This window comes from Lepus europaeus, chromosome X (assembly GCF_033115175.1).
Source record: "Lepus europaeus isolate LE1 chromosome X, mLepTim1.pri, whole genome shotgun sequence".
NCBI lineage: Eukaryota > Metazoa > Chordata > Mammalia > Lagomorpha > Leporidae > Lepus > Lepus europaeus.
The window spans coordinates 64,220,218-64,292,306 of NC_084850.1; the positions used below are offsets into that span (position 1 = coordinate 64,220,218).

General features: G+C 38.9%; 1 protein-coding gene across 1 annotated transcript; it reads left to right on the forward strand.

Annotated features, from left to right (window-relative positions):
- Positions 1-42,552: 42,552 nt before the first annotated feature.
- TBX22 (T-box transcription factor 22) lies at positions 42,553-50,828 on the forward strand. Its single transcript, XM_062184137.1, has 8 exons — positions 42,553-42,727; positions 43,318-43,498; positions 44,344-44,445; positions 45,802-45,976; positions 46,882-47,046; positions 47,410-47,474; positions 47,822-47,907; positions 50,215-50,828. The coding sequence occupies exons 1-8, from the start codon at positions 42,553-42,555 to the stop codon at positions 50,826-50,828; spliced, it is 1,563 nt and encodes a 520-aa protein (XP_062040121.1).
- The last annotated feature ends 21,261 nt before the right edge of the window (positions 50,829-72,089 follow it).

A 72,089-nucleotide genomic window follows, 5' to 3' on the forward strand; every position in this document is an offset into this window, starting at 1 on the left:
TTGTTCTAGGCCCTGTCTAGTGCACTTGGGCCTCATTCCTTTGTAATCATAACCTCTACCACCAATGGCTCTACTCCCAACCTGTGTGTACTGATGGTCCTCTTCCCCACTTAATGCTGTATAATTGTTCAAACCTGGTAAATGCCACTCTTAGGATCATTGGTTACTATCCTCACTCTGTCTTTTATGACCTTGTCTAAATATGATCAGAGTTGGCAAACTTGGAAGGCTTCCATAGCCTTGGCAACTCATGACGACAGCCTAGGGTGGTTACTGGCACCATAAACTAGAGTGTCAATTTGTTGGGTCAACAACAGGAGCCACTGTGCACTTGCTCCTCATGTGGGATCTCTGTCCTTAATGTGCTGTACATTGTGATTTAATGCTATAACTAGTACTCAAACAGTATGTTTCACTTTGTGTTTCTATGTGGGTGCAAACTGTTGAAATCTTTATACTAAATTGATCTTCTGTATATAAAGAGAATTGAAAATGAATCTTGATGCAAATGGAAGGGGAGAGGGAGCGGGAGAGGGGAGGGTTGCGGGTGGGAGGGAAGTTATGGGGGGGGGAAGCCATTGTAATCCATAAGCTGTACACTGGAAATTTATATTCATTAAATAAAAGTTAAAAAAAAAACATATTACAAAGCTGTAGTACTCAATACAGTATGGTACTGATATAAGACCAGACATATAGACCAGTGAAACAGAATAGAGAGCCCATAAACAAATCTAAGAATATAAAGTCAACTAGATTTCCTAAAGAGATCCGAAAAGACACAATGGCAAAGCATATTCTTTTCAATAAATAGTGCTAAGAAAATTCGATATCCATACACAAAAGAATGAAATCCTACCCTTATTAATGAAACAAGGCTATAAGCCTCAGCCATTTTAGTTTCTTGCCTGAAAGTAAGTCAAATTCCTGGATGAGTCCTTTACCCTTACATTATTTCAAGAAACCAGTTCATTTCCACACCCTGTATTCTTCCCCACCCATTCCCTGCATTCTTTTCCATGTTTGAAAGCCCAGGGAAAACCTGAAGTTCCGGAAGAAGAAACTCACCATGGTCCACTGTCCCCTACCACTCCCTACCCCAAACCTTAGCCCACTCTAAGCTATATAAGACCCAGCCGTCTGGAGGACTGGGCCCTCTGCCATGTATTCGATCTGTGTGCTCACCGACAGTTGGCCACCTCTGTGACTTTATTTTTCTTCTTGAATAAATTACTTTTGGCTGTGAGTTCATATCCTGTCTCCTCTTTGTTCTGCTCTCCCTTCCTTACACTTATTTTACACCATACACAAAAATCAACTCAAAATGGATAAAACACCTAAAGGTAACACAGAAAACCACAAAATTTCTAGATGAAACATAGGTCATCACAATGATTTCTTGGCTAGCACATGACAAAACTCAGATTACAAAAGCAAAACTGAATAAATGGGACTTCACCAAACCGAAAAGCTTCTGCAATAGAAGAGGAAACAATCACGATGACCAGGTAATCTGCGTTGTATCCTTGGATCTATCATCTCCCCATTTCCTCTTCGCCAAAATTGCTCCACTGTTTTATTCTATGTCTCTTTATATATGACTTTGTTAAGATCCCATAAATAAGTGAGATTATGAAATATTTTTATTTCTGTGTTTGGCTTATTTCACTTAGCATCATGCTTTTTCAGATCCATTAATATTGCTGAAAATGGCAGAATCTCCTTCTTTCTTAAGTCTCAACAAGTCTAGAAATTTAATGTTCAACATGAGAAATGTAGTTAATAAAATTACAGCATTTTAGGGATCTCTGTTTAATAAGTACATTTTTAAACTTTTGTTAATATAAAGAGAACAGACTTTGTGTATTTCATAGGTACAGTTCTAAGATGGGAAGCATAATTCACAACTAATAAATTTCATCTGTTCTTGTCATAAAAAGATTTGCTCCACCATAGAAGCCATTTTATCATATATGTAGAGAGAGAAATAATGTAACAGCATGTTGTAAACTTCAAATATGTACAATACCAATTTTAAAAAAAAATAAAGCAACCTGTAATTTGGGAAAAATATTTGAAAACCATATGAAGAATTCATATGAATCAATGGTTAAAAAACATACTAAGTTCGGCTGGCTCCGCGGCTCACTAGGCTAATCCTCTGCCTGCGCTGCTGGCACCCCAGGTTCTAGTCCCAGTTGGGGCACCAGATTCTGTCCCGGTTGCCCCTCTTCCAGTCCAGCTCTCTTCTGTGGCACAGGAAGGCAGTGGAGGATGGCCCAAGTGCTTGGGCCCTGCACCCGCATGGGAGACCAGGAGGAAACATCTGGCTCCTGGCTTTGCATCGGCACAGTGTGCCAGCCATTGCAGCCATTTGGGGAGTGAACCAACGGAAGGAAGACCTTTCTCTCTATCTCTCTCTCACTGTCTAACTCTGCCTGTCAAAAAAAAGACAAAATATATCTAAAGTCAAAATATAGCTAAAGTCAAAGAGACAAAAGATAACAAGTTGGTGAGATGTAGAGAAAAATTAATGTTTTATACACTGTTGGTGAGAATGAAGGTGATCGGGGCCGGTGTTGTGGTCTAGTGGGTAAAGCCACCATTGCAGTGCCAGCATTCTATATGGGCACTAATTCGAGTCCCTGCTCTCCACTTCCCATCCAGCTCGCTGCTATGGCCTGGGAAAGCAATGGAGGATGGCCCAAGTTCTTGGGCCCCTGCATCCATGTGGGAGACCCTGAAGATGCTCCTGGCTCCTGGCTTCAGTCTGGCTAAGCTCCAACCACTGACACCCTTTGTGGAGTGAACCAGTAGATGGGAGACCTCTCTTTCTATCTCTTTGCCTCTGCCTCTCTGTAACTCTGCCTTTCAAATAAATAAAGGAATCTTTTTTAAAAAATCAGGGTGATCACCATTTTCCCTTATTTGATATTACTTTATGATTGGACACTTGGAGTTCCTTTTTTCAATTTTCTTGTAAAATATATAATATGTTATTGGGACCTATTGTCACTTTACTATGCTGTGTGTACCAATATGAACTTAGCCCTTTCTGTGGTGACTCTTCTTCGTCACCGCCAGAGAATTAGGCAGGCTGCCCGCAGCTTGCCTTAGCTGAGGAGGGGAAGTGCGCCACCCGCCACTCAGCCTCCCCGAACCCCGGGGGACAATCAGACGCGATGGGCAGTCCAGTCGAAGCAGGATCTCACTTTATTGTAAGAGGGAAGTGTTTATATAGCTGCAGTACAGAGCGGTGCAGGCAAGGGGTAGGGTGATGTGATGCAAAAGGGTTTTAGCCAATCCTATTATACCACCTCAGTGATCGCTAGGATTTCGAAACTTAAAGATAGGTCTTTAAACTCAAGGCAGGCTTCAGGAAGTTACTCTAGGCCTCTCTGGATCCAGCCTCCCCCACAGCTCCCCCTTTTTGTTTTAACACACGATCCCTGTCTTAGGTTGCCCCCAGCCGTCCTTGTCCTTACCCGTCATCAGTAACCCAAGCAGTTTGGCCATAAGCCCTGTCTTAGGTTGGTACAGGACGCTGAGTGCTTTACCCGTCTTGGGGTGTCGCGTGACTTGTAATTATGGGAGTGTGGTGAGCCTTCTCCACCACCTGTCTTAGGTTGTTCCGGTCCATCCGGAATCTTACCCATCATTGGCAATGTGGAGAGAACCGGGGGTGCTTCCCCAATTCAGGGGTTCATAGCCCTCTGTGGCTAGCAGCCTCTGGTAATGAACCTCAACCTGTCTTACCCTTGTTGCCTCTATGCCCTGTTGTATAAACTGTATAAGCTTATTCATTATGCATGGGCCAATAGCAAGGATTAAAAGCAGGGTAAGAAGCGGTCCAAGAAGAGGGAGGAAGTAGGGCAAGAGTCCATTAAGGCCCGTCCAAAAGGGGCTTTCTTGGAGTTCTCTTCGTCTTTTTTCCAGGTCCTCCTGGAATGTTTTGATGATCGTGTTTGGGTCATCGAATCCCCCATCAGTGGGCTGGGCACTTATTGTCAGGATCACAGCGAAGAGTAGCATCCACATCATCACCTGCCTCTGGATCTCCGTCCGTTTCTGGAAGAAGGAAGACAAGGGGATCTCCCTCAGGGGCAAACTGCTCCCTGGGTGGGTTGTTACTTGTATCAGGCATAGGCTTGATATTTCTGGCCAGTATCCAAATCGGAGTCAACTCCCCTATGGGAGTTGACAGCCAAATCCTCTTCCTAGCAGAATCAACGGGTCAGGCCCTCTCCAGAGTCGGGTGAGAGGGTCTCTCCATCTAAGGAGCATCTGTAGTTTAGGGGTTAAATGTCCCCAATGTTTTTGAAACCTTGACTCCTTTGATCCTTTTGAAAATTTTAAAATATTGATGGTAAACAAGGCCTTATGTAACTGTAGATGGGGGGGTAGCCACTCCCCTTTTTTGTTTTAACAACTGTTCCTTGAGGCATTGATGGTTTCTTTCCACAATAGCCTGTCCCTGAGGGTTATAGGGTATGCCTGTCGTATGCTGAACATTCCAGAGTTTGAGAAAGTCTGAAAATGCCTTGCTGGCAAAGCAAGGTCCATTATCAGTTTTAAGTTGTGCGGGCAGACCAAGAACAGCAAAGCACTGTAAAAGATGGGACTGGGCCTGTTTAGTTTTTTCCCCTGTGTGGGCTGTAGCCAGCATGCTCCGGAGTAGGTGTCTATGGACACAAAGACGTACTTTAACATTCCAAATGGGGAGAAGTCTAGTTGCCAGATGACATTTGGTTTTAGCCCCCTGGGGTTAACTCCCTGCGGCTGCAGGGGAGGAACCCATAGGTAGGGCTGACATGATTTGCAGGTGGGGACTATTTTCTTTAAATCTTTAGCAGGGATTTGAGGGAACCTCTACTGAAGGCCTCTCCAGTTTATATGGGTTAGATCATTAGCTGGGATGCCTCCTGTAGTGTTGCCACCAAAGTATTGGACGCTAGTTGATCCACCCAACGATTCCCCTCTGTTAAGAGCCCCAGCAGGCCAGTATGGCTTCTGATATGCTGGATGTAGAGGGGGCATTTCTTCCCTCCAAAAGCCCTTTAAGCATGACCATCAGTGGAGAAATAGGGTTGTCATCGAATCTGATGTGTGAGTGTGGCAACTGAGGTAGGAGGTTGATCATGTATAGACTATCTGAGTAAATATTTAAGGCCTCCTGGCTATCCTGGAGAACCATAAGGACGGCCATCATTTCTTTAACTGGGCCAAACCTTGGCATGGTGTGAACCTCTGTCGAATGGGTGTGTCCCATTTCTCAGCAGAAAAGACAACATAAGCTGCTCCAGTGCTACCCCCATCTGTAAAGGCTAGAGGGGCACCCTCAATGGGCTCTTGGCGAAATAGGGAAGGGAAAACCAGGGGCAATCTCCATACCAGAGTAGGCCACTTAGTGGGGCCATAATGGCAGTCCAGGCTTCCAAGAAACCCCTCCAACGCCAATGCAAGGCGTGAGTGGGTGCGGGTGAGCCATTCCATATCAGACATCCGAAAAGGAAAGATGATGGTCTGAGGCTCCATGCCATAATGACGGATGGCGCATTCTCTCCCTTTTATAATAGCTCTGCCAAGCTATGGGTAAACCCTTGGTCCCCCTCCCAGAGGGATTTGAATACACTTTATTGGCTCCCCATCCTGGGTGATCGCCGCAAGGATGACATTCTGTTGTAGTAGGAGCCACAAAACAAGGGATATCAAGGAGCTAAGGTGTTCAAGTGGTCTCTCTTGAAGGGCTCGCTGCACAGCCTCAAGGATAGCCAACTGCTCCGCAGAGGAGGTAATTTCATCATTGGGTCCCCTATTTCGAAGAAAATCATATAGGGGCAAGAGTGTTCCTTTTGAGATTGGGATCCAGGGGAGTATCCAGTTGACTTCCCCTAAGAGCTTTTGGAGTTGATTAATTGTTACTTTAGTGGGGATTTTTATACTGGGCTGCATGGGACTGGCCTGGGTGAGGGTCAAGCTAGCCCCCAGGATCTTAAAAAGAGGGACCCTCTGGACTTTGTCTTGGGCCACCGTTAAGCCACCTTCCCTGAGAAGGCAAAGAACCTGCTTTAGAAGGCGCTGAAGGCCCCTCTCCTCTACATGCCCTGTAATGATGTCATCCATATACGTATAAAGCAAAAGTTGTTCCTTTTCTGCATCAATTTCCAAACTTTCTGTATGCCCCTGCACACATCCCCATCTCTTATAATGACAATGCTGTGTTCAAAATGAAGGGGATTTTTTTTAGCTTCCACATTTGAAGAAGAACATGTAGTATTTGTCTTTCTATGTCTAGTTTTTCCACTTAGCATATTCTCCAATTCCATCTATTTTTCTGCAAATTACAGGATATAATTCTTTTTATGGCTTGATAACATTCCATTGTGTATATATGCCACAATCTCTTTATCCATTCCTCTGATGATGGTCATTTTGGTTGATCGAACATCTTGGCTTTTGTGAACAAAAGTGCTGCAATAAACATAGTGAGGCAGGTATCTCCTTGATACAATGAACCTAGACAGTTGATATTTGGCTTACAATGGGGTTAAGTTCTAATAAATCCAATATAAGCAAAAAATGCATTTAATAACCAAACTATCAAAATCATATCTTAGCAACACAGTACACTGAAGAATATTGGTTGTTTACTCTCATCATGACACTAACTGGGAGCATTTCAGCATTACATACTGCATATCAGCAGCTTGGGAAAATTACTAGAAGAGTTTGGGTAGGATTAGTGTCACTATTTCTTTAAGTGTTTTGTAGAATTAACAGGTCAAGTCTTCTAATACAGGGAGTTTCTTTGGAAGTTTTTGTTTATCAATTTAATTTCCTTACTAGTTTTGAGTCTACTCAGATTTTTATTTACTCATGATGCCATCTTGGCAGGGTATGTGTTTCTAAGAATTTTTCCATTTTATCCAATTTACTGGTGTATAATTGTTTATATTATGTTCTCGTAATAGTTTTTATCAATGTAAAATTGGCAGTAATAGTCCTTTTATTTTTTATTTTCATTATGTGAAATTTCTCTCTACTTATCATTTTTTCAGATTTGTCAATCTTCTCAAGGAACCATCATTTGATTACCTTGATTTGGTCTGCTTTTGTTTTTAATTTTGTGGTTTACCTCTGCTATAATCTTTTTCCCTTCTACTGGCTTTTGGATTAGTTCCTTAAACTATGAAGTTTGATTATGAATTCAAGATCTTTCTTCTTTTTCAGTGTATGTACAGTTATCAACTTCCCTCTTGGCACTGCTGTTGCTGCATTGCTTAAGTAACAGTATGTCATGCTTTCTTTTTTTTCTTTTTTTTTTTTTTTTTTTTTTTGACAGGTAGAGTTATAGACAGTGAGAGAGACAGACAGAGAGAAAAGTCTTCCTTCCGTTGGTTCACTCTCCAAATGGCCGCCACTTCCGAAGCTGCACCGATCCGAAACCAGGAGCCAGGTGCTTCCTCCTGATCTCCCATGCAGGTGCAGGGGCCCAAACACTTAGGCAATCCTCCATCACCTTCCCGGGGCCCCAGCAGAGAGCTGGACTGGAAGAGGAGCAACCGGTACTAGAACCCGGAGCCCATATGGGATGCTGGCACCACAGGCGGAGGATTAACCAAGTGAGCCATGGTGCTGGCCCCTTTCACTTTCATTTGTCTCAAGATGTTTCATAATCTCTCTATGACTTCTTATTTGATCTATTAGTTGTTTAAGAATGTGTTGTTTAATTTCTACATTTTTGTATTTATGGATTTTCTAATTTCTATTTCTAGTTTCATACCATTGTGATCGAAAAAGCTACTTAGTGTGTTTTCAATATTTTTTAATTTATTGAGAATTGTTTGGTAGACAAGAATGCAATTTGTTCCAGAGACCGTTATAGTTGCACTTGAGAAAAATTTATTCTTGCTGGTGGTGGTCTTTATACTGATTATACTGTATACCTTTATACCTTTCTATTGTATTGGTCTATAGTATGATTCAAATCCTTTATATATTTATGAATATTATATGATTATTTTATCCATTATTGAAGTGTCCTAGCACTATTACAGAGCTGTATATTTCCTCTATAAATTGTGTTAGTATTTGCCTATTTTATTTTGGATCTCTAATATTTTTCACATGTTTGTAACTATACCCCTCTTGGTAAATTCACGAATTTATCATTATATAATGACTTTCTTTTTCTATCTGTAAATGTTTTTGACATAAAATGATTTTATCTGACATTAGTATAACTATCTCTTCTCTCTTCTGATTATTATTTACATGGAATATCATTTTCAATCCTCTCACTTTGAAACGTGCATGTCCTTTGATGGAAAGTTAGTCTCTTCCAGGCAACATATAGCTTTGTGTGTTCATTTTGCCAATATGTGTCTTTTTATTAGAGACTTAAATTTTGTTTTCAACATAATTGACAGTTTCTATTCAACATAATTGACAGGAAAAGCGTTACTATTGTCAATTTTTATTTGTTTTCTGTATGTTTTACAATGGTTTTGTCCCTTATTTTCCCCTTAATGCTTTCCTTAGTATTTAATTTTTTTTGCATAGTGATATGCTTTGATTTAATTTGATTTTCCTTTTGTGTATATTCCACACATATTTTGTTTATGCTTATCATGGGAATTATATATAATACCCTAAAATTGTAGCAATCTATTTTATATTGACACAAACAACTTCAATCACATAACTTTAGCCCTTTACATGTTTGCCTCCTCCCACACACTTTTTCACTGATGTCACAAGTTACATTTTATATCCTGTGTATCTATTAACACAGGTCATAATTAATTTTATCACTTTGTCTTTTAAGTCATATAGAGGAATAAAAAGTGATGTTGCAAATCAAAATTATGATAATACTTATCTTTGTATTTGTCCACATACTTACCTTTATTAGAAATCTTTATATGTCTACATGTGTTTGAATTACTGTCTAATGATCTTTCATTTCCTGTTCACTTAAAAAAAAAACTCCTGTTAACATTTATCTTATGAGATCTCATGGTAATAAACTCTCTTAGATTTTGTTAATCTGAGAAGGACAATATTACAACAGTCAGAATTATTTTTTATAGTCTCAAAGCACTCTAAGTATGTAATCCCAGTGTTTTGTGACCTTTAAGGTTTCTTCTAAAAAATCTTACTAAGGGTTCCTTACACTTGTACCTTTTCTCTTAAAATTTTCAAAATTATCTTTTTGCCTTTGTTTTTCTACCATTTAATTATAGTGTCTCAATGTGAGTGTATTTGAGTTTAACCTACTTGGAGTTCATTGAACTTCTTGGAATTGGGTATAAATGTCCTTCTACAAATTTGAGAGAATTTTGGCCATTTTCTTTCCTTTTCCTGAGACTCCAGTTAGGCTTATATTAGTTATCTTAATGATATGTCATAAGTTCTTTAGGACATATGCAATTTTCTTCACTTTTTTGTTTTTGCTTCTCAGACTTGATCATTTCAAAGGACCTATCTCCAAACTTTCTGAATCTTTCTTTTCCCTATTTGAATCTACTACTGAACTTCTGTAGTAAATTTTTGAATTTGACTATTGCATTTTAGCAGCATCATTTTCATTTCATTATTTTTATATTTTTTGTGTTGATATTACAGTTTTCTTCATAAATCACTTTCCTGATTTTATTTAGTCTTTAGAGCATGTTTTCCTTCATTTCTTTAATCATACTGATATAGTTGCTTTGAAGACTTTTTCTAGGGGGACCAGAGTTGTGGTGCAACAATTTAAACTGCTGCAAGCAACACCTGTGTCCCATATGAAAGTGCCAATTTGAGTCCCAGTTGCTCTACTTCTGATCCAGCTCCCTGCTAATGTGCCTGAGAAAGCAGCAGAAGATGGCCAGAGTGCTTGAGACTCTGTCAACCACATAGGAGACCCCAAAGGAGTTCCAAGCTTCTGGCTTTGGCTTGGCCCAGCCATTGTGGTCATTTGGAGAGGAACCAGCATATGGAAGATTCTCTCTCTCTCTCTCTCTCTCTCTCTCTCATTCTGATTTTCAAATAAATAAAATATTTTTAAAAAGAGTTTTTCTAGTAAGTTTGAAATCTATGTTTCTTTAGAGTCTGTTTCTGGAAGTCAGTTTCATTCCTTTTAATGGACCATATGTTCCTGTTTCTTTGTATGCCTTGTGATCATCTGTTGAAAAATAACCGCTTAAAAAGTGTTACAGTTTTGTTCTCTGTGGATGAAAAACGTGACTAATCACCCTGAAATGAGGTTTCCATTCCTTGTACCATATATGTTATCCCCTCCACAGAATGCAGCAACAAGGCACCAGGTTAGAATCAGACACTCTACCCTTACAAGATGCTAAACCTGCTTTGCACCTTGATCTTCCATGCAGGAAGATCCTATATGGGAAAACTTGGTTCAAGTTCCAACTACTCAGCTTCTCATCCAGCTTTCTGTAAATATGTACCCTGAGAGGCAGCAGATGATGGTTCAAGTACTTGATTCCCTGCCCTCCCTCAAACTCAGATTGAGTTCTGGGATCCTGACTTCAGCCTGGTCCAGCCCTAGCTATTGCAGGCATTTGGGCAAGTGAACCAGAAGAAACATTTCTCTCTGGCTGACTCTATCTTATCTGTGTCTCTCTCTACCTATCCCCTTCTCTCCTCTCTCTCTCTCTCTCTTCTTCTTCTTCTCTCTCTCTCTCCCTCCATCCCTCTCTGAATTGCAAATAAAATGGGAAAAAAAAGAGGTGCCAGAATAATTCAGTGAAGAAAGCAGAGACTTTTCAAGATGTTGAGGATCTGGAAATGCATACACAAAAATATTAACCTCAACTTCTACCATGTGCCATGAAGAAAAGTTCACTCAAGATGGATAACCAACCTAAACATAAAAGCTGAGACTACCGAGTTTCTAGAAAAAAAAATATGGAAGAATAACTTCAAAATTTAAGGAAGGATATTTTAAGTAATTTACAAATAAAGCACAAATTGTAAATAACAAATGATACTTCATTAAAAATAAGCGTGTCTAATTATCAGAAGATATTACCCAAATAAAAATGAAAATAACTTCTTTGGTTAAATTCCTGCCTAAATATATTTAATTTTTATTGGTATATGAGTGGATTTCTTTCTTGATTTCCCTTTTAGCAAGATCATTACTGGTATATAAAAATGCTACTGTTTTTTGTATATTGATTTTATATTCTGTTACTTTTCTGAGTTTGTTCTAGAGATTTTTTTGTGAAGTGCATGCCATAAATATGAGAAAACTCCACAGTCGTCACTGACTTTAAATTCAGTCTAGAGGAGTAACTGGCGATCAAAGGACTGACTTTGTTCCAAAGAAGGAGCCTACATTACTTCCATCCATTCCTAAAGCACCAGATCTGAGCTGCTGTTGTAAAGCTGCTTAACTCCATTGGTCTTAAAGGGCAGCAAGCAGCTGTGTCTCTACCAGAAGCCCCCAGAGACAGGGCACTTGTTAGGACAAAAAGGAGGTCCCTGTGAATCCTGTAGCTGCAGGAGTTCTGGGCACAAGCCTTGAAGCAATAATCACTCTGTGCAACCTGAGGAAGTTCCCCTTGGCTTCTTAGGGATAGTCACCAGCATTAGCCCATACACAATTCCCGAGGGACAATCCTAAGGAAGTCCCTTATCCAGCTCTTAGCACAGGGAGCTGGGTGGCTATGGCACAAGCCACAACATCAAACTCATATGCCCTTGAAACCAAAGGAAGTCCCCTCTGTTGCTTACAACTCTATGACTGTCATTGTTGGTACTAAAACCCCTGGAGTGACCTAGAGGGTTCTACTAGCATTCATTTGCTTAAGACTGGTGGCTCCCAGTCCCCAATCCCCAGAATTACTTGCAGGCACTCTGTGAAATCTGAGTAGGTACCCCACTGTATCCTGCAGTTCCATGGCTGGGAATAATAGTATGACATTCTTCAGCATCACCAGAACATGTCCTGTGGGACCTAGGAAATAATTGACATGCATTCCACTGCACTAGGCCCATACCTGCCAGGGTGCAGTCCTCAATCTAACCTGTATTCACCCCACAGGATTGGAAAGATTCCCTGAGCATTCCCCATACTGAGACTTGAGCTCTTGTTGAAATAAGCCCCATCATTAGTCAGTACCACACAGCAGGATCTGAAGAAGGTCCCAGCCATATCACAGTCCTAGGGCCAGAGATATTGAAACCATAAGCCCCAGCATCAGTTAGTCTTTCTGGTAGAAAAAGGGGACAACTGCTCTGTGTCCCATAGCACAAAAAACATGGTTACAGCCATCACAAACCTTACTGTTAGTGACATTTAACTCTCTGAGGACTAAAGGCACACACCTTTGGGAGCTCATGTCCACTTCAGCATCTTAATACCACCTAACAAACTGCCATAGACTAGACAACTGTGGCATTCAGACACTGCTGATACTAATCACAGCTGAAGAAATCACTCAATGGTTACATTTCTGGGCTCACCTAGAACCAAAGCCAGAGAAACAATCCAAGTAATAAACCACATTCCACCTAAACAAAAAGTCTTTTCCAACTAAACCTACTCCTAAAAAGGAGGAACTATTACACCATATATGCAGATGTCAATGTAAAGACAAAGGAAACATGAAGAAGAAAGGAAGTATAATGCCTCCAAAAGAACACAATATTTTTCACAAATAGATCCTAATCTAAAGGAAATCTATGAAATTCCTGAAAAAGATCTCAAAATATTGATCCTTATGAAGCTCAATGAGATGCAAGAAATACAAATAGCTTAAAGAAATGAGCAAAACAATACATGATATGAATGAGAAATTCAACAGAGAGAAAAAACAAATGAAACAGAAATTTTGGAGCTGAAAGCTTCAAGTAATGAAATAAAAAATTAGAACTTCAACAACAGAATAAATCAAGTGGAAGAAGGAATTTCTTATCTAGAGGACAAGACTTTTGAAGCAACTCAGATGAAAATAAAGAAAGAATGAAGAAAGCCTATGTGACATACGGCATGCCAGTAAGTGAACAAATACTCATGTTGTAGGGATATCTGAAAGAGAAGATAAGGGAAAAGGCGTTGAGAACTTACTGAGTGAAATGATAGTTGAAAACTTCCGAAGTCTTGAAAAAGACATAGGTACACTAATAAAGGAAATTCAAAGAACCTCGAGGCCTGCGTTGTGGCTCAGCAGGTTAACGCCCTGGCCTGAAGTGCCGGCATCCCATATGGGCGCCGGTTCTAGTCCTGGCTATTCCTCTTCTGATCCAGCTCCCTGCTATGGCCTGGGAAAGCAGTAGAAGATGGTCCAAGTCCTTGGGCCCCTGCACCCACATGGGAGACCTGGAAGAAGCTCCTGGCTCCTGGCTTTGGATCGGCGCAGCTCTGGCCATTGTGGCCAATTGGGGAGTGAACCATCGGATGGAAAACTTTTCTGTCTCTCCCTGCCTCTCCTCTCTATGTGTAACTCTGACTTTCAAATAAATAAATATTTTAAAAAAGGACCTCAACCAGGCTCAATGAAAAAAACATATTATAGAAAAATTATATAAAAAGTTAAGGCAAGAAAGAAATCCTAAAGACACTGAAAGAAAAAACATCAAGTTACATATAAAGGAAAACCAATTAGACTAATAGCTGAGTTCTCAGCAGAAACCTTACAGGCCAGAAAAGAGTAGGATGATATATTCATAGTATTGAAAGAAAAATTTTTCCAACCAGAAATATTATATCCAGCAAAGTCATCCTTAGAAGTAGAGAAGAAATAAAATATTTCCCAGAAGAGCAAAACCTGAGATAATTCAACATCACCAGACCAGCCTTATAAGAAATCCTGAAAGAAATCCTATATTAGAAATAATCATTATGAGAATAATACCAAATTCATTAGCAGAGAAGATACAATCAGTAACCAATCAACAAAATGACAGGATTTAGTTCTTATATAGCAATATCAACCTTGGAAATAAATGTATTAAATCCCCCAGTCAAAAGATCTAAGTTGGCTTAATGGATTAAAATAAAGACTACTATATACTACCTACAGGAAATACACTTTACAGGTAAACATACACATAGACTGAAAGTGATGGGTTGGCAAAAGATACACCATGCAAATGCAAATTACAAATGAGTGGGAGTTGTCATACTCATAGGAAAAGAGGGAGGATGGAAGTGAGGGCAGAGTGAAAAGTATCATTATTCTTTTAGAACTATATATATAGAATAAATAAAATGTGTTCCCCTTATATAAATAAAAAAGTAAAAAGTAAATTTAAAAAAAAAAATTAAAACAGGCCAAATCAAAAACTGTAAAGAGAGACTAAGAAGGATATTGTATAATGATTAGAGGGTTGATTCAGCAAGAAGATATAACAATCATAAATATCTATGCACCCAAGCGGGTTAGAGTCCCAAGGACTTGGTCCGTCTTCTACTGATTTCCCAGACCATAGCAGAGACCTGGATCGGAAGTGGAGCAGCTGGGTCTCGAACCAGCGCCCATATGGGATGCTGGTGCTTCAAGCCACAGCACTAGCCCTGAAGAATGCATGTTCTTATCAGCACATGGAACAGTTTTCCAGGATAGACTACATATTAGGCCACAAATCAAGTCTCAGGAAATTTGAAAAGATTGAAATTATACCAGGTACCTTCTCAGACCCACAAAGGAATAAAATTAGAAATAAACAAGAACAATAGAACATTCACAAACATATGAAAATTAAATGACAAACTACTGAATGAAGAAATTAAAAAGAAAAGAAAAAACTTTCTTGAAACAAATGAAAATGAATACAGAGCATAGCAAAATCTGTAGGATATGTCAAAAGCAGTATTAACTTTGTCCACTCCTTAGGAGCTTCCAATTTTATCATGAGAATAGCAACGGAGTGGTGATTCCACCCTATTGAGCTCCCGGTTTACTGTGAAAACAAGTTACCTACCCTACCTTTCCCAGATGGCTTCTTGGTTTAATCATGAGCAAGCTAGACAGCACAAATATAACTCAGGTCTTTTGTTGGGTTTTGTCCCCGCCTTGTAACTGATTGTTAGCTGATTGAGATTTTTTCCAATAATTGTGCTTAAAAACCCCACTACCACCAACCCCTTCAAGTTTTGCCTCTCTTGGTGCCCCACTCCTGGCCACTTTGGCAGAAGGTCTCTGACTTAAATAAATCTTGCTTTTCTCTCCTTCTTGAAAAAAAGCAGTATAAAGAGGAAAAATTACAGCAATAAAAGTTTACATTTAGGCCAGCGCCATGGCTCACTTGGCTAACCCTCTGCCTGCGGCGCCGGCACCCTGGGTTCTAGTCCCGGTTGTGGCGCCAGATTCTGTCCCGGTTGCTCCTCTTCCAGTCCAGCTCTCTGCTGTGGCCCAGGAAGGCAGTGGAGGATGGCCCAAGTGTTTGGGCCCTGCACCTGCATGGGAGACCAGGAGGAAGCACCTGCCGGCTATGGCGGCCATTAGGGTAGTGAACCAACGGAAGGAAGACCTTTCTCTTTCTCTCTCTCACTGTCTATAACTCTCTCTCTGTCTCTCTCTCTCACTAACTCTGCTTGTCAAAAAAAAAATAGTTTACATTAAAAGTAAGTAAAAAGTGTGGATGGTGTTGTGGCACACCCAGTTGGGCTACCACCTGTGATACCAGCATCTCATATGAGCACTGGTTGGAGGCCTAGCTGCTTCACCTCCAATCAAGTTCCCTGCTAATGGGCTGGGGAAAGTAGGGGAAGACAGCCGAAGTGCTTGAGCCACTGCATCCACATAGGAGACCTGGATGAAGCTCCTGGATCCTGGCTTCAGCCTGGTCTAGTCCTAGCTGTTATGGTCATTACAGGAGTAAACCAGCATATCTCTCTCTTTCTCTCTCTCCCTTTCTCTCTCTCTCTCTTTCTCTCTCTTTCTCTCTCCCTCTTACTCCCTCCCTCCTTCCCTCTCCCTCTCTCTCCCTCTCCCTCTCTCTTCCTCTCTCCATCTCTTGCTGTTGCTCTGCCTTTCACAAAAATAAATAAATCCTTTTTTAAAAAAGATCATCTCAATAGATGCAGAAAAAATTGATAATATACAGCATCACTTTATGATTTTAAAAACCCTCACAAAATTAGGTATAGAAGGAATATACCTCAAAGTAATAAAGGCTATATATAACAAATGTACAGCCAATATCATACTGAGTGGGTAAAAACTGAAAGCATTTCCCCTCATATCTGGAACAAGACAAGGATGTCTACTTTCACCACTCTTATTCAATATAATAGTGGAAGTATTAGCAACAGCAATAAGAGAAGAAAAAGAAATTTAAAAGGGCATCAAAATTGGACAGGAGGAAATAAAAATAGCCACAACTGCAGAGGACATGAAGCTGTACATGAAAAAACCTAAACACCCCACCAAAAAGCTGTTAGAACTAACCAAAAAAATTGTAATGTCACGGGACACAAAATTAACATATAAAAACAACAGCATTTCATACACTAGTAATGATCTCACTGAAAGAGAAATCCCATTCACAATAGCTATGAAAAAATAAAATAAAATAAAATATTTAGGAGTAAATTTATCCAAAGAAGTAAAAAATCTCTACAATGAAAATTGTGAAACACTGATGAAAGAAATCATCAAGATACACAAAAAATGGAGAATTATTCCTTGCTGTGTATTGGGAGAATTGATATTGTTAAAATGCTCATACATCAAAGAAGGAGGTACCTTTCTCCGAAGGGAGTAGAGAACTTCCACTTCAACTATGACCCTATCGGAATAAGATCAAAGTCAGCAAACTCTAAAGGCTTCCATAGCCCTGGCAACTCATGACTAGAGCCTAGGGAGATTACTGACGCCATGAACAGGAGTGTCAAATTGTTAAGTCAACAACAGGAGTCACTGTGTACTTACACCCCATGTGGGATCTGTCCTTAATGTGTTGTCTAATGTGCAGTGATGCTATAACTAGTACTGAAACAGTATTTTTACACTTTGTGTTTCTGTGTGGGTACAAAATGATGAGGTCTTTACTAATTATATACTGAATTGATCTTCTGTACATAAAGATAATTGGAAATGAAAAAAAAAAAACAACCTGGTGTTAAATTGGAAATGGCATAGAAAATTAATTAATTTGAAAAAAAATATTATGTAGGATCTCTGTCTTTAATGTGCTGTACACTGTTATTTAATGCTATAACTAGTACTCCAACGGTAGTTTTTTCACTTTGTGTTGCTATATGGGGCAAACTGTTGAAATCTTTACCTAATATATACTAAACTGATCTTCTGTATATAAAGAGAATTGAAAATGAATCTTGATGTGAATGGAAGGGGAGAGGGAGTGGGAAAGGGGAGGGTTGCGGGCGGGAGGGAAGTTATGGGAGGGTGGAAGCCATTGTAACCCATAAGCTGTACTTTGGAAATTTATATTCATTAAATAAAAGTTTAATAAATGAAAAAAAATGCTCATATTACCTAAAACAATTAATGGATTCAATGCAACCCTATCAAAATGACTATGATATTCTTTACAAAATTAGAAAAAGCAACTCTAAAATCCAGATATAACCAAAGCCATCCTGAGCAAAGGAAATCAAGCTGGAGGCATTACAATATCTGATTTCAAAGCATACTACAAAACAACAGTAACTAAAACAGCACAGTACAGGCATAAAAACTGATACATAGATCAATGGAATAGAATATAGGGTACAGAAATTAATCCATGTACATACCACCAACTGATTTTTGACAAAGGTATCAGGAATATACAATGGAGAAAGAGCAGTTTTTTCAATAAGTGCTGTTGGAAAAACTGGACGTATATATGTTGAAGAATGAAATTAGATCCCTCTCACCATATACAAAAATCAACCCAAGATGGATCAAAGACCTAAATGTAAGATCTGAAATTATGAAATTTTTAGAAGAAAATATAGGAGAAACACTTCAGAACACTCATATAGATAATGATTTCTTGGATAAGACCCAAAAGTACAGACAGAAATAACAAAACTGGACAAACTGAGAAGCTTCTGAACAGCAAAAGAAACAATCAATAAAGTTAAGAGATACCCACAGAACATCAGAAAATGTTTTTAAGCTACTTACCCAACAAAGGCTTCATATCCATAATATATCAGGAACTCAAAAAATTCAACAATGAGAAAACAACCAATCCAGTTAAGAAATGGGTATAGGATCTCAACTGACAGTTCTCAAAAGAAGAAATACAAATACCCAACAAATATGTAAAAGTAGCTCCATATAACTAGCTATCAGGGAAATGAAAATGTAAACCACAATGGGATATCACCTAAACCCTGTCAGAAGGGCTATCATCAAAAAGACAAGAGAGTAACAAATGCTGGCAAGGATGTGGAGAAAGGAAAACTCTTATACACCCTTGGTGAGAATTTAAGTTAATGCAGTTACTATGGAAAATAGAATGGAGATTTATTTAAAAACTAGAACTAGAACTGCCATATAATCCAGCAATCCCACTACTTGGTATATATCAAAAAGACATGAAATGATTGCATCAAAGAGATACCTGCTCTACCACGTTTATCACAGCACTGCTCATAATAGCCAAAATATTGAATCAACAGAGGTCTCCATCATCAGATGAATGGATAATGTGGTATATATACACAATGAAATACTATTCAGCCATTAAAAATAATGAAATCCTGTCATTTGCAACAAAATGGATGGAATTGGATGACATCGTAGTAAGTGAAATAAGCCCAACACTGAAAGACAAATACTGCATGTTCTCCCTCATATGTGGGAACTCAAAATAAAGTTAAATCTCAATCTGAACACAGAAAGTTTACTACTAGAGGCTTGAATTGATAGCATATGTTTGGATTAAAAAAATACATAAAGCTTGGCATGTTTCATTAATTATAACAAAATATACTAATATTAGAGGTCAATAATAGCAAATGTAGGGTGAGGAATATATGGGAACTCTTCATGTTACTATTTCACAATGTTTTGCTTGTAAATTTAAAACTATTTTGACATAAACTGTTTTAAAAAGAAAATAAATAAATAAATAAAATATAACAAAACAAAGAAAAGTCAGGATAATTGTAGGGGAATAGCTTCTACAGTTCTGGAAAAAGTTGAGGACAAGTACATAGATTAAAGGAGGAAGGATGTGAAAATTGATAGCATGTATAAAATGATGCTTTTAGATGAAGATGAACAGATTGAAACAAATTTCCTCTATACTGAATAAAGAAAGATTTGAGATCATCAGCTTGAAAGATGGAGGAAGTAAATGGGATTTAGGGGAATAGAACATGGTTGATGTGAAACATAAGCCAGAAAGAATATGAAGCATGTAAAATAGGATTGTTGAGTTATGGTCAAAGCCAAGAGTCAGCTCAAGCACAAAAACTTGGACTAGACTACATTTGTTCAGTTTTATGATGACATTCTAAACAATATCCTAGCAAAGAAGTAGAGAAGCAGAGCAGTTTTGCATATTTTGAGTCCCCTATAACCTGAAAGGTGAGTGCTATTGTTATCTACATTTTTCAGATGAGAAAAATTGAAACTCAGAATGGAACAACAGATTTGCCTATAATATTCTTCTGGAAAGTGACGAGTCAGAATTTAAACACAGGTTGATCTGAATTCAAAGTGCATATGCTGTTTATCGTCAAGCCTAGCACATAGAAAAACGTTCATTGGATCATTTTCAAATGACAAATACTTTATGAATTGCAGAAGTAAACAAAAATGGAGGTTGGCAGGGCAGGATTGAAAGTTAGTGCAAGAATTTTGATTTGCTGAAAAGGAAAATGTTGAAATATTACTACAACCTTCATTAAATATTCAATCACATTTCAAGCCTCTTTTAGGACTACAATGTACCATCATAAGATTAGGTGTATTTTGAAAATAAGCTGGGGCTGGCGCTGTGGCGCAGTGGGTTAACACCCTGGCCTGAAGTGCCGGCATCCCATGTGGACACTGGTTCGAGACCTGGCTGCTCCACTTCCCATAGAGCTCTCTGCTATGGCCTGGAAAAGCAGTTGAAGATGGCCCAAGTCCTTGGGTCCCTGCACCCATGTGGGAGACTCAGAAGAAGCTCCTGGCTCCAGGCTTTGAATTGGCACAGCTCCGGTCATTGTGGCCAGTTGGGGAGTGAACCAGCAAATGGAAAATGGAAGACCTCTCTCTCTCTCTCTCTCTCTCTCTCTCTCTCTCTCTCTCTCTTTCTCTCTCTCTCTGCCTCTCCTATCTCTCTGTAACTCTGACTTTCAAATAAATAAATCTTTAAAAAAAAAAAAAAAAGAAGCCATGGACTCTATATCGAAAATCTCCCTCTAGTTGCTTCCTTAGTGCAGTAGGCAGCATGTCAGTCTCATAATCCGAAAATCTCCCTCAAATAAAAATACCTATTGCCTTAAAATCGAAGATTTTATTTTTTCTTCTGAATTTGTGAAATGAAAATTATTTGTATATATGATCAGGCAACTTCTGAGTCAAATACACTTCCTGAAAACATTATTTTTAGCAATATTTGTGTGTTAATTATATGCATACTCCTATTAAAAACAGAAAATATTGAGTAATTATGACACTAATTTATCAACACAAACATATACACAAATATACAACAATCCATTATTAAGGGTAATTCAAAAAATCATGAAAACAGAAATAAAATATTAGTGTTTTGGTGCAAAAATTGAAATCATGCATAATTTTTTCATAATATATATTTTCTATGAACCTTTTGAAGACTCATCCTTTGTGTAGCATTTTTGCACCAAAATAAATTCGTCAGAACACAGCACTGTGGTGAAGTGTATTAAGCTGCTGCCTGTGACGCCAGCATCCCATATCAGGGCTAGTTCAAGTCCTGGATGCTGCACTTCCAATCCAGCTCCCTCCTCATGCACCCGGGAATGCAGCAGAAAATGGTTTGAGTGTTTAGTCTCCTGCCACCCATGTGGAGACTTTGGCCTGGCTCAGCTTTGAGCCCTGGCCATTGTGGCCATTTGGGAAGTGATCCAGCAGATGGAAGATTCTCTCTCTCTCTCCCTCTCTCTCTCTCTCTCTCTTTCTTGCTCACTCTCGCTCTCTCTGTAACTCTGCCTTTCAAATAATAAATCTTTGAAAATAAAGAAATTTGTCATTTAATTCTATTTTTCCACAAAACTTTTGAAGTATCCTTATAAATATACACAAAAATATATGAAGCATAAGGAAGCACGAAAAGAACCACTACTCATGTATACATTGTTCAAGCTACACTTGTATATAGATATCAGAATTATCCTTAATAAATTATGTTTTATACACAAAATAAAACTGTTCATCTGATATCTGGAAAAATGGGACCAAATATTTTAGTTTTTCTCTAGTATTAAACTGGAAACTCTCATTAGAAGTCTATCATTTAGACAACAGAAAGTATTGACATAGTTCAAAGAATGCATGGAGCACACTTCACATGGTTAACAGGCCATAAGAATAATAAATGTGTAAAAAGAAGACACACGATTCTTAAAATTAGCTTCTAAAAGTTATTCACCACAGGATTTGAATATTCTACTCTCCAAAAACAAGATTAGGGGGGTTTCTTTTTGCTTTAGCTTTGCTTGCTGTTTTGCCTGTAAGAGAAGAGATATAGTTCCTTCCTGTTCACTTCTTATATCACGCATATATTTGGTTAGTAGTAGTATATGCCAAGGCATATAATACTCTAAAATTTGATGGATGATGAGTAAGCTATATAAAATCATCAAAAAGGGAAAAATATCAAAAAATCAAAAAGAGGAAAAATATCTTAAAATAATTCATCAAATCTATATTGATTTTTAAGGAAAAAACTATAATAAGTAAGAATAATTTCCTTTTTTTAAGATATATTTATTTTCTTGAAAGCAGAGTTACAAAATGATGGAGGTGGTGGAGAGAATCATATACCCTATGGTTCATTGCCGAAATGACTGCAACAAGACGCGGCCGGGCCGGGCTGAAGCCAGGAGACTGAACTCCATCCAGGTTTCGCATGTCGGTGGCATTGAGCCATCTGCCACTGCTTTCCTAGGCGTATCAACAGGTAGCGGTATTAGGAAGTAGAGCAGCAGGACTCATACCAGCTCCCATAAGGAATGCTGGTGTCCTAAACAGTTGCTTAACTTGCTGCACCACAACATCGGCCCCATCAAGAAGAATTTCTTACTCAGTCATTATTTGCTAAACCAAAAGGGTTTAAATCAGTTCTTGGAAATAACAGCAAGTATATAAATTAAAATTCTTAGATTCAGCAGGCACTCATTGTATAGGATGGAGAGGTAAGAGTAACCAGAATTTACTGAAAAAATTTCCCTCAATATGTCACATTAAGGAAATATAACCAAACATAAAAAAGAAAAACTGGAAATATTCAAAATTTTGTTTTCTTTTTATGCACATTAGCACATGGCTTTCCCCAGCTTTTCAGGGTGGAGCTCACTTCAGAATTATTCTTGTTTTTTTGGAGTCACAGTTCTGCATGACAGCATATGTTACATATAAATACAACACTAGAAGTTCATAGAAGTTCATTACAGAAAAACATAAAGTTGAAGATTAAATTAAAATTGTGCCTAGGGACAAAATATTTGAGAACACAGAGGAAAACTGCCTTTCAAGAATCAAAATAAGCTACTAGATAATTTTGCTAATGTCTACTTCATCTTTGAGGTATTTTGAAATGAGTTAGTTGATTTAAAATATTTCATTGACTTAATTTGATAATGAGCAATAATATAATCTAAGTAGTCAAAACTATGGTGAAACATCTTAAGCATGTGTTTATAAATAGCATAACTTTAAAATGTGCTAATATAAATCATTGTATTTCTTTTTTATTTTTATTTGACAGGTAGAGTTATAGACAATGAGAGAGAGAGACAGAGAGAAAGGTCTTCCTTCTGTTGGTTCACTCCCCAATTGGTCGCTACGGCCGGCCCTGCGCCAATCAGAAGCCAGGAGCCAGGTACTTCTTCCTGTTCTCCAATGAGGGTGCAGGGACCCAAGCACTTGGGCCATCCTCCACTGCCTTCCCAGGCCGCAGCAGAGAGCTGGACTGGAAGAGGAACAACCGGGACTAGAACCCGGTTCCCATATGGGATGCCATGGCCACAGGCGGAGAATTAATCAAGTGAGCCACGGTGCCGGCCCCAAATCATTGTATTTCAACGAATTTTGACTAGATGCTTCAATATTATTTTTGCTTTTCAAACACAAGTACACACTATTATATCACTTCTAGACTATTTCCACTAGGTTTAATATCATAAATTCACTATACTAAATTTTATCTCCTTTTTCATTGATAATGGTGCACGTCAAAAATATGCTTTAAATTTTAATTAACTGAAGGACATTTGTTGCAATAGATTTTATATTAAGTAGTTAAAAGACAACAATATTAAAATAAATTTATATTTTTATAAATGAAAGCTACTCATTGCCGACGCCGTGGATCAACAGGCTAATCCTCCGCCTGCGGTGATGGCACACCGGGTTCTAGTCCCGGTTGGGGCGCCGGATTCTGTCCTGGTTGCTCCTCTTCCAGTCCAGCTCTCTGCCTTGGCCAGGGAGTACAGTGGAGGATGGCCCAAGTCCTTGGGCCCTGCACCCCATGGGAGACCAGGAGAAGCACCTGGCTCCTGCCTTCGGATCAGCGCGGTGCGCCGGCCGCGGCGGCCATTGGAGGGTGAACCAACTGCAAAAGGGGATATCTTTCTCTCTGTCTCTCTCTCTCACTCTCCACCCTGCCTGTCAAAAAAAAAAGCTGCTCATTAGTTGAATATATTTAACATAATATTACAAATTATAGGACTTGGACTATCACTTTATATGTCTGTAATTTATTAATTTCAACTTCTCATTCCATCCCATAGATTCCCAGTAATATATATTCGAATATGTTCTAATAAATAGTTATTTCAGTACATTTTCAAATAAAACATTTTTATGGAATGTACTTATTACATATTTGCATATAATCCTTAAGTCATCAAATTTTGGCTCTACTGCTAAAGGTAATTTTTGATACATTTCAAAGTTTTTTTTTTTAATTTTCTAATGACATAACCCTTTTCTGAACAATATTTTTATCCAGGGTACACTAAACTATCCTTCATACCAAAAGGAAATGCATGTGTTTTGAAGTGGAATTAAATACCCAGATAGACAGTTGTACTACAGTCGGCTGTACTTCATGGGAGGGGGGAAATTCTGATCATTGAAACTGGGCTAATTCACCTATGCTTACATGAAATTGACAAAATGCAGGAACTCAGTGTTTATGATAGTAAATGAAAAACACTCAAGCAGTCAAGCTTCAGGGAATTCAATTTATCTACACACTTCAGAGACTAAATCAACTGTGATGAGTTTTAAAAATATGGATCAATAAATGACTAATTTAATAAAACTTTGTTATAATAAATGCTTTTATGTATACTTTTCAATCCACTGTTATAAAAATAATTTTCAAGATGCAGAGTATGGCCCATAGTCACAGTGCCTCATTGATCTTATTACATGAAGATTTGCTGCATAATTTTAAAGAGTAAAGTGAATACTGCCAATCTGTGTCTGTATGATAATCATTCATTAATACAAATAACAAAATGAAACTAATACTTGATTATGTGATATGGGAAACACATGAAGAGATATCAAGGCTTACAAAACCCACATCTAAGCCCAATTGCAAAGTATAGTAAGAAAACAAATATTTTTGTAGGATTTACTTTCAAAGAAAAATGAAAAACAGTGAAAATAGATGACTCCAATAAGAGAAACGCAATCTAGGTAAAAAAAAAAAAATGACCCAAATGAAAGATCTCTGTGAGTGAGATCCCAGCGGAAAGAATGGGCCATCAAGGAAGGAAGTACCTTTCTCTGAAGGGAGGAGAGAACTTCTACTTTGATTATGGCCTTGTCTAAATAAGGTCGGAATTGGTGAACCCAACAGGCTTCCATAACCTTGGCAGCTCAGGACAAGAGCCTCGGGTGATTACTGACGTCATAAATAAGAGCGCCAATTGTTAAATCATCAACAGGAGTCACTGTACACTTACTCCCCATGTAGGATCTCTGTCCTTAATGTGTTGTACTATGAGAATTAACGGTAAAACTAGTCTTCAAACAGTACTTTATACTTTGTGTATCTGTGTGGGTTCAAACTGTTGAAATCTTTACTTAGTATATACTAAAAAAAATTGATCTTCTATATATAAAGATAATTAAAAATGAATCTTAATGAACAATGGGATGGGAGAGGGAGTAGGAGATGGGATGGTTTGCAGATGGGAAGGTGGTTATCAGGGGGAAAAACCACTATAATCCAAAAGTTGTACTTTTGAAATTTATATTTATTAAATAAAAGTTTTCAAAAAATGCTTCAGCTTTGTATGCTAATCAATTCTTAAAAATAATTTATTCAGTGTTACAATTTATAAAACCTTTAAAAATTTCCTTTATGAACTGTAATTTCTTTTGAGCATGCCAAATGAAAATAAAACTGATACTCAGTTTCATGTAATTAGGATATCCTTAAAGTCCAAAGTAATAAATTTAATAAATTTTACTTTCACTAATATGTGAATGCAATATACTTCTACAAAACATTTTTATCATACATCCTCTTATGACATGATTTTGCTCTTTCTTAAATGTATTTTCTGGTTCTATCCCCCTCAACAACAGGTACAGGCTGAATATTACTTACCCCAAGAATCCAACAATCTTTTATTTATTTGAAAATAGTTATCAAACTAATCCCTTTTCACCAAATTGATCAGTTGAATCAGAATTTAACAAGAGAATCTGATCCTTCTGTCATACCTCTTGTTAATTTGAATGTCAAAAATGACCAGTTGAGCAGTGACAAAACTGCAGCTGAATCATTTGTTATCCAAGATGGTGGTCAATCAAAGGAAATTAGAGCAGTAAAGAGTGGTGATACATGGAACAATTTTTTAAAACCTTTATACAGATTCACTTGAAATCAAAAACTGGAAACAATCCAATATCTTTCAGCAGGTGAGTGGTTAAACAAACTGTGTACATTCATACCATGGTTGTACCACAATAAAAAAGAAAAAAAAACCTATTTATTCACACAAATTATATAAATCTCTAGAGAATTAGACTTTTTAAAATATCTCCAAGATTACATTTTATATATTCCATTTATAGGATGGTGATGAGGTAAGTTAGGTATAGTTATAAAAATGGAGCATGAAGAGTCTTTGTGGTGACTGATCTTATCCTTTTAAAAACAACTATGTGCTGATTTTATTAATTTGAGAGAGAGTTATGAAGACACAGCTTCCGTCCGCTGGTTCACTCCCCAAATGCCCACAACAACCAAGGCTCAACCAGACCAAAACTGGGAGCCTCCTACGCAGGTGGCAGGGACCCAAGCATCTGAGCAACCACCTGCTTCCTCACAGGGTGTACATTATTAAGAAGTTGGAATTGGAATCAGAGCTGAAAATATAGCCCAGGCACTCCAATAAGGGATGTAGGAGTCAAAAGTGGCAGCTTAACCACTTAGCCAAATTCCAGTCCTTAAACTATTCTATATTTTGTGTACAACAGTTAAGACACAAACCCATATGTGTGATAAAATTGCTTAGTACTAAATATACAGGCGTGCACACAAAAAGTAATGTTTATATTGGCTAGCATTGTTGTGCAGTGGGTTAAAGCCCTGACTTACAGCCCCCATATGGGGACCTGCTTGGTTTGAGTCCTGGCTGCTCCACTTTTGATAAAGCTCCCTGCTAGTGTACCTGGGAAAGCAGTGGAGGATGGCCCAAGTGCTTGGGCCCCTGCACCCACGTAGGAGACCCGGAAGAAGCTCCTGCTTCCTGACTTCAGATCAGCTCAGCTCTGTAACTCTGTCTTTCAAATAAATAAAATAAATTTTTAAAAATTAATGTTTATGAAACTGGTGAAAGTTGGACAAAATCAGTGGATAAATTCTATGTAAACACCTTGTTGTGCTATTAAATGTGCTTTGCATGATATTAGCATTGTGAGAAACTGGGTGAAACATACACAGGATCTCCATATTATTTCTTCCAACTACATGTGAATCTAACAATTATTTCAAATTTTTAAAAAAAGTTTTAAAAAATGTATGGGAAAAGAAATCAGAGTACCCGATTCAGGGTTTTAAAAGTATACTATTGGGGCCGGCACTGTGACATAGTGGGCATAGCCACCTACAGTGCTGGCATCCCATATGGCCACCAGTTCGAGTCCTGACTGCTCCACTTCCAATCCAGCTCTCTGCTATGGCCTGGGAAAGCAGAAGATGGCCCAAGTCCTTGGGCCCCTGCCCCCTTGTGGGAGACCCAGAGGAAGTTCTTGGCTCCTGGCTTCAGATCTGCCCAGCTCTCTGACTGTTGTAGCCACCTGGGGATTGAACCAGCAGATGGAAGACCTCTCTCTCTCTCTCTCTCTCTCTCTCTCTCTCTCTCTCTCTCTCTGCCTCTCCTCTCTCTGTGCAACTCTGACTTTCAAATAAATGAATGAATCTTTTTTAAAAAGTTTAAAAAATGTATACTATTCTGTGCTAGCTCTCATTTCTAATCACAGTGTAGATGTATCAGAAATTAAAGTATTTTCAATTATATTTTAAGCCAAGGTAGAATTGTACTATAGATGATAGTTATAAAGCAGTCTGAACTAACATTTGAAAAAAAAATCATTTGACACAGTCTCATCTCAGGAATTTTCTTTTTGGTGTTGTTTTGAGCCATTTTTTCTATTCTTTTAGGATTTCTTTTTATTTGAAATGCAGAGTTATGGGGGGAGAGAGAGAGAGAGAGAGAGAGAGAGAGAGAATCTTCCATACACTGGTTCATTCCTTCAAATAACTGCCAGAAACCAAGAACTCCATCTGAGTTTCCCTCATGGGTGGAGGGGTCCAAGAACATTAGCAAGAAGCTGGATTGAAAGTGGAGCAGCCAAGACTCGAATTGGTACCCATATAGGTTTCTGGCACTGCAGGCCAGGGCTTTTACCCACTTAATCAGACTGCAGGCCAGGGCTTTTACCCACTTAATCAGCTGCACCGTAATGCCAGAGGTCTTCCATCCACCAGTTCACTCCCCAAATAGCTGCAACGGCCAGAGCTGAGTCGATCCAAAGCCAGGAGCCAGGAGCTTCTTCTGAGTTTCTCACATGGGTGCAGGGGCCCAAGGACTTGGACCATCTTCCACTGCTTTTCCAGGTGTATTTGCAGGGAGCTGGATTGTAAGTGGAGCAGCTGGGACTCCAACTAGCACCCATATGGGATGCCAGCACTGCAGGCATCAGCTTTACCTCCTGTGCCACAGCACTGGCCCTGCATTGTTCTTTTCTATAATAAACTATCAAGCTATAATGAAATCATGAGGGAAGAAAATAATTTTGTCATATGTTTACAAGTTTTGTGCTCTACCTTACAATTTTCACAGTACATTGTACAGTGGGAAATAATTGGTCTCAAATTTATAACTGTAATATTGTATAAAACCATAGCTTTGGGGCCAGTGCTGTGGCGCAGCAGATTAACACCCTGGCCTGAAGTGCCGGCATCCCATATGGCACCGGTTCAAGACCTGGCTGCTCCACTTCCCATCCAGCTCTCTGCTATGGCCTGGGAAAGCAGTAAAAGATGGCCCAAGTCCTTGGGCCCCTGCACCCACGTGGGAGTCCAGGAGGAAGCTCCTGGCTCCTGGCTTCGGATCAGCACATCTCCAGCCTTTGCGGCCAGTTGGGGAGTGAACCATCAGATGGAAGACCTCTCTCTCTCTCTCTCTCTCTCACTCTCACTCTCTCTCTCTCTGCCTCTCTTCTCTTTGTGTAACTTTGGCTTTCAAATAAATAAATAAATCTGTAAAAAAAAAAACATAGCTTTTAGATAACCAGAAGAGAACATAAAAGATAATATTATCAGTCACTAAATCAAGTACAGGCAATTTATCCAATGGAATTATTACCTGAAAGCTAGACATCAGTTTTTTTTGTTATTGCAAGAATGAAACAGTTAACAGAACCACAGAAAAATTCAATTGACTGCCAAATGAATCGACTTAACTTTGATGTTAACCTTTGGGCTTTTGAAAAATTAATACATAGTAGTCATATTGCTTATATTCACAAGTATGAAAATGGGATATTTCCTTTAAAGGCATGTATATAATTATCAATTAAACTTAATTAAGCTTGGATTTTATTTCTTTTGCTTATAGACCTAACGTTATTACATAACATAAAACTCATTTCTTGGAACTCAGTAAGGTTGCAATAATGATCTGAGCCAATCTATAATGGATAAGCTTTTTCTCAATTCAACAGAAAATGCTGACCAACATGCCATATAAAGCTACATCTACTTCAAAAATGTTCCTGATTATATGATCCCAATTGTCTTTTTTTTATTCTTTTCATTTTTCACCATAGAAAATTAAAATGATTTGGTTGATCTTTGTCCAAGTTTTTGAAATGTGTTGTAATAACAAAACAAAGCATTATTTGACATGCTTTAAAATAATATGTCATTCGATTAGAGATAAAGATTTCTCAGCTGGGTTCTATCAGTACCAATAAAACAGAAAAAGATCAATTCATGAATGAAATACAGAAAATCTCATAGTCCTTCTTAATATTAAATTTATAATTAAATGACACTATAATTACAATCACATTTGCTCTCTGTATTTCAAAAATACCTTTGGAAGGGAAACCTCATTAATTTAGAAACTATAACCAAAAAATGGCATAGGTATTATATAGTGAAAAACTTCCTCATGCATTTTATTTTCTTGCTGAACATAAACGTAATAGTAACGCCAAGTAATACCAATGAAACCAAATCAAACTCACCAAATAACAGAAAATTAAGAATTATGGGAAGATAAAACTGTAAAAGTGTACAATAATGTTATTTCATGACATTATCCTTAACATTGTCACCAAAAAAGTATTTTGTGAATTAAGTCTGTATATGTAAAACAGAAATCACTACACGCACTATAATAAACCCTTTGGAGTATGTCCCACTTTTTTGTAGTTAAGTCTATTTTCCATTTTAAAGTGTTATGAATCCTGGAATTCTCACAACTGCTCCATTGGTGCAATAAATATTTCTTTACTAGAATAAACATGGTATACTTGATTTTTTTTTCTTTTGGTAAGATCACTTTGTGGCAACTGCCCTTGGGAAGAAACTCTCTTCAGTCAACTAAATGGTACAGTTCAATCTGCCTCATTTGTTGTGATGACCCAAAACAGGAGGTCAGTCATTTATCAATTCACATTTTAATTTAAAAATATGGCTTTAAATATTTAAAATGAGTCCACCAATGTGAAATATACACTTATACTATTGTGTTAAAATTTTTCACTGAAAATTTGCATCCAGGATATATATATATGTCAAAATTTCCAGAGGATATAATCTACATCTTATTAAAGCATAACTATCTTAACTAGCTGATTTGATTATCTAGGAGTTGAGAAATAAGCATTGAAAATAAAATGGGATATTTACATTTTTAAAACTTCATTTCAAAACTATTAAATACACTTCAAGCACCATAAAATCTCATACAGTAGAATGCTATTTTTTCCAAAATCATAGCATTGCTGTTAAACAGTTGGCAGCATCATTCCTGGTTCTTGGGGGAAACTTTTATTGTGGTTCCTCAAAATGGTGTTTGCTTAAGGTCTACCAGAATGAAAGATGTCTCACAAGATCTTCCAAATTCAAAGGAATTTTTATAAATACTCAAGGGTCTCTTCCAAATAATGCCATTTAAAAGACTAATATATGTGCAATTGCAATAAAATAATTTTTGATACTTAATTTCCAATCGTTTCTTTGGGTTTTCTAGGTGCTGATGATCAACTACACCTGGCCATTGGTATCAATGAAAATAAAGGAAGTGGATAATCAAGATCCAATTAAGCAATCGTGTTAAGCCAAGAGAAAATGCTGCCTGAAAATCCAGCTCATATTTTTGTATTAATTGTATCCCATATCATTCTTTTATAGGTGTAATAAGAATAAGCTTCCTCAAGTTTCCCAATTTAAAAAATAAAATCAGAATGTCATTTTGTTACATTCTAGCAAGAAGTTCGACGTCCAAAACATTTTTTGGCTTCTCACAAAGTCAAATTCTTAATGAATCAAATGGTTCTATAAATCAATCATTCAAAGATGCTGGTCCAGGAAGATGGTGGGGGATATAACTGTATAATGGGGACTAAGAGCAGCATACAAAAAATAAGTCTTGTGCTTTGACTTTCTAAAGTGTGGGGAGGCCTGTTGCCCCAGACAGAGCTTTACTGGTACAGGAGTGGCGGGGTTGGAGGCACTCAAGAGTGGCAGCAGCCTCTCCCCAAATCTCAGAGCCAATCTTTTAACCGAATTCAATGAGTCAAGTATTCGAGATCTACAGCGCCAGAAGTTCTGGCCAGTCTCCGGGCAAGCACGGAAGGCTCCGGTGTGGGTTTCTCAGCAGGCAGCACCTCCTCAGAGGATCATGCAAAACAGGATAAGTCTCTAAGAGCTGTGAGAGGCAGAGGTGGGTTTTACCCCCTGCCCTACACAGAACCCCTCCCCCCCCCCCCAGTCACCTCAGGGATCTGCAGCGACAGAAGGCTATATAATTAATGATGGCAGACAGTGTAGAAATTCCTTACTTTCTGATCCCTAGGCAGTGATCTTGGAAGGTCATTGCATCATTGGAAATTGACAACTGACTCTACCTTCAATGTAGTTTCTCTGAACCTCAATTTCTCCTTCTGGATAAAGGAGCAATGAAACTATGTTCCATTTATTGTTGCTAGGGGGGTTAACACAGTGCATATAAAGAGTTAACTCTTAACAACCTTTAAAAAAAATGACAGTGGTTGTTGTAGGAAGCCTGCACCGGTGACCTTTGTCTCTCAAGATCTGCCAAGACCGCCTGAACTGTGGGGAGCCTAGTCATTACTCTCTTCTATCCGACTACTTCCCCAGGTCCCCAGGATTTGCTAGCAGCCACAGTGAGTGGAGCACACCTGCTGATGTCATGAGGAAAAATAGGATCCTCTTTGGAAGGTCACAATTTGTCCCAGTAGACCGCCACATAACCTTAGCCCTTCTTCCTTTGGCGGGCTGAGGCGGATTTCTGGCAAACACTTGTCCCCTGGCTAGCTACCTAATTCTGCGGGGTATCAGAACGCGGTCTCTCAGAAGCCCTTACCCGAGAAGTCTAGAAGTCAAGGATCAGCTAGCTCTTAGGGACCTGAAACCGAGAACTAGGAAGCTCACAGTGGACAGTGGAAGGAGGGAGCGGGGACGCAAATCTCTCTGTCTGGGTGGGATTGTTTATCCTCAAGCCACAAGAGGGTTCTGCTCCCGCGGTCGGCGACTTTGCCACCTCAGAATCCTGCCTGAACTCGCATTCAGCCCCCTTCCTGCACACACTCAGGCACAGAAACCTGTGAGGGTGCGCCTGGCATGAGTTCGGAGATGTTTGGGGATCGAAGTCTTGTTCCTCCTGCCATGCTCCCGGCCTCCTGCCGCTTCCCAGCACGGAAAACTCTCATTCTGAAATAATTGCCTTGCGCATTACTGCAGAAGAAAAATAGTTACAAATTCCTTTGTTTTGCTTGGGAAGTGATCAGATTTGGTTGGTAATTGCCTGCCTGATCAAGAGCCATTTCCTTCATGGTTAACCAAACATCAACTCGACTCAGTCGGGCCCGTTTTAAATATCACCAAAAGTGAATAGCCCCAATTACGACAGGAAACACATTTCCCGACATGAAACGAGGACCAGAAACAGATTTATCCGTGCTTCAAAACGCACGTTGTCCCATGGATGGGCTCCGCATGCTGTTCTTATTTGAAACCCCTCCCCCTCAACACACGCGCTCTCGCGCGCTCACACACACACACACACACATTCTTTCAGGGGCCCTGTGGAAAAGACGCTTGAAAAACTCTGTTTTCTCTTTCAAAAATGGCTAGAACCTGTTTGTTACACTGATATTTTCGAGCTGAAAAAAATTAAAAACGAAAGGGAAACATCATAAACGAAAAATAAAATCTCTCCTTCACTTTCCTTGCCAGAAGGGCAAGTATTTGCCACAAAAATTACTCTAGAAAGAGCGCAGTTCTCTTTAGACATGTATAACTTTCTCCGGAAATAGTCACGACAGATCATAGATTTACACCTTGTTGGTTTTGAGTTGGAAACCTCAGGAAGTAGGGACTGTATTTATAGACCCTTCACGCATCTCGCCCTCAAGAGTTGGCTTCGGATTTTGATAAGCAACGCGGGGCGCTCCTTGGCCACTCTTTGGCTTCGCAATGTCCTTACTCGAGTTACCTGATTCAGACGTTTCATTCAGGAGGCCTCTGGATCTTCCGGCTGACCCACAACGCCGCGGTGGCCAAATGCAGAGTGGTGGACAGGGTTTCTCGCATTCTTGCAATGCATGGCGCTCCAGGCAATCAGAAATGTTTAAAAAAAGAAAGAAAGAACAGTCCAGCGTTCGCTTAATGAACCCACACTGATCCGGAACCTGTCTTCTCGAAGAGCCTCTGCACTCAAAATGAGCCGTGATATTTTCTTTTCAAGTCCCTACAGAGCACTGGGTGTTAGCAAAGTCTTCCAGCTCAAGGCCTTAGCCTTCATTGAGAAGTCAATTCTCTCGGAGCTGACCTGGAGAAATAAATCAATAAGAAAAAAAATCAATCTTGCGCTCCTCGGCTTTAGGGAAATCTGTCAGCCCAAGTATTTCCGGGATACGCCACGAATTTCTTAAAAAGTAAATGTGTTGCATAAGCCTTAGGGGAGTGTGAACGTTTGGACATAGGACACATGGGACTGGAAGAGCAACACTGGCCGCTGGGTGTCTGGGAGCTGCCCAGAGCGCGAGCGGCCCGAGCCGCCAGTCGCTGCGACAGAGTGGGTCGCTTAGACAGAGTGGGTCGCTTAATGGATGACTGCAAAGCAGAGCAGTCCGCGAGCTGGGCCCCCGGGGCGGAGCTGCTGTGCTGTTGTGGATTGAGGATTGAAAAGGTTCTCCAAAGGCAAGTGCTCCTGCTGGGGATAGAGATGGGCCCCTTAGACTTGTAAAGTCAATCTACTGGTTCAGAGGCGTTTTTTTCCCTAGAGGTGTGAGAACTTGCTGCTTACAGCAGGGTGCAGCCAGGTGGCAACCGGAAGCCGAGGCAGGATGTCAGGCGCCTGCAGCCTTGAGGCCCTGAATTCTGCAATCAGAGTGCCACTGAGCCTTTGCGGCTGGCCCTGAGTCAAAAGAGGTTTTCCTTCTAGAGACCAGAGAGGGCAAGGAGGATCCACCCTGCTGGGTGTGCCACCCAGATCCCCCAACTGCCCCAGCTGCTGCGTCCTCTTGCTGCCCTGGCTCCTGGCCACTCTGAGTTCTTGAGAAGAGCTGGTGGGGGTTAGCCACAGAGTAAACCTGAGACAACTTTCAGACTACTAGGCCAGCCGGGCCTCCTGACAGCAACCCGCAGCTTCTTGCCTCCCAGCTAACAGCCCCTGTCTTACCTTGGATTCGCTTTGGGGGCCTCAGGCAGGATTGCCAGCCTCTGCTTCTCCTGTTAGCTGTCATATGGCAAGTAACATTAGGGAGGTTCAGCTAAAGTCGTAATTGGTATCATCTTCCTTCAACTAGGAGCTTCCTGGCAGAGATCCTGAAACCACTACTTTTCTGAGGCCCCAAAGTGGAATATTAGTGTCCCCTAAAATGAATGCATGCTAGACTTGGCCTGTGTGTTGAGGGTATGCTGTGATACCTGAAGAATTCAACAGTCCCTCCCTGGGTGGAGATATTGCCAGAAGACCCCCAGGCCCAGAAAACTATGCCCATGGATGGGATGAGGGGAGGGGGTGGAGTCAGAGAACGAGTTTAGAGAGCCATGGAGTGAGTGCAAGAGGCCAGTGTGTCTCCCTGGAAGATGAGGAATGTGGCTAGCATAGAAGTGACTGAGCTGAGTGGCAGGTATCTGGCTCTCAGAGGTTGCCCTGGCCAAAGTCTGGGAGCAGTGATGCCTTCTCCTCAGGCTGTTCCCTCAAGGACCTCTACACCACTGAGCCACAAGGATTTTCGAATCCTCTACACACACAGGATTTCAGGAGAATGCCTAAAGACACAAAACATGGGCACTGACCCAAGGGTGGAGGGGGGCAGTGGGTGGAGCAATGGTGTGTACATTGCTTCTTCTTTTACTTATTCCTGCTCTTTCTCAGTAGAGCTTCAGGTCAAGAGAAATTGTAACACACACACACACACACACAAGCACACACACAAACACATACATACAAGCACACAACTGGCTTCAAAGCCAAAAAAAGTCTATGGAAGGCACCTAGCAGTGAAGGGGATGTCAGGGAACTGGCTGAAGGGTTGTGCAGTAGCCCCTGTATCCATTTCTTCCCCCCACAGAGGTCTTGCAGCATTATTGGAAGAAGGGGGAAAATAAAACAGATAAAGAAACAAGGAAAAGGAAAAGGAGCAGAAAGCAAAATAAAAAAGAGAAAAAGGGATACAAATAGAGAGAAGAAAAATAGTGTTAAATAGAGACAGACAACGATCTAAAGTCGGGGTTTTGGCTGTGTTAATTGCAGGTAGATTCATCTGGTGAGAAAATGTATGGGGAGAGGAGATAAAGCAGACCTTTTCCTGGTTTTAGAGAGCTATGATGATTCTTCATAAACAGCATTTCTTCTAACAACTCATTAATGGAATAATCTTGGCACTTCCAGTTCAAGTAATTCAAGCAGTGATATTTTCTACATGTCTGAATGATTATTTTAAATATTGTCAAGCTGTTACCTGTAGCCATTTCTCAAAGTCTAGACCACTTGGTTTGGGGATGATGTATAAAGCATATCTGAATGTAACTGTGATCTTAAAAGAAAAGGTCAGTAAGAAAGAAAAGACCAAGAAAGGGAAAATTGGAGGTAGAGGAGGTAAAGGAAATGTATAAGGCATAAAACCATAGTTAGAAAGGACTCATTAAAATTCACACACCACAAGTGCAAGCTATAAAGAATTATTATTTCCAGCAACGCTGAGTGGGCATTCAGTTAATATATAACTGTCTAAGTGCTAATGAAGCACCAGAGAGGTGACATAAGGAAGGACCAGTTTTGACTCAAGCTCAACTTTCTGATGTGGAGGGTTTGAGAATTGAAAGATGAAGGATACATTTATAATTATTGATTATTTACACAGTTCCAAGCCATCAGAGGCAACTAAATGGTGATCTTAAAATTTCTATTCTGGGAATTAATTGGGTCACATACAGGGTACATCAGCTCACATATGGACCTATTCCTCTCGTTATGTGTTTTTCTTTTATTCATCTACTTTGCCCAATATAAGCCAATGGAAAATTTGTTCTCAAAATTCTTGGGGTAAAGTTCCCAGGTCTTGAATTTCTAAAAAGCCTACCAACCTTGAATTATGAATCAAGTGGAAAAAATGAAGACGTATTTCTTTGATACACATCAGTGGCAATGAGAAATATAATGAACTGGGCTGGCACGTTGCCGCTCACTTGGCTAATCTTCCGCCTGTGGCGCCGGCACCCCGGGTTCTAGTCCTGGTTGGGGCACCAGATTCTGTCCCGGTTGCTCTTCTTCCAATCCAGCTCTCTGCTGTGGCCCGGGAGTGCAGTGGAGGATGGCCCAAGTCCTTGGGCCCTGCACCCGCATGGGAGACCAGGAAAAGCACCTGGCTCCTGGCTTCCGATCAGCGTGGTGCACCAGCTGCAGTGGCCATTGGAGGGTGAACCAACGGAAAAGGAAGACCTTTCTCTCTGTCTCTCTCTCTCACTGTCTAACTCTGCCCGTCAAAAAAAAAAAATATATATATATATATATATATATATATATATAAAATGAACCCAAGTTTAATGCTATAAGTATTATCATAGGAAGACTCTCACCAATTTCTAGCAGTATGGATACACAATTAAATTCAACAGAATAAATTTTCCTTCAGCAAATGTTTTTGCAAGCATAAACATTTAGCTTTCAGTCCTCCCCATGGGAAGAACACATTGAAAAAAGAATTTGTCTCCCTACCCTTTTTTCTCCACTCTACCTGAAAGCAAGGGTGACAAAGTTTGATATGCATAACTGAATTGTTAAATGTATAAAGCACAGACTTCTCGAGATACTATGTAATAAAGCTAATCAGAATTGAAGGACTCAGTGTGAGAATTAGCTTAATATTAATTAGACCAGTTCACTCCCTTACCTGGAGTGAGAACACAGCTATGTATTGGGGGCCTGTCATTAGCAAATTTTGATCTAATTATGTAAGCAGAAGATATATCTACATTGAATTGGTAAAGTATTAAAAATGAATTCCAAGAATCAAGTTGATAAATCAGAATGTACATTCTGTAAGATGTGTTTCCCATGCATTTTTGAAACTCAAATGCAATTTTACTGATTTTATCTATTAATATAGTTCTCAACTTTATTTAAGGAAGGTGAGTCCCCTAAAGACTTCTGAACTTAGAATCTGCTCTAGGATTTAACCAAAAGTTGGCGTTTCTTTAGAATTGTATCTATGAACTATACTGAATCTATTAAAGGATAATTAAAATTTTTTAAAAATCCTTAGAAAACATTGGAGGGCATTGTGGCACAGCAGGTTAAGCTTCCACCTGCAATGCTGCCGGCATTCCATATAAGCGCTGGTTTTTGTCCTGGTTGCTCCACTTCTGATCCAGCTCTCTGCTGATGGCCTGGAAAAAGCAACGGAAAATGACCCAAGTGTTTGGGCCCCTGTCCTCCATGGAGACCCAGATGAAGCTCCTGGCTCCTGGCTTGTTCCTGGCCCAGCCCCAGTTGTTGTGGCCATTTGGGGGATGAACCAGTGGATGGAAATCTCTCTCTGTCTCTCCCTATCTTTAACTCTGCCTTTCAAATAAATAAATAAATCTTTTAAAAAGTTGCAGTTTCCAACACTAACCCAAATTTCTTCCCTTTCTAGTGTCAGTCCTCAAAATATTTATATTTGCATAGTTGACGCAAAGATCAGCACATTTCAGAAATTAACTTAGTTCATCTTTCTGATGTTGAAAACAGATTTAAGTGCTTACTATGTTACAGGCAAAGTGTTAAATAGTTTGCATAAGTTATATTACTAAACCTTCAGATGCACATTTACAGAAACATACACTGTGAATGAAGGTATTAAAAGGAAAAGCTTAGAATAAAGAGGCTTAATAAAAGTAAAAGATCTGTGTAAGATCACTTTGATAGAAAATAGCAGAGTCAGAAATTGAATCAGGTCAGTTTAGAACCAAAGTCTGCCTAAATGCTGTACCAGTTGAGCCTTATTCCTACTTGTTATCATAGTCCTAGGAATTCATTTAGGAATTAAAGTTCTTTGTTAAGGAAGTCAAACTGGCTTTCTGAATTTACAATTCTGAGAGTCTATAGTACATTACTTTCCTATTGACAGAGTCAGTAGTATTGAAGAAAAAGGAGGAACAAGAAAAGAATAACTGGAGGGAAGGTGATATTCCAAATTATTATAAGATTAATGTATTTGGTAGGATTCCTTTGTCTGCATGTGTTGAAGCTCAATAATACTAATAATACTAAGAATACTCATGTAATTTGCCTAGTTCAGGCAATGTTGAATTCAGGTACTCAAATGATGTTGGGAGAAAGCTGACTACATTTCTTGATTCTGCTTTCCTCAGTGTTCCTTCTAGGGAGGTCTTTCACAACTAATGCTAAAAAATAGTCATGAATAACTTACCTAAATTCATATTCTAGAAGCTTAGAACTATGCCAAAATAGCTTACTCAGAGAAAGTGAGGATAAAGAGAGAGAAACACTAATAACAATTGGAAGAAATAATCTCCATCAAGAAGTTGCTTGTGCTTCTGCAAAAGAATGGCACTAGGTACCAAATATTTTATTTTATTCATAATATACACTGTGAAAATAGAGGTTAAAGGGTATGCAAACAGTTCATAGAAAAATTGAATTAATGGGAATACAATGTTTCCATGAAGTTTTTGAATCTCCCATATACTATATATAGATAATTGCATATACATACATACATATATAGTCTCATGTATATATTTGAAATATATATATTGACTTATTTTATTCTTTCCTCTCTTCTCTTTGTAAATAAAAATAGGAGTTAGAATCCCTTTATGTGGGTTTGGCATCTACCCTTTAGTTAGTAAGTACTACAGATTTTTTTTCCTTTAGAAAGGCATAGTTCCTTTCAAACATAAATTGTCTCTCAAAAAACCATATTCTTATATAGAAAGCCAGAGAAACACTGAATTTTTGCTCTTCACAAGTCATAAATTTCTCATAAATATAAAATTCTCAGATTACATTAGTATAATTCTGAACATCTACTTCCATGCTTACATTTCACAAAATGCAGTACTTTTCAGGGCCTGGTTTGTAATGTGTATGAGTTAATACACATACCTATTTATGGTTATTAATAAAATATTTAGAGTTTCATTAGTGATACAAACTACTTTCTGTATCCTTAAAACAGACTCAGGTTTCATATTCAGTAAGTGCTTTAATAAACCATATATCTGTTAAGGTACATCAGTCTCCTATGTATCCCCATAGATGATGAACAGGATTGATTTGTGTTAATTAATAACAAATTTATTTTTTCCTTGTAGTAATGAATTCTCACTGTGTTCCCAGTTGTTAGTTTTGGGGGCAATTCTAAACAAACATTTTACTGTAAGGATTTTCCTTTTGTGAATTTTTTTTTAATTTCCTTCTAATTTGGGCACTTGTGGTTCCCAGAGCCTCTCTCCACATGCTCTACCCCTCTCCTTGCGTGGAAAAGTCTCTTCTAAAAGTTTATTGGTGTTACTGGATGAAACAGAAAAACTACTCAAAAGAGATTTCCAGGTGTGGAGAATGAATTGCTGGCATAATTGTCAGGCCCCAGTACCTGTCAGCCTAGTGCTTCAGCAGCTGAACAGATTGCAAAGCTGGTTCTGGGACTTGCATTTTTTTTCTCTCAGATACAAGTTAACAAAAAATAACTATACCTTGGTCCCAACACACATGAGGAAGAAATGAGACATTATGAGAAATATACTGAAGTAAGAATGGAAAGAGTTTAGATTACAAAGAGAAGTCCTGGATGACTAAATTTCATGGATATAATAAGTATTAAAGAACACTTTTTCTTCAAAGAAAGGAACTTACATCCCAAGATATGCTATTTCCTTGATTTTTTTTTAAATCACATCCTATAGTACCTGAAAGGACATTGCAGTAAACATGTTTTACCTTACTTTTCCAGAAATAGGTTTTTATTTTTAAAGCTCATCGAGCAAAAACTTTCCTAGTTATACAAGGTAATGCCCTAACTTATAGCAATAAAGTGAGCCAGAGTTCAAAGGCAAGAAAAGGCCCATATTACGAAACACCAGTGAAAATGCTACATGGTGATTACCACTTTAAAATTAACAAATAAACTCCTGACTTTTCTGCTTCTGAACTGTGTCTTTAGCTATAAACTTACGCAATAGATTTTTTAAAAAGTAATCTGAGTAACAGAGAATGGATAAATACCTCTCCCCACCCTCTTAATGACTCCAGAAAGATACAAATGCCCACGAACATGTGGCAAAGATGACAGCCAGACTTGCTATTTTCCAGGCTTAAGTACCTTTGTATGCTGGAATTGGCCATGGCTACTGAGATTCACTCTGTTCTTCTCGGATAGTGATAGTGTCTTTCCCAGCTCTACATGGTGACAGTATGTAATTAATTAATGGGCCAAAGCATTCAGCAGCATTCAAACTGTAACTAACCCTTTGTCACGCTATCTGAGATCAGTGGAGCACTTAAAACCATACCCAATTGCCAGAAAGTGTCCTGTCCATAGCTAAATGTCCCACCACCACTACCATTCCCACTGCAATCACAGAGAAAATCTTAGCGGGGCACACTTGTACCTAAGTAGCTGAAATTAAAAGGTCACACACATCTCTTACCCTCAAACTCCAGTATTGGGATCCTTTAAGTTAATTCAAGTTCTATTGCATTTTAAGTGGAGTTAACTTGACTTTAAATGACTTTTGAACAATTGCACCAGCAGAAAACAGTAGAATCTTTTTGGATATGTACAAATATTTTTTAGTACAGATGTAATCTGCATAAAAGTCCTGAAGGACCTGGTTTTTTATTTCTGATGGAAAGTGGATGACCAACTCACAAGCACACAAGCAGACATTGCACATCTGCATACAGAAACATGCTACTTGGATGCAGTCACCAAATCTCTTCCTGAAACAAAGAACATTTTCATCCATTTTAGAAAAAATAAAAAAGGAGATATTTCGCGAGACGCTGGAATCAATTATTTAATCGCGATATTTTGAGGTGCACATATCCTTGGGAGCAAAAGCCCTGTTGTTGCCCTAATCTCGGATGCTGGTCCTAAAGCCCCTAGGCTGTGTGTGTGCTGATCAAGTTGTGTGAGAAAAGGCTATGAGTGAAAATTATTGGGCTCAGGCAGAGTAGGAACTTGAAGGCCCGGCTTGCTCTAATCTTTGACAGTGGAAGCCTCTTGCCTGCCCCTGCCTGCGTCCCCCTACCAGGAGAGAGAGGACAAACTGGCACAATCATCCACCCAGTTTCAGATGCTGACTGCAGAGCCCAACAACACACAAAGCTTGCACTTCTCTTCCTTTCGCCGGCGCCTTCACTGGAGAGCAAAAGTCCCCAGTACACTTCTCTGGATCTCGTTAAATAATATTTGCACTTTTGTTGGAAAAGTGGCCCCTCGTGGGCAATTATTTCTCGTGTCTTTGAGCTTTACAATTTAATGTAAAACAGTAACCTTGTGTCTTCCTCTCCTCTGCCCCCCCCAGCCTAACTGGAGCCCCTTTCCCACCAACTCCAGCCCCTCCTCCCTGTCAGACTCTGAAGTGTCACTCACAGTTTTTTTTTTTTTTCTTTATGCTTCCAAGAGTTTCCAAAACAAACAGTGGAGGCTGCGACCGGCCGGGTATTCACTCAGTCGGATGCAACAGTATCTCCCAATCCGAGCAGCCTGAGCGGCCATTGGCGGCAGGTCCGCTCCCTAAAAGGCCCCGCGCTTGCCAATCTCTGTTCTCTGCCAGGTCCTGGAATGCCTGAATCCGGGACTGATGGTCCGCACATGTCCACTGGGAGGGAGGAGACCGCAAAAGGCAGGGAGACTAGACTCCGGAGGACTTAGAGTCCAGTTTAATCTCCCTCTCCTTTCATTTTGTTTATTCAAAGAAAAACTACATGTATACATAAAACACATACACACACACACACACATACGGAGAATTTTTATTCTTTGAATATAGATCCAGAAATTGTTTTTCCGGATTTGGGGTTTTTTTCTGCTTTCCCTCGCTCGGCTATCCTCTGCGTTCTTGCTCTCTCCCCCCTCCCTCCTTAACCCAACTCAGGTTGAAACTTTGCGGCGCACGTTCCCTTCACCCCCTTCAGGGATGGCTCTGAGCTCTCGCGCACACGCCTTCTCGGTGGAAGCTTTGGTGGGGAGAACCAGCAAAAGAAAACTGCAAGATCCAAGAGCGAAGGCGCAGCCTGAGTTACAGGAGAAAGAGGGCAGAGAGGAACAGGAGGAGAGAAGGAGCGGTGCAGCAAGGAAGAGCGAGCAACCCGGTGAGTAGCCCCATTCAACCCCGAAACCCTAAACCTGCCGCCGTGCTGAGTTGGATCTGCATCTCTCCGCCTGGCTCTGGGTGCTGCAGTCAGGCGGCAAGCCCTACTCACGGACGTTCTGGCCCAATCGGATAGCTGCGTTGGGTGCTGTGAGACATCTCTGGCACTTGGCAGAAACTTTCAGAGCTACCTGGGGCGCCTTTGCGTTGATTGGGAGGGTACTCATGCCTGTGGAGAACTGCGGTTTACCGACCCCCTCAAAGCTCTGAGAGCCGGAGGGTGACTGTTCCTCCGGACAGAAAGCAGCGCTCTTCCCCCGATCCTGAGGGGATCCTGTCTAGGATATGAACCGGCTCCAGGAGAGCGAAGACGGGCAAAACTAAAGGGACTCGCTGTTCACAGGGCGCGACCTGTCCCCCCACCCCCAAGGAGAGACCACAGAGGGTGTTGTGGGGAGCTGGGGGATTCCCCCGGCCAGGGTTCCTGGGGAGGGAACTAGGTTTGCCTACTCCAAGAGAGGCACCATCTAGAAGGGAGCGCGCGTGACCTTCGAATCTCTGTCAAACCCTGGGCATCTTTGTGTCCAACAGAAAAGCGACCCAAGACAGAACCTTCAACTACTCTCTCTGGCTGCGGTGGCGGCGGTGGCGCCGGCAACAGCCGCGAAAGTCTAGAAGAGAAAGATGCTATCCACGTGGAACTTCAAGGATCCGAGCTGTGGAAGCGATTCCATGACATTGGAACTGAGATGATCATTACCAAGGCGGGCAGGTTCGGTTCCGCCCAAGTTGTTCATAAGGGTCACACATCATTCGCACTTAATGTGCGGCTTTAGTAAGATGTGGAGTCACTGGTTTCAGGCTCTGATACCCCTCCCCCCTCCAATTCCCTGGCAGACACTAGGAAGCTAGGGCCCCCTCCATTGATCAGGCTAGGGTGTACTTGGCCCCACTAAGTGGCTCAGTTTTCCTGTCTTGTACACCTTGACTCCAAGAACTGACTCCTCCAGCTCTGACTTGGGTTGCATATGACAAAACTCAGATCTTCCCAGGCAGGTGCCAGATGCCGCCCCACATCTTAGGCTGTATTCAGACCTTTCAGTTACAGCCTCACAGGTATCAGTGGACAATATCTCCTCACCCAGGCTCCCAGCCCACTGTCCCTGTCCCTGTCCCTGTCCCAGGCCACTTTAAGGTGGCCCTTTCCTAAGGCAACTTTATGGATGAAGCAGCCCCGTCAGAGCAGCAGGGGGATGTTTTCGAATCTTCCTAATTTCAGCCTTTCCAAATCTGCCTCGCAGAAAATACCTCTGAAAATTCGAAGGAGAGGCAGATATTTTTCGCTCCTATTTTCTCTTCTGCAGCTTTTTATTATGATGGTGGAGGTGGAGGGAGGTGGACAAAATCTATGACATATTTTTCTTCACTCAGAAATCCTGGACTTTTTCAATCAAGCCTACAAAAATCTGTTCTTATGTAGCAAGAACCTGTCATGAAATGGAAAGGGTATTGTGACTCCCTTCTCTGTTCACTGGAGTCAGCATTTATCTACCACCCCTTCCCCTTCCAAACATGTCCAAAAAGCTCCTGGGTTAGGCTTTATTTTCTTTGCCACAGACGGATGTTCCCCTCAGTTCGAGTCAAGGTGAAAGGACTGGACCCAGGAAAACAGTACTACGTGGCCATCGATGTGGTACCGGTGGATTCCAAACGCTATAGGTAATTGGGCCCACAGGAGGACCTAGCTGGGGACAGGCAACCCTATATTGAGCCTTGCAACCTGAGTATTTTGAAAACTCTAACAGGAGGGTTGGGGATTTGTTGTCCCTGGGCTTTGGGAGTGGAATCTTCTCACTGAAATCGGGATTTAGAGTGAGAGAAGGGCAGATTTGTTAGTCACTCCCTGCCCCCACCCACCCATTCCTAGGCCTTGGGCAGCAATTGGTGTTTTAATGTACCGAGGAAGGGCGGGGGTCTCTGAAAACAACAAGGGCTCTAGCGGCCAAAGGGAAGTCAGAGGAGGGGGCAGGGAGAAGTTGGAGGCTCTAGGTGGGTTCCGACTTTGAGGATACTCTGGTTCTGAATTGCTTGTCTCTGGCAGCAGGCACCTGAAGCAATGCCCTGGTTATTAACCCTCACTCGTCTAGTGTGTCTGTTAGAACGCTGGGCGGGTCTCTCCTCCTCTCTCTAGCCTTTCGCCTGAAGCGGTAGTGAGGCCTGAGGGTGCTTAAAACCATTTTCTTTCTGTTTAAGCCTTTGATTTAGAGCAGAGTGAAACTACCCGAATTATTCTAAAACCAAGAGGTCCGTCCTTCCAGACTTAGCAACCTAGAGGCTCCAGGGGGCTGCGCTCTGCCTTAAAACTCTTAGCTAGGGGAATGTGCAGGAGCGAACCACACTAGGACTGTGTGGATGTTGCACTCAGTGGTGAGTGCCTGGCCCTCCAAAGAGACAGACTAGCTCACTGCCAGCGCTGGTTTTCACAGCAAAGGAGGAAGCTCAGCTCACCAGCCTGCTGGGTCCCTGGCTTGGAAACAAGCAGTGCTTTTTGCACTGCGGCTGGTTTGGGAATACCGCGCACAGATGAGAGGTTCCGATTGGAAACTGAAAATCAGCCCTGGCACAGCATGGGGCGGGATTCCCGAGGGTTTTCTGATGCGAAGACATTTTGACAAAAGGGCTTCAAACAGTAGGTTAGACGGACATCCTCCTCGCCGGTTTTCTTCCCCGACTCTCTTTTCCGATGCTTGTGGAGTTTTCCTGCGTCTCTGAGCGATAAAATGGGTCGGATCCATTCTCTTGCAGTTTCTTTGAGGAAATACAAACCAGACTCAGAAATCCCATGACATTTTACTCGCCCTGGCACTTCATTGTATTTTGATAACTTATGCTTACCTACAGTTTGTTTTCTGCCCTTGGATGCTCCTTGAAAATCAAGTTGGTTCTTCTGCTACTTGCCTTTGGGATCCGCGGGATAATCTTAAGCCAAGTTTTTAGAACCAAAACCCAACTACCTGCTTCCCTTATTCCTTGCTTTGGCCCGCTGTGCCTAACACCTCACTCCATGCCTTTCAGATACGTGTATCACAGCTCACAGTGGATGGTAGCTGGGAATACGGACCACTCGTGCATCACTCCCAGATTCTATGTCCACCCGGACTCGCCCTGCTCGGGAGAGACCTGGATGCGGCAGATCATCAGCTTCGACCGCGTGAAACTCACCAACAACGAGATGGACGACAAAGGCCACGTAAGTGAGCACGATCGATCCTTTTCCCTGAGGAGGGAGGTGCCAAGCTCCTTCCTGACAGGACCCTGGAGAAGTAGGTTTCTCTGAAATGCACATCTTGTACCCTATAGTGCCTGTCCAAGTAGTGAGTGTGTGAGTAAAATAGCCACTTTAGGGCTCCTGAAACGTTTGGCCTTTCAGAGTTGTGAAAGTTAGGGATGGTCAGCCACAGGAGTTTTAGGATCTAAAGAAATCCTTTTAAGTCAAAATGTCTGGTCAGGGAGAGTGGGAGGGAATGCATTCCCAGGGCTCTCAAACACCTTGGCTTCCTGGGGAATCACTGGGAATTCTGATTTCCCTTCTAGTAGTTCACACTGCTATCATGTGCGCACCTTCAGTGTGGTGTGATGCGGTGCCAGTATGCAAGCATGGAATCCCAGAACACAGTCTAGAAATCTCCCCCACAACCCACCCCCATGGAAGGCCTTTTCAGGTCCACTAATCTGGTCCTTCAACCTTCTTCCTGGGTGTGCTCAGCCCCCAAAGGAGAGAGGAGTCTCTAGGGATTAGGAGATGGAATTACCCCCCATATCCAGCCCTATCATTTACTGCCCTGGAAATCTGCAGCAGGCAATCACATTAAGGTGACAGTTCTATGTCCCATGATCACCCACAGAGGGAAACACAAAAGGGTCCCAATCTGGAAATACAACCATTCCTGGTGGAAACAGCAGAAGTTCCTTGCTGGGGAAACGTTTCGCCTCTGTTGGGGGCCAAATAGCACAACAAAGGTCCTCTTGAGTGTCTACCGGGGCCTCCCCAGTTTAGCTTCACATTTGTCTAGCACTGGGGACTGTCTGAGAGGGGGCAAGTGTTAGGAAGGGGAAGTTAGTTTTTCTGGCAGCATTTGATTTTTTCTCCTCCAGATCATTCTGCAGTCCATGCATAAGTACAAACCTCGTGTGCACGTGATGGAGCAAGACAGCAGGGTTGACCTGTCCCGAATTCAGTCTCTGCCTGCTGAAGGGATCAAAACGTTCTCCTTTAAAGAAACGGAATTCACTACAGTGACTGCTTACCAGAACCAGCAGGTAAACCTGGCCAGGACTCAGGGCAGTGGGAATGGCCCCAGAGGAACTTTGAGATGGAGGCAGCTTCACTCTATGGACTACATTTTTGACAATTCAGAAAATTCATGGCTCTCTTGCACTGCCATTAAGTCATGTTTGCTAATAAATTGTGTGGATCTGATGTTAGAAAGGAAAGCACAGCAAAGTGAGCAAAGAGAAAACAGTCTAATCATTCCAAATATTACTTATCAATATGATTACGTTTATTCAAGGTGTCGCACTACAGGTTGCAAAGTCTTTGGTGGTTACTGTAACAATTATAAGCAATAGTGACAGTCTTGTTACTAAGAACACTGTATCTTTCTCTCCCTTTTGAATCCATAGATTACCAAACTGAAAATAGACAGGAATCCTTTTGCTAAAGGATTTAGAGATCCTGGAAGAAACAGGTAAGCAACCTAACAATCACACCTACTATTTATGTACACTTTTTCACAAGTATTAAAGATAAGGAAACTGACTCTAAGTTCTGCAATTAGTAGGTGTTAGGGTAAGAACCAGATGTTTCGTCTCTAAAATCTTACCTTTCTCACACTCTCTCCTACTCACTTTTAAGGTAGTGCTTATTCTAGAACTCTGGGTTTGACTGAATTTTTTTCAAAATTCTAGATATAAAAGAGAAATATTTCAGATCATCATTCATAAAAGATGTTAGAAAATCACTCAGAAGTTCATGTAAATCATTATTTTTAGGAGTTGCATTCTGAAGTTGCTGAAAGTTGAATTTCTTTTTTAGGGGTGTATTGGATGGGCTTTTAGAAACCTACCCATGGAGGCCTTCTCTCACTCTGGATTTTAAAACCTTTGGTGCAGATACACAAAGTAAGATAACTTGTAAATTTTCTACATATTAAGGGCATAAAAACAGCCAGAAACCTGAACCAAATACTTCACAAGGGGATAACTACAACCCAGAAAATGTGTGTTTACAAACAAGTGGATGTGTATGTACCTGGATAAGGAGATAAGATGTAAAAAGGGCAAGAAGTTGTTATGAAGGAAGAGGGTAGAGCTGTGATAATGGGGACTTCCTGACATCTGTCTTCTTAAGTTATCTTATATCCTGAAAATACTAGATAACATTCAGATCCCCGAGAACTTCTCTCTGTCTCATACTCAAGATCTGCCTGTGGTGCATGTTTTGGCCTCATTTGTAAATACGTTAGCTATTAAAATGAATATTTTGTATTTTATTAGAAACTTGAAGCATACGTTAGAGTGATTTCTATTAAATTACACTGTCCCTTAGGTATAATTTTCCTTTTTTTGACAGTGGGAAAGTAAATGCTGCACATAATACTAAGATCACTATTAATTTCATTAACATAAGCTTTTCAAATATTTATAAGATATTTGTTCCCAGGACCTTATATGACTACATGATAATAATACTAAGTAGATAATTTGGTCTCTGTGATAGAAAAATAACAGAAGTAAATATCTTCCTTTACTATTATAACTAATAATAAACTGAAGAATTTTTATTTGCCAGCAATATGAATTTTTTAGCCTTAATTCAAGGTATCATTATAGAGCAAATCATCAACATTATAGTTGGGTTGAGCTTTACATGATGCCATAAAAATCAATTGAAAGATGAAGAAATCAAATCTAAGCATTTGGTGAGACATTTCACTGTACTACTGTATTGATGTGGTTTAGGGAATTACATATGAAAATATGAACACATATTTTGCAAAATCAATTAACTAATAGCATCTAGACAGCATGCTTTTAAAATATTGAAGCCAAAAATATGTATTAATAAAGGAAAAATGTTAAAGATGATCATTAATGTATAATTTAAAATAGTGTTTTAAAAGATGTCCAGTATGCTCTCAAATTTCAAACAAAAGGAGTACCAACTTTAAAGATTTGTTTATTTGTTTCAAAGTCAGAGTTAGAGACAGAGAGAGAGAGAGAGACAGAGAGAGAGAGAGTGAGAGAGGGAAGGAGAAAAAGAGAGAGAGAAGAAGCTCTTTCATCCACTGATTCAGTCCTCAGTTGGCCATCATGGCCAGCACTGGGCCAGGCTGAAGCCAAGACCCAGGAGCTTCATCTGGGTCTGCCGAATGGGGCGAAAACACCTGAGCCATCTTTTGCTGCTTTTCCCAGGCCATTACCAGGGAGATGGCTCGAAAGTGGAGCAGCTGGAACACGAACTATTGCCTATATGAGATGCCAAGGTTGCAAGTGGCAGCTTCACCAGCTAAGCCACAACGTCGTCCCCAGGAGTATCAATTTTTAAAATGTTTGAATGTTTTATTATAAAAGATACTTACCAACCTGTTTATAAGAAATAATCTATGTATACATAAACAAAATAAAAAAGAATAAAACAGCAACACCAAAAAACTTCATTAAATCCATTCAATAACTGATTGTTTTATTTAATTCAAACATTTACAAAAATAGTTAAGATTCTAGATTTTCCTAGAACTTATAATTATCCCTAGTTTTAGTAGATTCTAGAAAACCATAAAAGAATTGTATCAAATATCACTGATACAAACTCTTCCATTCACTTCTTGATGTCTCTTAACTTGTAAAATTGCCTCAAACTCTTGATACAGTGTGACATGGAAGTCTCTCCATCCATAATTCTCATATAAGAAAAATTTAAGAATAATGCTTCTAAATGTGCTGTTTTCATTTATACAAGTTTATTTTCATGTACACTGACATTTTATTAAACTGGAGCATTCTATAGAATCCAAAACAAGCAATCCATTTGTTCAATCTGTTTAACAACTTATTTTATAATATTTTAAAGTTTAAAAATATAAAGCTAGTCTGGATTTATAAGATGTAATTGACTCCTGATCTTATTATAATTGGATTTCTTCTGTAATTCTTTGATTAAGTATGTTTCAAGTGCCTAGTACACTCTGAGCATAGTGAAAGCTCAATACCTGATAAAATACCATGCTAAAAGTAATCATGGTAGTAGCAGAGATACTCTACTCAACTTTGAATAAGTAATGAGCATGTCCTTTGTCACACTAGCTAAAAGAGCTTTGAAATTGCATGGACAATTAATCTAAAAATGAAATGGGTGGTGATGGATATGATTACTGATCCTACTGGGACATTAAGTTCATTGTTCATTGACTGAACTGTCATTCACAGGTGGAAGCAGTGGCTCATCTCCAGTGACGTCTAGTGGAGGGGCTCCTTCTCCTTTGAACTCCTTACTTTCTCCACCTTGCTCTCCACCAACGTTTCACTTACCTACAAGCTCCCTTGGAATGCCCTGTCCAGAGACATACTTGCACAATATCAACTTGCCCCTTTGCTACAAAATTTGTCCAGCTGATTTTTGGCGACAGCAACCTTTTGTCTTACCTACTTCTGAAAGGCTAGCAAGCAGCAACAGTTCTCACCCTTTAGCCCCATTCATGATGGAAGTGCCCATGTTATCTTCTCTGGGGGTTGTCGGTTCAAAAAGTGGTTCATCTGAAGACTTCAATGGGCAGTGTCTTCAAACATCTAATTCTTCCAGTCAAATGTTGTGTGGATTACAGGCATCTGGAAACATTTTCCCACCCAACTCCATTGCCCGAGAAGCACTCAGTTGCTCTTTCCATCCTCCCTATGGCTTTTATAGGTATAACTTCTCTATGCCATCTAGACTGGTAAATGCTGCCAACCATCTCAAAGTGAATGACAACAGTCAAGTTTCTTTTAGAGAAAGCAAATGTAATCATGCTCATTGGCATTCAACAATTAACCATTGTCTTTAATGGAACAGTCAATTTCTAATACAATTACATGTAAGCACATATTTTCTTTATTTGTAGCCAAAGAAAGATCAACTGCTATTGAACTTAAAAAGCTTCATAACCAGACAACATTGCTCTGTTAAGTTTTTAAAGTGCCTTATCTAATGTTCACAAGAAGTTGAGTATACACTCAAATGTGACTTGAAGAATCTCTGATTACAGAGGCCTTGGGCTTCAAAATAAGAAACTCGGTAAATATTATTTGATGAGAGAGCCCTCCAGTGAAATTGATGTCAAGTGATGGGCTCTCCAATTATGGTGAGGCCAGTTTACCATACCAACTTTTTTTTAATGTATTGACAATAACCAAGAGACGTATGTCATTCCTGTGAAAGCGGTGAAACAATTTCAGTCTCATTAATGAAGATTGGCTTCATTGTGATTATCTATCAGAGTTATTGTAGAAGAAAATTTAATTGCCTTATACATTTATACTTTGCTATTGAAGGAAATACTAATTTCAAGGTACAAATAAGGAAATAAACTTTCTAGAATTATTTTTATTAATCCATGTAGCCTAAGAACTATTTAATCCTGAAGGAGCACAAAGATTAAAAGAAAAGTAAACTATTCTAAATAAATGTAATCTTTTATTTCTTTTTCCGATGATCATTCCTAGATGAAGCTTGTTTACTTACTCCTTTAACAAACTTGATATTTAAAAACAAATTTTAAAAAAATAAATGATTATAGTTCTCAGAAAAGATTAAGAAACTATGGCTTGAAGAAGGAAACTACATTTGAGACTATAATTATGAAGATAGAATTACATGAGTATAATTTAATTCCACTCTTGTGTATCAATAGCATTAAATTAGACAAGATAAAAGTAGAATAAGTAACACAAAGTTCAAAATTTTTCTTTCATGAGATCCTAAAATTCTGAACAGAATTATGAACTACAACCTATATATAAAATCTGTATGTCTTCTACATAAATCAGATTGTAATTTTTTATGCCAGTAACTCTAGCCATTTTATTAATTCAAGGGCCTTAATATCACAATGACATGACTTGACTTTTGATAATTTACCCAAACTGCTAAACTGAGTTTTCAAGATTTTCCTAAATAAATTAGGAAGAACATATAAGTATTATTTATTTTGTTCAAATGGTTATTTAATCCAAAATATGCCTTATAAATGTGCCCTGCTATGTATTCATAAAAATTATATGTTCTTCACTCTTGGAAATATGGATATAATAGCACACAGTTTTCAAAATAATTATTCTAGTCAAGAAGAAATATTTGTGGCCTATACATAGTAGGTATCTGTTACAAAGGTCTTTAAGGCATAATAAATTTGTTAAAACAGGATTAAAAGCAACAAGCACACGTTACCTTTGTCTACTCCAGAACAGGAAATCTGTAGGCTAACTTCAATCAGTGTAATAATTATGAGGTTTTTTTAGCAGAAACTCCCGTGTCAGATTATACTGAAACTTACTCCGAGGGTTTAAAAGGAAGAACCTCAGTAATTGATGAGAAAGTATCTAATTGAACAATTAAGAAAATCTGTTTTTTTAAAGAATTATTTAAGAAAGGCATTAATTTTATAGATAGTATAGAATACATATAGCCCATGCTTTATGTTTCAGATAGATTTGCTGTGTATTTCCCACTTAAAACTGATAATATGGAATTATATTGATAATGATGATTAATATAAAAAATCAAAGTCTGAATGCTAGAAGCTAGGTATGTATATATCTTAAACTATTTTATCTCATTTTTATAAACTATCATTTCACACATTTAATTGAAAAAGTACCCAATGAAAAGCCTTCACATAAAATTAGGCTTGGAAGAAACTTCAAGAGGTTTAGCAAATAATCCCTGCTTCTGAGAAAGTTATAAATCTGTAGAAATTAGTAAATAACTAATTAATACACATAGTTATATAATACCCTTAATTTTTCTGTTTGAAGAAATTCCTACTTCTTAACTCTGCAAAACCCGAGTAACTTGTTAAATTGACTCTCTGGTGGCAGAATAAAAAAATGTGATAGAATACTATCACTTTGAACTGAATGAACTAAACATTAGGTTTGATTTAAAAGCCTACAAAAATCAAAAGGTACTTAGACAAAATGTGAAATAGTTAACAAGTGAAAGTGGCCAAATTATACTTAATAGGCCTCTAAATCTACTAATTAAAACCTCTATTTCCATATAGTTTGACCACACATATATGAGTACCCCCTCCCTCTTTTGAAAGAAAATATTTTTATTCAGGTAACTAAGTTGATAAAGTCTGATTCTTAATCTGACTTGCCCATATGACTTAACCCAAGAAAATCTAGGGAAAAAGCAAACTTTGCCTCAATTCTGTAAAATTTCTAAAATAAGTCAGAAAACACGTTACCTTATGCTTGCACAATGCTCAATCAAGCTCAGACTTGTAGTCAGATTCCTTGGTCAGGAAGGTAATATTTTGTGAAGCAGTCAGTCACGCTAAAATTAAGAACTGAAAATTTGAACCTGGTTGTAAAACTCGTGTCTAAGTGGATAGATAGATCTATTAATTACATTTTAAAGAGAGATATATAACTACTGGTAACACAACCTAGGGCATCAAACTCTTCGATACTATTATTTCTTTTCACTATACAGAATAGCTAAGCCCTCTGGAGATTACATTTTAAAGTGCGATATAGAACTTCAGGTTTTACATAGTTTTAGAGCCTTCAAACTCATTTCACTGTTCCTATTCACTGCACTATGAAAATGAAGAGGTTTACTTTTCCTGAGCTATGAAAATAGAAGTTAAGGATATTTCACTACTATTAGGCATGAGTTGCACATATGTCTTGGAATGGACATGACTTCATTCTTTTGTGAGGATGAAGCATGTCTGTGGCATGAAAATAAATGAAGAATTAGAATCTGCAAGTGATGAGTCAGTGAATCAGTCTGAACCATCAGAGTCCTATGCGTTGACAACCTGACAAGGTGCCAACAACAAATAAAGACAAGCATCTGTATCAGACATTGTGGAAGATTTCCTTTTCATTCTCCTAATCATTTATGTTATATACCTTGGAGAAAATCACACTACACATAAAGCAGGTAATATGTACCTTATACGTAGTCCTTGTATAATGCTGAGCCAGAACATGGCAGAAGTAAATGTTTTTATAAATATTAAAATAACATTTATAAAATTCTACATGCATGTTAATGACGAATTTAGATGCTTTGAGACAATAGTCATAGTGTGTGTATCCAGTTGATATTTCCTTGTTGAATCTCACTAGAAGTCTTTTCCCTATCTGAATGTGCAGTTTGATAAATTGTATATGTCACACTATAATATTAATATACACTGGGTACCTCCAAAAGCTCATGGAAAATTGAATTAAAAGATAGTCTGCTGTGGTGCAAAAAATGGGATTCATGCATAGTTACTTCATAAGACACACTTTGCATGAACGTTTTGAAGACCTCTCATGTATATGGGAATATATAACACCAGTTGGGTATTAGTTTAATTTTACTCTTAAATAATTTACACTGTGTTGCCTTTCCTCCCTTTGCTTCCTAAAAATAGATGCTTCAAACAACGTCTACTCCTTGCATACATATACTATAAATTACATATACTAATGTGGAAAGGTAAATTTGAATATACTTAGGAATGTCTAGTTGCATGTATTGTGGTATGTGAATTGAATTAACTGGTTAGAAGTACAATGTTTTTACACCAATTTAGAGATATGCTGCCATTGTGCTGAAAAATTTTCAATTAGCCAAAATAACAATAATATCCTGGTATACAGCAACAGTTTACCAGTTGATTTCACTGGAATTTAGCATGTTTTTTGGAGCAGTTTCAAACAAACCAAATGCATAGCTTAGGCATTAGTGGCAACTGCTTTGATATAAGTGCCTTGGTATACATATAATCTTCTTAGGTTTGGACTGCAATTAAATGATAATTTGTATTAAAGCTGTACAAATAAACATGGTGTGGATGGCAACATAAAACAGAACAAATAGATACATAGAACATTTGAAACATATCCAGTATTAAAACTATTTACATGTGTGGTGCTGGCCAACTTTTGACATGCTGTTTCAATAAAATATTGAGAGGAAAGACTAGTATCATTTCCTTTCAAAGTTTCAAATGTTCATGTTTACAAATTTGTACTGCACATTAATATGTAAACATACATTATGGTAAGCAGATGTACAGAGAATAGTTACAGGATATTTCTATTCAGTTGAAATGCCTATTGGTTTTATTTTTGAAGTACCTAAAAGAGATATACCATTTAATGCTAAATACAATAGAAAACCTTGAAATAACAGTACAGTAAGTTGTATCACTAAAGTTCTTAAATTATCTTATTTGTTATTGTTAAATATAACAGAATTTTTTTTGGATTTGTAATAAAGTACAAATGACATTTCAGTTGTAGAAATTTTATAAAGAATTCAGAATATTGAACAAAAAAGGAATAAAATCACGAGTTTATATTGAAAAATGTTTAATATCTTTAAAGGGCTTTTCATTAAGTATATATTTAGTGCATTTTTATTTTTATGGTAATTGTTACGAAAATACTGATGCTTTAATAATTTACATTTCTTTAAATTTTGCCTAAAATTGAATTTTCATATATCTTCTGTGACACAAAGATTTTGTGACCTTCTTACTAATTATACTAATATCTAATCATATTGATTTTCTGCTTTATTGAATCTTGAAAATTTTAGAAAAATTGCTTTCATAGTAACACAAACCTACATAGACTTTCTATTGGTTCTTTAACAGAAACCCATACATAGGTCAAATAGTATTTGGTAGATTAATAGCTTTGTTTTGCAAAACCCAGTTTGGATCCTCTTCAAATCGTGACGCTAGGCAAGAGAAATAACTGTTTGACAAAAATGTCATCACTTTATAACCTGTCATCATGACTCTTTTCTGTAGTTGTAACCTTAGTGAAGCAGAGGTGGAGATGAGGTGTCACATTACAAAAGGATCTGTGGGCCACAGCACCACGCATATGGGATTAGGATAAATTAATCCAGTGTTTTCACTCAAGTGCTCTAGCCAAATTCAGCACTTCTCTGAGTGTGATGAATCAGGGCAGTTGCCCTGAGCCTTTGGCTAATCAAGATACATCTTGGAGTGGACAGTTGGGGTGAGTGCTCAAGTTAATACTAACAAAAACCTGAAACTTTTTACACATAAATTATTTTATATTTTCATTTAGTTGTCCATTGGGAATGTATCTCCTACTAGACTACGGGAGTGGAAGAAAGCGTAATTTCAAAAATAATATATTTATTTTCCAACTTCTAAAAATTTATATGCATTTTACCGAAAACTGAAATACATAAGAAGCAAACAACACAAAAAAGATACTTAGCCATATACAGTTTAGTCATTGTGTATGTCTACATACAATTAAGCATACACTTTATGTGACTGAGGTTACACAGTACAGATAACATTTTATCATATGTCATGAATATTATGAATTCAAGGTTCAGGCTGAGCTGGGAGATGGAAACTAAACTCAGGATTCCCACACGAGTGACAGGAACCCAAGAACTTGAGCCATCACTTCCTGCTTTAGCAGGAAGCTGGAGTGGAGCTGTATCTCCAACACAGGTACTACAATACAGGATGAAGGCATCTTCACTGCTAGGCTAAATGCTGGTCCCTCACACACTAAATCAAGCTAACAGGATAGAAATGTAATCCTATCCTTTCACAAGGACATGTTTTCTTAAAAGACAGAAATTGCAACAGGCCTCTGGATAAAGATGTTGAGAGCGTTACAGTTAAAATACTGCATTCCTTTAATGCTCAATTAAAAATGAGACATGAAGCAATAGCATGCAATAAACATAATGTGGCTTCTAAGAAAATTTGCTATGGGAAAACTACTATTAAAATATTAGTGAGAAGATAAGTTTTCAACGAATTGCATTCCATGGTATGGGTGTACTGCAGTTTATTAATCCATGAATGAACATATTAAGTAATTTCCAGGTGAAATCCACAATTCATTTTGTGTTAAGTTTTATATGTTATGTTTTCTGTAAGGTATGAGTATTAAATTGAGGCTTTTCCTTATTTTTTAATTTGTGGCCTATGGATATTCAAGTATGTCAACATAATTCATTGAATTCCCTACTCCCCTGATCCACTGAATGTTGAACATTACATTGCTTCTGTGCCTTTGTAAAAAAATCAGTGGAGCATATTTGCATGGGTTTATTTCCGGGCTCTCTATATTGTTTCATTGATACATGTTTCTAGCTCTCTGCCAAATACCATGTTGCCTTAATTATAATAGCTACATAATAATTCATAACATCAGGTAGCATAATTTTTCCCACTTAATTTTTTTGCAAAAGTATTTTGACTATGCTGATTCTTGCTTTCCTTCTGCATATTTTTATAATAAATTTCACTAAGTCTGTGAGAAACATTGATGAGATTTTGATAGGAATTCCTTTAAATCTATGGATAATTTTGGAAACAATTGACAACTTTAACGTCTTGAGTTTTCCAACCCACACATATGATGTATCAATCCATTTGGATAGGTCTTTCTTTAGTTTTTTCATCATCATTTGGCAATTTTCAATGTACATATTGTATATGTCATTTTAGGTTTATACTTAAAATACTTCATTTCTTTGGAGCCTTTGTAAGTTATTTTTAACTTTGATTTCTGGGTGTTCATTTATAGTACACATAAATGTGATTGCTTTTTCTGTGTGGATTTTATATGCTGCAAACATCATGACTTGACTTACTAATATTATGAGTTTTGAGAGCATTTTTGTATGTTCTTTGAGATTTTCTAGGTAGACCATGTCATTTGCAAGTAGGGACCATTTCACTTTTTTTTGTGCCTTTTATTTCCTTTATTTGACTTATACATTGGCTAGGACTTCCAGGAATAATGGGAATAAGAATGGTGAGAGTGAACACGTTAATCTTGCTCCTGGTTTTTACCAGTGAATATGATGTCATCTGTAGCATTTTTGTAAATGCTCTTTATGAAGTTTAAGAAGTTCCCCTCTATCTCTATTTTTCTCAAAGTTTTTTTTAGACTTTTTGAAACTTAATAATTGCAGATACAAAGGGAATAATGTAATCCTTAGATCATGTGTCCATTGTGCAATGGTCAATCAAGGTAATTAGCATATCTACCACACTGAACATTTATCATTTCTATGTTGTAAGAACATTCAAAATCCTCTGTCCTACCTGTCTGATATTTACTAAGAATTATTTTTAGCTATGTATAATCACTCTACTGTGCAATAGAGTGCCAGAACTTTCGCCTCCTAACTGTAATACTGTAGTTATTGGCAACCTCTCTGCAAACCTTCCTGTCTGTTATTTTCCCAAGCTTCTGATAATCACGAATCTACCATTGACTTTCATAAAATCAAATTTTCTATATTCTACATACACATGGGAATATGCAGTATTTTTCTTTTTGTGCCTGGCTTATTTCACTTAACATGATGTTCTCAAGACTCATGACATTGATGTAAATGTAGGATTTCACCATTTTTTTGAATTAACAGTATTCCATTGTGTATATATACAACATTTTCTTTACCCACTCATCCATTCATTCATGGGAATTCAGTTACATTGATTACATAGCTTGACTTTTGTGAACATTTCTGCAGTAAAACAGAGAGAGAGAGAGAGAGAGCGAGCGAGAGAGAGAGCAAGAGTGAGATCTTATCCACTGATTCACTCCCCAAAATGCCCACAATGGCCAGGGCTGGAATGGAGTGAAGGCAGGAGTTGAGAATACAATCCAGATATCCCACCTAGGTGGTATGAACCCAATTATTTGACCCATCATCACTTTCTCCTGTGATCTGTATTGGCAAGAATCTGGAGTCAGGAGCCAGAGCCAGGAATTGAACCAAAGTACTCCAAAATGGAATGTGGGATTCATGACCTCTAAGCCAAATGCTCACTACCAGTGATCTCTATAATTTATTTATTTATTTATTTATTTATTTATTTATTTATTTTGAAAGCAAGATCACATGCCTATTAGTTCATTCTTCTAGTGCTTAACAGCCAAGGGTAGGACGGGTGAAACCAACAGCCAAGACTTGGATCTTTCATGTTGATGGCAGAGACCCAGCCACTTGAATTGTCATCCACTGTCTCCCAGAATGCACATCAAAAAGAAGCTGATATTGGAAGTGGAGTCAGGATTCAAACTCTGGCACTCCAATATTGGCTGCAGGGATCCCAAGAAGCTTTTTAACCATGATACCATATGCCCATACTTCTATGATATTTTTTTCCTATGATCTTTTTAATGTGGTATTGAATTCAATTTGCTACTGCAAAAAAAGGGAAATTCAACAAATTCACAGAAATGGAATTAAAAGGTTTATTTTCAGTCAAAAAATTAAAATTCATGCATAGTTTTTTAATAAAGGTTTATTTATTTACTTGAAAGAATTACAGAGAGAGAGGAGAGCCAGAGAGAGAGAGAGAGAGAGAGAGGTCTTCCATCTGCTGGTTCACTCCCCAATTGGCCACAACAGCCGTAGCTGCGCTGATCCAAAACCAGGAGCCAGGAGCTACCTCCAGGTCCCCCATGCGGGTGCAGGGTCCCAAGAACTTGGGCCATCTTCTACTGCTTTCCCAGGCCATAGCAGAGAGCTGGATCAGAAGTGGAACAGCCAGGACTCGAAACAGGGCCAATATGGGATGCTGGCACTTACCCGGTATGCCACAGCGCTGGCCCCATAATTTTTAAAAATAATATACATTTTCCATAAACTTTTTGAAGACCCTTGAATTTGTTTTGAAGAGTTGCATTATGGTCATCAGGGATATTCACTTGTAGTTAATATGTTCATATGTTGTGTTTTCATTTTCATTAGTTTCAAGAAATACTTTTGTTTCCTTTTTTAGTTTTTGTGATGACCCATTTGTTACAAAGGAGCATGTTATTAAATTTCTTTGTATTTATGGATTTTTCATGTTCTTATTGTTGATTTCTAGCTTTAGTCCATTGTGGTCTAAGAAGATACATGATGATTTTGATTTGTGTTTTAATTTACTGAGACTTGATTTGTGGCCTAACATATGGTCTATTCCGGAGAATGTTTCATGTGTTGTTGGGAAGAACGTGTATTTTGCAGCTGTTGGATGAATTGTTCTATAAATGACTGTTAGGTCCATTTGTTCTACAGTATGGCTTAATGCCGGTATTTCTTTGATGAACTGGGGATTATACTTTTGTAAAGCTCTAAATCTGTTCTTCCCAGCCAGTGTCCGGTAGGCTTCTAATTGATACAATTACAATAATTGAGACCTGGTTTAAAAATAGTTTCTTGTTTTTTTTTTGTTGTTGTTGTTGTTTTGTTTTTTTAAAGAGAGAGGGAATGAGGAAGGGGGAGAGACAGAGAGATCATTCATTCTCTGGTTCACTCCCCAAATACGTGCAACAGTCAGGACTGAGCCAGACCAAAGCCAGGAGCTAGAATTCAATCTGGGTCTCCCACATGTGTGGCAGGGACCCAAGTACACGGGCCATCACCTGCTGCCTCCCAGGGTGCACATTAGCTGGAAGCTGGAATCTGAAGTGGAGCTGAGATTCAAACCCAGTTATTCTGATATGGGATGCAGGCATCCAAAGCACCATCGGAACTTCTGCACCAAATGCCTGCCCCAAGAACAGTGGTTTATTTTTTAAGCTTACCTCTGAGCTTGCAAGGAGGATGGGACTAGGGCAAGGCAAGGAACAATTCAAGCCTAGTTGTTTTTACTAACAGTTAACTGTGCTTCTAGAATAATACTCCTCTGATGATTGTAAGCTTTTGGTTATTTTCCAGAATTCTTTTATTTATTTATTTATTTATTTATTTATTTATTTTTCTGACAGGCAGATTTAGACAGTGAGAGAGAGAAAGACAGAGAGAAAGGTCTTCCTTCTGTTGGCTCACCCCACAAATGGCCGCTATGGGCTGATCGGAAGCCAGGAGCCAGGTGCTTCCTCCTGGTCTCCCATGCGGGTGCAGGGCCCAAGCACTTGGGCCATCCTCCACTGCACTCCCAGGCCACAGCAGAGAGCTGGCCTGGAAGAGGAGCAATTGGGACAGAATCCAGCACCCCAACCGGGACTAGAACCCGGGGTGCCGCTGCCACAGGCAGAGGATTAGCCAAGTGAGCTGCGGCGCCAGCCTTCCAGAATTCTTAAAAAGCTGACTTTGACAAACTTGTCCAGTTCTTGTTGATTCATGTAGGAATGGATTTTGAGACTATTTGTTCTTCCATTAAAGAAGTGCTTCTCACTGGGATCTTTTAAAAATTACAAATCCAATTTCTAACATGATTATATGATAATTTCCACTGTGCATTTCCTCTTGGTTCATTTTTAGTATTTTGTGGTTTTAGAGGTATTGGTCCATTTCTTTAAAACTAACAAATTTTGAACACAAAATTCTTTATGCCCTTCTAATGATGACAAGATCTATAGCAATATCTCCTGTTTTATTCCTAGTACTGGTGAATTCTGTCTTCTCTCTTTTTGTCTTTGTCAATCTATCTAGAAGCTTGTTAATTTTGATATTTTCAATGAGCCAATCTTGCTTTTGCTACTTTTCGAATTCTTTAATTTATATGCTTTTGTCTTTATTTCCCTCCTTGTACATACTTTGGGCTTACTTTGCACTTCTATTTTTAGTTTTTTAATATTAGACTTTCCCTGATTTATTTGAGACTTTCTTCACCTCTAACATAAGCCTTTACTGATGTATGTTTTTCCTTCTTGTTTTGATTAAGGTACATCTCACATATTTTGATAAGCTGAATTCTCATTTTTATTTAGTTATACACATTTTTTTGCCTTCAGATTATCTTATTGGCTAATGGATTGAGGAAACATGAAAGTGTGTCACTTCTGTAGGTGTTCTAACATATCCATGTCCAAAAGTCATTTCCAGAAGACATTTCTTTTTTTTTAAACTTTTATTTAATGAATATAAATTTCCAAAGTACAGCTTATGGATTACAATGGCTTCCCCCACCCCATAACTTCCCTCCCACCCACAACCCTCCCCTTTCCCGCTCCCTCTTCCCTTCCATTCACATTAAGATTCATTTTAAATTCTCTTTATATACAGAAGATCAGTTTAGTATATATTAAGTAAAGATTTCAACAGTTTGCCCTCACATAGCAACACAAAGTGAAAAAAAATACTGTTGGAGTACTAGTTATAGCATTAAATAACAGTGTACAGCACATTAAAGACAGAGATCCTACATGATATTTTTTAAAAATTTATTAATTTTGTATGCAATTTCCAATTTAACACCAGGTTTTTTTTCATTTTCAATTATCTTTATATCTTCATATATAATTTAATCTGTAAGCATTTATATAGTTTTCCTGGTTACAAATAGTTAAGGATAGAAACAGTGAATAATTTTATCCTCATTTTAGTTGTATCCATTTAACTCTAGATTACCTTAAAGTCATGGTCTCATCCCAGTAATTATACATTATGACTAATGTAAATTTCAAGTGTGCACACAGAGTAAATAAAAAGATATCACAATTAAATGCAAGGAAAGCATTGAAATGAAGTTAGTTCAATTTAGTGGTGTTTGTGATGAATAACTTTGAACAATTTATATAGTGGAGGTTTTATTTGGAAATAGGAAAGAGAGATTGAGGATATATACTAGCACCAGGACAAGTTTAGTGAAACAGCTAACCCAGAAGCAGGTATATGTTATCTTCTACCTCTTGTCACATTTTACTCCCTTGCCCTGTCTCACACATACATGTAGTTGATTTATGAGGCAAAGTTCATTTCTGTTCACTTGATGTAAAAAAAAAAATGCCTAGATTAAAGTACTAAGTATTCACTGAATCTTCAGTTTAAGTAAAACATAACTAAATAAATTTTTTTCCATAGGAAATTGTTTTTTTTTTATTTCATAAATGTGAATTTACAAAGTGCAACTTTTGTATTGTTGTGGCTTCCCTCCCCCCAACCCCCCTCCCTCCCGTGGCCCTCCGCTCTCCTACTCCCTCTCCCATCCCGCCCTTTATCGAGTTTCATTTTCAATTGCCTTTATATACTGAAGATCAACTTAGTATATACTAAGCAAGGATTTCAACAGGCTGCCCTCACACAACCGCACAAGGTATAGGGTATTGTTTGACTAGTAGTGTTGTTTTTTAATTTTCATAGTAAAACACATTAAGGACAGAGATCCTACGTGGGGAGCATGTACCCAGTGACTCCTGTTGTTGATTTAACAATTGGCACTCTTATTTATGACGTCAGCAATCACCCGAGACTCTTGCTATGAGCTGTCTAGGCTATGGAAGTCCCTTGAGTTCACCGACTCTGAACTTGTTTAGTCAAGGCCGTGTCACAGTGGAGGTTCCTTCCTCCCTTCAGAGAAAGGCGCCTCTCTCCTTGATGGCCTGTTCCTTCTGCTGGGGTCTTGTTCACCAGGGTCTTTCACTTAGATTGTTTTTTGCCACCGTGTCATGGCTTTCCATGCCTGCGAGACTCTCATGGACCTTTTAGCCAGATCCAAATATCCCAAGGGTTGATTCTGAGGCAGGAGTGCTGTTTTGGGCGTTTGCCATTCTATGAGTCTGCTGTGTGTCGTGCTTCCCCCGCATCCAGAAGACATTTCTAAGATTTTATTTTACCAAATTGGTTTTACAAGATCTGTGATTTTTCTAACTCAATTTTATCATACTATTCCAAATGTTGACAGCAAAGTTTCACATATTGTACACACAGATCTTGTATAAATAGCCAGTAAACTTTCTGAAATGTGATGTACACTTTGTGTTGCTCAACTGTGATGTGTTACTCTACCATTTCTCTCTTGTAATATGAAGGACTGCTAAAATGAAGAGCAACTGATGGATGGCTGATAACTATTGTGTGCTCCACTTATATTCCCTTTTTAAGATTTATTTATTTATTTATTTATTTGAAAAACGGATTAAGAGAAAGAGAGAGAGACTGAGAGAGGGAGAGATCTCCCATTTGCTAGTTCACTCTGCAAATGGCTGCAACAGTCAGGGGTGGGCCAGGTTGAAGCCAGGAGCCAGTAGCTTCTGGGTCTCCCACGAGGGTGCAGGGGCCCAAGGATTTGGGCCATCTTTAGCTGCTTTCCCAGACATACTAGCAGAGATCTGGTTCAGAAGTGGAGCAAGGGATGCTGGCAACACAGGCAGCAGCTTTACCTACTATGCCACAACACCAGCCTCTCCATTTGTGTTCTTCAGGGAGCCTTTGTCCATCACTGATGAGACAAGGTGGCATATCATGCACATTGGGACAGTGCTTATCTCAGGTCCCCAAGTCTGTGCAGCTTAGTGACCAGAAGCCACCATTCTTGCCCCATCCCACTTGCTGCTAAAACATACAGAACAGGGTCAGACTTGAAAGTACAGAGGTATCTTTCATGTGTTTATCATTTCTGCCTAGAGTCCTGGCCCATGTTAGTTAATGGCTGAGGGAGTTCTCTAAGTCTCAGTATGACAGCATTTCTGGCTTGGGGCCAGTATGGCTCTAGGGGTGCATGTCAGGCTCAGTTTTCACAGCACTATCCACCAGAATTCAATGTTGTCACTTTTAAGAAAATATCACATAGCTGTACTGAGTCAATGCTTATTGAGTATATTAATGAATAAATGAGAAAAAAAAAGGAAAGGACACATAGCATCCTTTGTAATGAGTCCAGTTTTTGCTGGGAGTTGCCATTTGCAGTAGGTTGAATTGAGCAAGAGTCAGAGAGTATCCGACATAGGAATGTAACAAATGAATGCCGCATCTGGGTTTACATGTTCTTATCACATAATTTTCTTGTTCTGTATTTAGAAGAACAAATTGAAGAGCTGCATGTTGCAAGCACAGAAGAGTTCTCCCCAACTGATTGTGGATGGGTTGCAGGTGTGTGGAATTTTGTGTTCCCTTGGCACTCAGAGTGTTAAACCAGGACCTAAAGGTACTAGTACAAGGAGCAAAGTGATGAAAGTCATAGGATCAGTTACCTTTGTGTTGTGAAACCATCTCTGCTTACCTCAGCATGCCATGTAAGCATATTATCATACCTGTACAAGTGTCATGATGTGAAGTGGTTGGTAGAACCTGGCCCATTCTGTAATTTTCAGTATTTTTGTATGTTAATGTATAATACTCAATCAGGTTCTGTGGTTGCCTAAGTGTATTGTTTTACATGTACAGTATCTAAGAAATATCTTAGAAAACTTTCATGGGAATTTTATCTTTGCTGTTTCATCTGTATTTTTCATTCAATAAAATGTATTAAACTGTTCATAATCTTGTTGAAGCTATGAACACTGAACATTCGCTCTCCTATTAGGAAATACTTTCCTTGACTAAAATAGAATAAATCTTCAAAAGAGGCTGAGGATCTGTAATTATAATATAAGCTTACCCTCTGTTCAGAGAAAAACCAGAACTTCCCAGCATTTGCTGCTGCTATAATTCAAAGAAATACTACTTTCTTATAGTTAAATTATTCAATTCTAGAGGAAAGCCTGTGAAACTTGCCACCTGTTTTGACCAGCTATTGATTTATTCACTTGAAAAAATATTCCTTGATCATCTACTTTATGCAATGATATGTTCATAGGGAGAATTAAAATATAAGGTATGATTCATTTTCTCCAGTTTATAGTATATTTGGAGAGGCAAGGCTTAACATATTAAAAATAGTATAAAATAGTGTAGACTATTTTCCATGGTGACAAAATTAAATACCAAAGGGTCTCATAAAGATGGAAGTTTAAAGGAACACAAGGATGTTATATGTCTGGAGATGATGTAGCCAAACTGGCCTTTAAAGGAATGAGGAACAAAAATAATAGTGACAAGGGCCGGTATTGTGGTTAAGCCACCATCTGTAATGCTGGCATACCATATTGGCACCAGTTCCTGTCCCAACTGATCCAGCTCCCTGCTGATGCACCTGGGAAAGCAGCATAAGAAGTACTCGGTACCTTGCAAACCACATGGGAGACCCAAATGGAGTTCCAGATTCCTGTTGCAGACATTTGGGGAGTGAACCAGCAGATGGAAGATTGACCTCTCCCTTTTTCTCTAACTCTGCCTTTCAGATAAATAAATAAATCCTTAAGTAATAGTAGTAGTAGTAGTAGTAGTAGCCAACATTTACATAGTAGCTATTAAGTGCCAGGCACAGTTTTTTTCAGAATTTTACATATTAGTTTGTTTAGCACTCAGGCACCCTAGCAAAACACAGAGAATTTTGGCAACTTGCCTGAGGTAATACAGGTAGTAAGTGGTAGAATAAAGCACTGGCAATTTGTGTTTTAATCACTGTGCTGTATTATCCCTTGGTAGATATCCTACAACTGGAAGAAGCACATGAACAAAGACACAGTACAGTGTACTTAATGAACAATGAGTAGACTAAAGAGCAGGCTGTTTTATACGAAAGGTGATATCTCCCTGGTTACTCCATTCTTGCTCTTTTTGAGGTTAGGACCCTTCACCCCTTCTAGCTACAATTAATCCCTGGGACAGGGTTGCCAATGCTCAGCAAGTTGAAGTTTATTGACCCAGTTTTTCAGTTATTCATTTTCTCTAACTCTGTAATTTCTTAGATTTGGAATTGTTCTGTTTACAGGTGCAATGTTTGCCTTTTCCCATACTGTATCAATAACTTTGGCCTTACATTTTAGATGTTTACACCAGGACTGCTGCCAAATCCCTCGGTTTGGACCAGGGTCCTGATATATAGTATTATGTAGGTTAAGATTTGACATTTGAGGTCCTTGTCTACTAAATTAGCCTTAGAATTCAAGCCTCAAAATCATTAGAAGTGTCTGAGTAAGAGAATCCTGCAATCATGGTGGCATTTTGTGTGGCAGGATGGATAGGACAATATGAGGGGGCTTCAGAAAGTTCATGGAGAAATGGAATTAAAAAGTAACGTGAAATTTCTTGAACTTTGGGAAGCTCCTCATAGATAGTCAAGGTCCAGAAATCACAACCTCTCCAGATTTCACTTTGCTAGGCTTGGTTCTGCTTTTAGGCAATAAAGCTATATGGTCAGAAAAAACTCTAAGGTTATTGGGTTATTTTTAAAAAGGTTTTGGGACCACTATTGTTAGGAAAATGGCACAGTTTTATCTATGGCAGGATCTACACACTGACACCATCCCAGGCTCTATCCCCCCCCCCCCCCCCATTGCTGGAAGCCAGGTGGCCACGTGGCCCACCCTCATGCTAATGGGATTCACTGCTTCTGCTTCCTTGCCTGCCCTCTGGCAAAGTTTTAGAAGGACCTGTTCTGGAGAACAAGTGGCTCTCTTCTCTCCTGGCTCTCTCTTGCTCCCCTCTCTTCGCTCCTCCCTCCCCTCCCTTCCCCTCCCCTCCCCTCTTCTCTTCTCATCTCTTCTCCTCTCCCTCTCTCTTTTTCCTTCCTCACCCTTTCCCTCCAGCCTGCTGGGTTTTCCCCGACAAACCCTTTCCCTAACTCCGGTGTTTGGTGTGTTTTGTGACGATCTTACAACTATAATCCACAAATTGTACTTTTGAAATTTATATTTATTAAATAAAATTTTCTATTAAAAAACAAAAAGGTTTTGGGGTCTATGCTGTGGCACAGTGGGTCCTGCATTGCCAGCATTCCATATGAGTCCCCATTGCTCCACTTCTGGTCCAGCTCCCTGCTAATGCACTTGGGAAAGCAGTGAAGGATGGTTCAGGTCCTTGGGTCCCTGCACCCACGTGGGAGACCCAGAAGAAGCTCCTGGCTCTTGGCTTCAGCCTGGCCCACCCCAGCCATTGTGGCAATTTGGGTAGTGAATTAGGGGATGGAAGATCTCTCTCTCTCTGTCTCTCCCGCTTTCTTTGTAACTCTGCCTTTCAAATAAATAAATAAATCTTTAAAAAACATTTTCAAGTTTCCCACCCACATGCGTTATGGACCTAACATTAAGTGGAGGATTTTTTTTGGTGATCTGTCACACAGGCTTCTGTGTTTGAAATTTTTAGGAGGCCTCAATGCATCTGTACAGAATATGCAAGATTTCAACTTTCAATGAGAGCCTTTAAATTTCAGGCTGTCACCAGAATTTGAGGGTGAATATGTTAGCTATTTCACAAAGGGACTCTACATTTCATTAAGTTTGTTTTAAGATGTTTGAATGACTTCCCACTATAAACTTGCTCTCAAGACAAGAAGCTGTTAAAATTCTCCTTCTGTATTTGTTAATTTAAGAAGTCTTTGGAAGTTTGTGTTTTTGCTTTTCATTTTCCTTTGCGAATCCAAGAAACATAATTCTTGTAACAATTCTATTTTCCTTTATGATGCTTGCTCCAAATCTTCTCCGGTAAAGGTAGGGGGGGGGGATCTTCTACAATTTCCTCAAAGTCAAACCTAACAGCTGTAAGCACTTAACAACTAATCAGCTCAATTCAGCTCACCTGTGTGAGTGATCCTTGACAGCTCCATCTGCTTTGAGTCAAGGTTTTTTTTTTTTCCTTTTCTTTCTTTTCTTTTTCTTTTTTCTTTCCTTTTTTTTTTTTTTTTGTTAAGAGACTTAAAGGGAAAAGAACTAATGAACTTGCAGGATTGCTTTCAGCTATTTTGAGCATAATTCAAGGTACAAAGTGTTTTTAAAAATTCATTTACTTTAATTCATATTTCTAGCAACAAATGGCTGCCATATTACTGGCAATAAATGCTATCGACAACAAATATTGTGCAAACAACTCAAGTTAGATATTGATTCCAAAAGAGAAATTGAGAAAATATTTAGCTAAAAATGAAAAGTCTGGGCTGAAATATTTTTAAAGACACAAAACTTTGTGAAAGTTCTTTAATGTGGCAGCAATTGCCATATAGCTAAAGCAAATGCTAAATCTTTTGGAAGGGCAGGTCTTTAATACCCACAAACAGAGTAACGTTTTGTTAAGCATAGTTATGGAAATTGAGGGCTTAGGGGAGAACAAACCTTTGTCTTTATCATTACTATTTTTTAAAGAAGTGTGGCTTTTCAAGACATCAGGCAGTCAGTGAGGTAAGGTGGAAAAACTATTGACTTGCTTTTACTCTTACTTAGATCCTTTGATACTGATCTGCACTGCTTCTGTGTGGAAGCTGACATCTGATAAAAATATCAAAAACCTCACCCAGCCAATGAAAGACTTATTTTCCCAGAAGAACAATGAGAAGCTTTTAACTATGAAATACATTTTACTTATTGCCAAGTCTAGCCGTAATAAGAAACTATTATTTTAAAAACACCTTCACAATTGAGAAGCTTCAGCCTTTTCCAGTCATTCATTCATTCCCGTTTATAATAGCCCTATATAACGCAGCCCAATTGTTTGCTCTCAACATCAAAGAAGAAAGCCTAGGGTGTCTTGTCTAGAGTCAGTAGAGTCAGGGGTAGAACTGCCTGGCTTGATCTGAGGTCCAGGTGCTCTCCATTAAATTTCAGGGCTGGAATTGACACAAGGTTAACAACACCTCTGCCTAGGCCAAAGAGGGCTCTGCTCTTTTGCCTTTTCTGAATTTTCAGATTGAATTATGGAGAGCGTAAATGTGGACACTTTTTATACCTCAAGAAAGAACTCTTTGGTAAGCCAATTGCTTAAATTTCAAAGAACTATAAAGTATCAGAGCTAGAAGGGGCCTTTAAATGTTACTTAGCAAAACCTTTCTTCATTGTGTAGATGGGGAAACTGAGGTAGAGAGTAGTGGGAGTGGGTAGACTGGTCCAAGGCTTCCTGGAATAGCTTTCTGCTAAATGCCACTGGAGATTTTCCAGGAAAGTTATCCCCATAGGTCTATAACACAATGTCTTGCCCTGTGGATTACCTGTGAAAGTATGGCATTTCTCTTAGTGTTTGGCTGCTGAAATGATTTAATGATTCTATAAAAAGTATTTTCTCTTTCAGAAATAAAGAACCCTCAAATCAAATGCTATGTTCAGATACACTGGCCTTTGGCAACAACTCAGCACCTGTTTTATTTTGATATTCATTCAAAACATTTGAATTTCAAAAGCATAAATAGGGAAAAAGTTCCTGTTGCCTTAGCAACCATAATAAACAATAAACTGCTCACTATTTCTCCCTTGGCCCTATCCTCCAAAGCATTCCAATATCCATTTAAATAGGAAAATATGTATAGCCACTTTATGATATTTTCCAGAAGGCAGTTTTCTTAGATTTGCTATTTAAGAAAGTTTTACATGGCATAATGTTTTCAGGAATTTTTACCAAAGAACTGGAAGTAAAATTCTTATCAATGGACAGAAGTAAGGGGTTGCCAAAACAAGAGTAATGAGTCATGGCTAAAGCTTTGGAGTGATATCCAAAAATGCTGGGTTTAAATGTGGCTCTGCTTGCAAAAGCAACAAGCCAGTCTTTTCACTACCAGTGCAGTTCCCTCAACTATGAAATGGGACAGTAACTAATTTAGAGAGCTGATGGCATGATGATATGAAATCATATATATCCATGTATTTAGTAAACAGCACAACACTGTAAAATATAAGATATTATTATTACTCACTGTCTTTATTCTTAAGGCAATGATTTCCAATAATTAAACATTATGAAGACAGTATAAATGCCTATAGGTAGATCATTTGGTTTGGGGGGATAATAAGACTCCATGTGACTTAACTCTCCTTCAGGAGCTAGATTTTGACCAATTATATTGCTCAGAAATGAGGTTTATCCTTTGACTTATCCAGAATGTAGATAGCTTCATTAAGTAGAAGCCTAAATTTATAATGTTTTGCTTATATTTCCATGAATAAAACGATCTTTCCTTATTTTGGGAAAGAAAAAATGTTCTTTGTGACTCTGTTGGCAAACCTGTATTTATGTATTTCTTACATTTCATTGATGTTTTCAGTCATTCACTTCTCTACAACAATATACACACACATATGAGAGGTTTTCAAAAACCTCTTGGGAAATGTTTATTAATGAAAAAAACTATGCATGGATTTCAAAAATTTTTCCACTAAAATGAACTTTTAATTTCACTTTTCCTGAACTTCAAAATGTTGTATTTATTTGAGAGCAGAGAGAGAGAAAGAGAGATTGACAGGGAGAGATCTGCCATCCATTGGTTAACTCCACAAATGCCCAAATGGCCAGGGCTGTTCCTGCCTGAACCCAGGAGAATGGAACTCAAGCCAGGTCTCCTACATGGGTGGCCAGGACTCAACTACTTGAGCCATCACCTCTGCCTTCCACAATGCACATCTGCAGGAATCTGGATCAGTAATGGAGCCAGGACTCAAACCAGACACGGATATGGGATGCAGGTGTCCCAAGCAATGTATTAACTGCTTTGCAAAATGCCTACCCCTTGAACTTTTTAAGTACTCTTATATGTGTGTATACCTTCTTTCACAATCATTTTGTCAGTATCCAGTAAATATTCTGATGTGTTTATATACCACTCCCGCAGAGGTAATGGCACTATCAGATTTTAGTGGCAAAATCCATCCTTTCACTCACATAATCCTAGGATACTTTCTTATCCTGGAATGATTTTTTTTCCTAGATGAACATTTATTGGATGTATGATCATCACAAGCTTATTGGAAGTATCCAAGACTACAAGGGAAAATGAGTTGTATGCGCTCCAGGACTTTGTAGACAGAAGATGGGGTTACCATCAGAATTGTAAAATGGAATGGGAGATTTATGAGCAAAGGATGTTGGCAAATTCAAATTGCATGGGATGTTTGAGGCTAGTTAGGTCACAGTCTCACCCAGCTCACTGAGATGTCATACCTAAACTTGGTCTTAGTATATCCAGTGCTAACCATCTTCCATATCTCATCAAAAGGACCTTGGCCAATACCTCATACCTCCTGGTAGTTTAGTTTTCAGTTGTTTATAGCTCTTATCAGTATCTGGCTTGGGGCCAGAGCTGTGGCATAGTGGGCTAAGCCTCCTCCACCTGTGGCGCCAGCATCCTATATGGGAACCGGTTCGAGTCCTGGCTGTTCCACTTCCAATCCAGCTCCCTGCTAACATGCCTGGGAAAGCAGTGGAAGATGGCCCAAGTGCTTGGGTTCCTGCACCCACGTGGGGGACCCAGAAGAAGCTACTGGCTCCTGGCTTCAGAGCTGCCCAGCTCTGGCCATTGTGGCCACTAGGGGAGTGAACTGATGAGTAGAAGACCTTTCTCTCT

What these genes read in the sequence shown, in the direction of transcription:
- TBX22 (XM_062184137.1), top strand. Translation starts at nt 42,553, where the DNA reads ATGGCTCTGAGCTCTCGCGCACACGCCTTCTCGGTGGAAGCTTTGGTG. An exon ending in AAGGAAGAGCGAGCAACCCG is followed by an intron (nt 42,728 to 43,317) that starts GTGAGTAGCCCC and finishes TGTGTCCAACAG; the next exon opens with AAAAGCGACCCAAGACAGAA. An exon ending in GTGGATTCCAAACGCTATAG is followed by an intron (nt 44,446 to 45,801) that starts GTAATTGGGCCC and finishes CATGCCTTTCAG; the next exon opens with ATACGTGTATCACAGCTCAC.